Source organism: Chaetodon trifascialis, chromosome 7 (genome assembly GCF_039877785.1).
Source record: "Chaetodon trifascialis isolate fChaTrf1 chromosome 7, fChaTrf1.hap1, whole genome shotgun sequence".
Classification (NCBI taxonomy): Eukaryota; Metazoa; Chordata; class Actinopteri; order Chaetodontiformes; family Chaetodontidae; genus Chaetodon; species Chaetodon trifascialis.
This window is the reverse complement of record NC_092062.1, coordinates 27739771-27808708: the sequence shown is the minus strand read 5'-3', so window position 1 is coordinate 27808708 and position 68938 is coordinate 27739771. Positions and strand designations below refer to the sequence as shown.

The window sequence follows — 68938 nt, the reverse complement described above, 5'->3', positions numbered from 1 at the left end:
CGTCTTTCTCACACGTTGTAAGTCCTGCACAAATCCCTCCATCTCGCCTCTCTTCATCTCTCTGACGTTGACTAATTGTGCTTTGTTGTGATTAAAGCCACCAGATGCTCGGCAGAAACCGGCCAAAACTCTGTAAACTCGCCGCTCTTTTTCTATCGCCGCTCTTTCTTGTGGAGAGCGGCAGGAATGTCAGCCATCTTCCCATCCACACGGGACACCACAACACACTGGTTTTTAAGAGCGTGTTTACAGTGAAACGTTCCGCTGATGTGGGATAGATTTATTACTTATTTACTCTCCGGCTTGGCCGGCTTTTTGTTGGTCCGATTTCTGATCACTTTCGATGCCTCACGCCAGACCACGAAGTGATGGCGGCATGTAAACACACCCGACACGAGCTGGAATCCAGGAATGTGTGTGTTAGTGTTTGTGTGGGTGTGAGAATGAGGCAGACAATCTGTGTATTTATACCCACGCCTAGGAGTGTGTGTGTGTGTGTGTGTGTGTGTGTGTGTGTGTGTGTGTGTGTGTGTGTGTGTGTGTGTGTGGTCATGCATTTTGTAAGCATACGTGTGTGTGTTCATTTCTGAATTTTCACTTATTGCTGTGCATGTGTCCTCGTGTGTCCTCTTGTTCTTCTTAATAGTGTGTGTCTTTTAACGCTGTGTGTGTTCCTACAAGTGTGTGTGTGTGTGTGTGTGTGTGTGTGCCGCCTCCCCCTCAGCATCGTGCAATTAGTCAGCTGTAATCAGCGCCTTATAAAGGATCAATCAGGTGGAAGATAAACAAGGCCTGCTTGTGTAACACACTTCATTAAGAAGGAAAATGGAGCCGTGTGATCACAGAACATCGTTACAGTATTTAGACTAACGTCGGCACTTTTTAACACTTCTGATGTTGGAGTTGAAGATTCTGCTTTTACACTCGTTCCAAGTGGAGAGCCTTAAAGGAAAACTCTGAAATTTTCAGAGTTTGATCAACAGGCAACAAACACAGGCAGTGTAAACAGACAGCTACGGGAAGCGTGGAAGGTCATAAAGTGGGGACAAACTTTGTTTCTGCTTTTGAATAAATCTGACAGACATCTGAAGAAATTACTGAAGCTACAAGTAATAAATCAGAATTACCCCATAATGATCAATAATAATTCAATTAATTAAAAAAGAAATTCTCAATGAAAGCACTGTTTAAACAGTAAGGCTGGATACTGTAAACATGATCTGAGGCTCCACGCTCTCTGTTTTCTTCAGCCTTCAACCGAAAAAATCGAATCTAATGATTTCAAAATGGAAAATCAACAAGCGGGACGTAACAAATGGAAATGGATTGTGGGATTCTGGGATGGGAGACTTGTTTACTGTACATTTGATGCCAGTTCAGGATCTTAACATACTGTATTAAATCTTTGTTACGGCCTCGCAGTTGTGTTATAGGATGCTGTTTTCAGGCCTCGCAGAACACTTTGTCCTTCAGCTTCGGTGTCCTGGTGCTGCTGGCTCACTGTCACACTGTCAGGGCTGAGGGGGACACTTAAAACGGAGCCTTCGTCGTTGTTATTACGAGTCTAAATGCCTGCTGTGAAAGAAGGTCGACTGGAGGCGAGGTTCACCGCCGTCTGTCAACCTTCGGCTTTCTGCACACCGCATTTATGTTATGAACACGCCGACGTTTCTCATTTAGGTTTGAAAAGCTGTGTTTGAGCTGATTTTGTCTTGTAGAATTTACGAAAGTGTGGGAGGAAAGTAAGAAAAGGCAAACATTAGCGTAAAGAAGAAAACTTAAGCCTAACGTGCTATAGAGCATTAAGATATAACCCTCCTAATGTATTTAACAATGACATAATGGCTTGTAAAACATTACCTTTAAGACGCAGCTACATCCTGCGCTGCGTCTGAGGCCATGTGTCACAGCGCAGAACTGTTTCCTGTCTGTTTGATTTGAAGTATTCAGTGTTTGCACAGCGATCTGACAAATTGCCCAGAAAGTTCTTCAATTGTTTGTGCGCTTGGCAAATAGCTGTGAAATATGCAGCAGAAATTAAACCGCAGAGTTTAAATAATCAGAGTTTGATTGTTCAGCTCGCACAACATTAATAACGAGGCCGAGCTAGCTCAAGTTCAGCCACACCGCTGCCTGTCCAAAGGGTGGAATATCGTCTTAAAACAGGCTTTAATTCAGGGACTCTCACAGCTTTTGTAGATTTTCAGATCATCAAACCTAAAATCTTTCAGCGGATGAAATAGATGTGGGTTAATCTGACAGTTCATGAATGAACTATTATGATTCCTTCAGCTGTGTCTGTGTCAGTGCAAACGTTCACTTTCTTTATCTCTCTGATTTACTTTCCTCTCATTTCTCTATTTCCTGGGATTATTCAGGTCACATCGGCCCTACTCCAACACTTCGTTTTTTTTGCTTTTTTTCACAGGATAAGAGCATCATCTCAAACACCAACAAATGGAAATATAAATCAGTTTTATGGACAACTATCTCTGATCCAAGTGGCATTCGGCCCACGCTGGTTCCTGAGCGAGTCTGTTGTTTCAGACTGACAACATCCCGATTGTTTCCTGCTGCATCGGCGCAGCTCATCACGGTCCAGGTGTTGCTCTCGGCTTCACCCTTCGCATCTTAATAAAGAGTCATTTTATGTGGTCACTCCTGGATGCAGCTCAGCTTTTTGCTGAGGTAACGCTTCCTGTCACAAAGTAACCACAGACCGTCCGCGGGGAGTTAGCGATAGTTTATCATCAGCACCGACTCGTGGATTAGTTTTCCGTGTTGATTTTTCTGGCTCTGGCTTTCTGGCCTCTTCTCTGTTTTGGAATCAAACAAGCTGCTCTTCAATCCCCCCACAAGCTTCTTATTGTCCAGTTGTCGTCCTCAATAGTGACGGCCGTAAACAACCAATATTGCCACTAAAGACTGAAGAAAAATGGGAAGTGTGATGTCATTGTGACATCAAAACATGGATGCTGAGTTAGAGTGTCTGTTTGTCCACCAGTGGCATAAATGAACCAGCTAGCGTAAACATGCCACACTGATAATCTAACGTACAGTAATGAACTCAGGTCCTCTCACCTCTATGGATTGTATTAGCACCTTTCAGCTCTTTCTTTTCTTTTCTGGCTCTCCTCAGGGTTGTTTCAAAGAAGCTATTTTCAGCTAAAAGCTCTAATAAAGCCACTGTACGCTACCTGTTCAGCACCAGACACAGTTAGCAACTAGCTAGTGGACACAGTGGAGTTTTTAGCAGCTGAAGAGCCAGATTTCTTTTTACGGAGTCGATACAGAGCAAAAAGAAATGTTGTCAAATTGACAGAAACTCCCAAAGAAGGAAAATGTTGCTCAGTGTCTGCTGGATGTGTCCGCTAACTTTATTAGGTGATCATATGATGGTATTGGGTTTTTTGGCTTGTCGTGCTGCCCCCTAGTGACAAATGCATATCTGCAGTAAATGTATTTATTATTTGTTTTTAATATGCAAATTGCATTCAAGTCCAGTAAAAATCCAGAAGGCAGCGAATTCTCTGAACCTCTCGCCACAGCTGATGGGTGTTCAGCATCAGACCATGATGAGATTTACTGTCTGTTTATCTCAATGAATCAAATCCTAATTTTTAACATAACAGTAGTGAATGAAAACGTGCATAAATTCTTATTTTCTTCTGACAATTTTCTTGAAATTTTGTTAAAATCTGTGCTACATTTGGATGGAGCGGGACTCGCTGCCACACCGAGACAAACTATGTAAAGTCCATGCTGTTGCAGTTCCTCTGGTCAACACTAGAGGTCATCTTCGGTTACTTGAGTAGACTCATTGCATTAAATTGCTCAGAATAGAAGACGCAGGCTGTTAGTGCTGCATGGTGGAGAGCTGCTCTAACAGACACACACCATATTACCACAGTGTGACTGCAGACCTTCTGTCCACATGAAAAGCTGCAGTTCCTATGGGGTCACGGCTGGCCTGTAACATTCCAACAGGAAGTCCCACCTCCTCCTCCTCCTCCTCCTTTTGTTTTAATGAAGCCCCTGGGAGGTTCTGGAAAGCCCTGGAACTGAATGCAGTCGATGCCGTCCAAACCGCCGCCTCCTCTTCAGTCCCAGCGAGCTTGGACCAAACCCCGCTCTGCCTCCTGCACACTGCCCCGTCGCCACGGCAACTGCAAACAGGACGGGGGAACAGGGTCCCGCTGAAAACTGGGCTATGGTTTCAGCAGATGTCACGACGCGCAGGCTACGGGAACGCTCGGCTCTGGTCAGCTTCTAGCGTGACTCTGGGTGGATCTGATCCACAGGCAACACGTTTTACGTATTATCAGGGTTCGGCCGCGTATTCTCTTCTGCTGCACGGGTCGAAGTTTTTAACAAGGCAAAGCAGCTGGCCTGAGGTGTCACGACGTAAAAATCAGGAAATCCACACTACACGGTCTAACAACCTATCTAACCCTGTCGTCGTGACAAAGGGGGGTATCTGCACCCCTACGGCATGCCTCTGTATCCTCCTATTGTCCCGGCCATGCGTCATGTCCACACCGAGCCGGCGGTTGAAGCCAGTCTCCTGATTGGGCGATGACATGGGATTGTTCTGGACCACAGTCGGGGGAAATGCTTGGGAACTCCACTTCCCAGCGTGAGAGGAGACGCAGAGCAGAACGGCTCCCCAGAGGCGTAGCCGATGACCCCGCTGAGTGCCAAATATGCAGGGGTCACTGGATTCCTATTGGGCAAGAGCTAAATATGACTGACACCGAGCAGCAATAACCCTTGACTCCAGAGCTGCTGGGGAGACGCACTATTTATTTGCAGACAGATAAATGTCAAGCAAACAGTTCTGAGTTTCAAACATGCCTTCAGTAGGAAACTATATAAGATCATCATGTGTTTGCAGCGTCACTGTCCTGTGAGAACCACGGATCGCTCAGACAAACAGCCCCGATTTCAGCTTCGTGACGATGCCTTTTTAGCTAAAACAAGAGGGGATTTAAATAGTTCATGTATCCTAACAAACCAGTAAATGAACACGTTATGAGATACATGTTTTTTTGAAAAGTACATTATTTGTCTCTGAGATGTGGTGATGCAGAAGTATCAAGTACAAGTACCTTGAATTTGTACTTGAGTGCACTACTACATGTAGTCCAGTCAGCTGTGGATTTTGTTTGCATCCATGTTTGACCATTAAAAAATCATGAACATTAGTTGTGTCACTTACAGACTTGTCTACACATGCAGTGCTAAGCATGCACACAGAGACCTTTCATCGCCTGCCAGTGGAGGTCACTGTTCTCCTGCTGCACCCTGCACCGCCTGTGACCTTCGAGAGGGCGGTGGCTGCACCTTTTGGTCCTCGGGTCACAGTGTGGAGAGCCTCAGCAGCAGAGACAACACTGAGTCAGCTGCAACCTCAGAAAACACGATAAGAATATACAGCCGGTTAAGCAAGAGACACCTGAGACCAGAGCAGGCGGAGGAAGACCAGGTGACGTCACAGCTGAACCCAGAACTACACAAACTGAGGCTTTAGTGCACTTATGCTAACAGTGGGATTCAGTTATATAGAGATTATAAGGCTGATGCTAAAGACTGACTTCCTGATAGCATTTTGTCGCAGCCTTCAGATGCAGCCTTCCGTTATAGACCTAAGTCACTGTTGCATTGAGCCAATAATCACATTTGTCAATTTCCATCAGAGTTTTTCCCTCCGAGGTTCAGTTGTCGTGGTGAAACGGCTTCTGAGTCTGTCGCTGCATCAGCAATGTGACGCATTTCATCAAAAAGTGCCCAAAAGACCTCAACACGATCAGACTAATCAACTATCAGCTTGATCAGCAAAACAAAAAGATCCAGAAATCATAACAAAAAGAAAATACTTGTCCAAACGCCTGCTAAATGACAGTATGTTAGCCAGCGATGCTACGGTGCTAACGTCTGTAAACTGTTTGCTGTTCCCAAATTTACTCCATCATGTTAAATGTTTATTAATCACCAGCAGCTTCACCTCATTGAGCATTCTTGGATCAAGGTACCGGAGAAGTTATTACTCATAAATTCACTTTCTTATGTGTCTGCATTAGCGACAGCTGATGTTTGATAAAAATGAAACGCTCTGCACACCCACACAGGTGTTTTCGGTTATCCTGCCCGATCAGACATCCGGTTGGGCTGAACGTGGGTGAAGCTGTGCTGGAAATCTCATGAGGTCTACGTACGAGTCAGAATGATGAAGGTGTACCATCTCCTGCCCGAACAGGTGCAGCGAAGCCAACTGGAGGGTGAGGAAGGAGTCCATCAAGCTCAGTCACACAGTCTTTAAAAGAGGTTTTAACCAGGAAAAATAAGTGAAAACACCTGAACGGTGGGTGTGTAACTGGAAACCTATGGCTGACACTGGCCTTATAAACTATACATGAACAAACAACACAGCAGTCGACTGTAAACTCCTGCAGAATAACAAACAGGCGTAAACAAGTTTCCACGTTATCACACCACATCTCCTCAAACTAGACTTTGTGGATTATCATAATTTACCCCTCAGATCTGCTTCATGAAACAAAGCACAGACATAACAAATCACAAGCCTGTCTCCTACAAATGATGTTTATATATTATTGAATTGTTTTCTCAATTACGCTGCGATGGGAAATGTAAAGGCTGGATTTTTTTGTTATTGTGAATGAATGAAGCTGCGTTTACAGACCGCGGAGGGAGGTGGTTGGGTCGATGGTGGACTCTTTGACACCAGGGTCCAGGGTTCGCATCCTGACTGTGTGGTTCAGGCAACCGAAGCGTTTTGGTTAAGGTCATGAAAAGATCGTGTTTCTGGTTTGAAGTCACGGCGGGCTTTTTCTGTATTAAACCCAGACCGCAGTCTTTCTCGAACCTTAACTAAGAGCTGCCTAAACGTAACCATAAAAAGTTTAATAACGCTACAGTCATTGCATGAGTCATTACATCGGATTGGATATTTTGTCAGGAAACAAATATCATCACTTGTCAATTACCTTTTTACCGATATGCTATCTAAAATTTTGCAACTTGAGATCCGTTAATTAGCAATGTCTTCTCATCATGTAGAAAACGTAAACCTAGCGACATCTCAAAACGTATCAGTCGCTTCTAAATATAATTTCTCGCAAACCAACACCGTCATTGACCATCACTGTGGTATAACTGTGTGAGGACGCTTAGCAGGAATCAAACTGATGGTGCTGAGCCTGAATTAAGTGCTAATGAGATTCACCAGCGCCGACACACTGACTGAACATTAGTCAGAAAACAGGCCGGTCCACCGTACAGTAACCTAACGGAATAAACGCTCTGGGAACCGTCCAGAAACTCTCAGGAACCTAAAGAGAGAAGGAAGCCGTAAAATCATAAAAGGTTGACTTCACTCTTCTGAATGATTCGCCTTATTGGAACAGCATGTTGAAGCCGGACCATCAGAGGGACGCTGGAGTGATGCAATATGGCCAGAGCTCCTGCACAGCCATCGGCCCGCGCCTGCAGCGTTACGAGCTTTAGCTGTGGAGAGGATGTGTAGCGTGCAGGGTGGGTTCGGTTGGATGGTCGGTGGGCGGGCGATCCAATTGAACAAATAAAAATCGCTAATGGCCCCGTTCACAAATTGAGAAGCCTGGCGCCGTTCCCCCGCCTGGCACCCGCTCCCACTTAAAGATGGCGAGGAGTGTGAAGGGGGCGAAATGAAGGAGGGCGTTTACAAATTTATTCTGGGAGGAAACCGGCTTAGCGCTGTGGCTGGCTGGAGCCGGGGACGCTTTTGGTTTTGGCGGTCGCACCGAGCCCAGATCTAAATGGAGGCTTTAGTGCGGCGACCCCGAGCCGTTTGAGGTGTGGTCTGACTCGGTGCGAGGCCCTGCACAGCATCACACACGTCTACTCAGGCTCCAATGCCTTCAAGCTGGACGTGGAGGGGAACCGTCACACCAGGCCGCTCCAACCGCCCCCCATTATAGATGATGATCTCACCCCGACTGTCCGCGGCCATTACAGACACAGAAAGTGGCCACCTTAGAGCTGCACTGCTCGCTCGATGTGGCTCCACGGAGCAACAAATCCCACCGTAAAGACAGCTGTTTAGAGAGATACCATCAGGGTCAGACAAGAGCGCGTATATCTGTGAAATGTCAGCGTTTGAGAGGGAAAATCAGCTTGTTTTTGGCTCCATGTGCAGCTTAGTTTGAATTTATTAGCTGAATATCATAATCAAAAATCTACTTCTCTTTCCCACAGCAGCCAGATAATCATTTAAATTAGGTGAAAACACAGTGGATTGCTAAACTTGGCTCGGCAAGGTTTCACAGGACAGCAGCAATACTCCAGAATAAATTAAAAAAGACTTCGAAGTGTGATTGAAAGTGTTTTAAAGTTAAAAGAAACTTGTTTTTAACTCTCATGCAAACAGCAAACAGTCGGCTCTCATTCAAAGTGCAGAAGAGTTAATACACAAATGGTTTTTGTCCATTTCAGACGACATTAAGTCAGTTAAAAAATAACAGGCGCGTTCGAAGCTGTCAATTTCCTCGATGCTTTCATGCCGTCACTCCCGCAGAAGGCTGCTGTTCTCTTCATGTAATCGAGCTGTAAATGGAGACATTTACTGTCTCACTTCGTCATATATCACTGCCATCCCGCTATCGTCCGGATGGACAATATTCCTGACAACTGCTGTAAATCTGTGGCTGAAGTCTGAAAGGAAACGAGCGGCGACGACAGTTTCCTCGCCGCCCGCAGATGTTCATCTCAACACTGCACCGCTGTCACCGTCCCTGCTCTGTTATTAGTCCCACGATGCAGCCGAGGAGGCCGTGATTTATCTCTGAGGCTGATGTGACCCTCAGTCACATTATGGAGAATCACAACTTTAAAAAAGCTTTGTTTCAGTTAATGAGTCACATGGTGACAGTCACATATAACTGTGTCCTCACACACATCGACCACTCGTAGGCGATGATTTAAATCTGAGGTTCATGCCAGCTGTGGTTTTATAAGAGCAGATTTCAGGTTTTTCAAAAGGTGGAAATATAATACGTGAAGAGAGTCAAAAACTCCCATTAAGGTCAGAAATCTCTGCTCTTAAAGGTTTCAGTCAAGCCAAAATCCTGCAGGTTTATTTACCAGGATGACATTTGTTATTACCAGCAGTCTTATTTCGGATATATTGGCTTTAGTGCTGTTACAAAACACACCGGCTCTGCTCTTACTGCGCTTGGCTACGTGCTTTATATATCAGCAGAGGCTCTCTGAGTGTTAGACGCTCTGAAATGTTTCCATATTAGCTGGAGAATAAAAAAAGAGGAAAATGTCTAATAATAATTACACACACGCTGGGTCTTTTTAAACGCTCGTATTAGAGTCGGAGGCCGAGAGCGACATCAAAGCGCTCTGCAATAAAGCATATAACGCACCGGGGGCTGTTAAATTTAGGAAAGTGAGTGCATTGAGATTGGCAAAGAAAACAGGATGAAGTTTTATCATACGGCTCCACAGTGTCCATCCAAGACTGAAAACCTGATGCTATCATGTGAAAAACGCTGCAGTAATAATTGTTATTAATCCTCCTATTTACTTATCAAATAAAATCTTTTTAAGACTTGACTGGAATCCACCTATTTAGCATTTATAAAAAAGCATAGAAGCATTTAATAAATTGTTCATAACACACTGTGATGTGGTTGTACGAAGCTATAAATACTGCTTTATGTGTGTATTAATGCACAGAACCTGTCAATGAAAGAGGAGAAAGAAATAAATGACATTAAAACAACATGTTTTTCTATATTATTATTAATTATCTCCCTCCACTGATGGGTTCCCGCATGAGTTTTAGTTGTTGGCAAGTACATAAATAAACACTAATACATCCGAGTGTGTTATAAACCATTTATTCAATATTTATTTTCTGCTTTTAAATGCAAAATGTAAAGTAAAACGTCGCTGTATTCTTCATGTTTTCAGGGCTTTTGAGGACACTTTACCGCCCAGGCCACACTGCTCTTCTGTGGTATTATCTTTTGATTAACGTCTGCATGAAGCTGTGTTACACCTCTGCGAAAACCAAATCCCAAAACATTCAGCAAATGACCGTGTAATCTGTAACTTTGCATGGTGGTTGCGTGTTTGTTTTGGTGACAGTGGCGCTGAGCTGGGTTTGCTGTAATCCTTCTTGCCTGCATGACTGACAGCCACAGGTTGAGCAGCAGGTCTACCTTTGGTTTCTGTCTACTGTGGAGAAAACGCCACCTCGACCCCGCCGCCCCGCAGCGGCGTCTCGATCATCAGATCCCGCTCGCCGTCTTAACCTCTTCACCTCTCTTTCTCCCCCTCTTCATTTCACATGTCATCACATGAAAGATTCGACAAGTATGAGCTTTCGGAGGCCAGTACAGGTAGTTTCAGGCTTATGTCACTGATGCTTTGTGCCAATATCTTGAAATGGGAGCGTTTTCATGTCCAAATAAAAAGTTTCCAATTGGATTTTATTCAGTTCAGACTGGAAAAGCATCTGAAACAGCATTTACACCATCACGGGACACTAAAACTCTTCACTGAATCCAAACTAATAACATTTATTTTGGGGTTAGCAGCTCTTAAAGGAACCGCTTGTATTCAGCGGTATGGAAGACAAACGAGGATATAAAAAGAATCACTCTCAAATTAAATGAATAAAACATGTAAAGAAAATAAAAGTGAGTTGATGGATGTTATGTGGAACCTCAGTCCTATCTGAGGTGGACAGCCTGACTGGGTGATACCTACTTTTTTTCAAAATAAAAGTCCAATGTTGGCCTGATATATGAGCGTGAGTGAATTTCGCACACTTCTTCACACAGTGGGAGATTTAGCCTCACACAACCCACGAGGGGCAAACACTAGGACTGACTGAAAACACCCACGCCACAGGCCATCACTGCTGCGAGACCGGCCACGGGATTGGAAACATGTGTGAACTAATACCTGCTCAAGGCATGAGCAAATATATAGCCTCGGCTAACCTGCTAATAGCCTTAATTTGTAAGGTAAACAGTAGAAGAGTTTGACACTCACTCACCAAAGGTGCCTTTCCTCTGCTGCGCTGCCTCTGCTGCCTTCGGAGGCTTTGGAGGGACTGGTGCGGGGGGTGGTGGGGGACGACAGCGGCAAAGTTACAGCCTGCCTCCGCCATGAAATCTGTTAAAGTAATTTTCTCTCAAAGAGGAATTAATTTCCTTTCTCAGGCGGCCCACAGCGCCTGTGGCACAGCCTGCGTCGTCCACCCAGATCCCCGGAGAGCCGAGTTATTGTGAGTGATCTGTGAAAGCTGTCTGAGCCACGAAACCCCCGAAACAACTAAAAACTTGTTTTATTTATTATTAGATTTAAATCTGAGGTACACACTTTTATTTTGTTAAATTTACAATATACAGTATTATTAGTCAGGATTTTAGAGATCTGACAGAGGGAAACGTGTGTGAGGTGATTATTTATCTTTAATTTTTCTAATTTATATAGAACATTTATTCATCATAGCTTATACAACTTAAATATTTTAAGTGCATGGACTAAAAGCAGATTTATAATAGAATTTCCCCATAATATTGACATTGAATCAGCACCATACACGTACACACCGGGATTATTTCTCATATTTTAAATCCCATACTTTTTGTTTTTGCATCAGAAGTTAAATAAATGAGTTTGAAGGCAAATAAATTAAATCTGTTTAGCTTTATTTTACTCTTGATACAGCTCATTATAAATATAAGAGAGACTAAGAGGAGCTGAAGCGAAGGCATCTTTTGTCCAATCCAGGCTTTTATTCCTCCTTCACTTCTAGAAAATGACACTTTCATGGCCAAAATGATTTCGTGGCACACTGATGTGAAAGCTGACAGCGTGTGATGCGAGTGTTTGGTGTGTTTTGAGGCTGTAGGTGGTTAAAACATTTCATCTTATATAAACTCAGGAAACATTTCCAGGGGTTTATTTCTGGTCACTCTCGATGCTACGAGTCACGGTTATCACTTTCTGTCTGCGTGCACTTATTATAAATAATATTAAATGTCACAGGCTCAGCTGCATTAAACAATACTGTGCTGAATATTGCTAAGGTAATTAACTGTAATTTTAAAGCCAAAAAAATTGCATTTGTGAATGAAATGAAAGCTGTTGTCTGAAGATGATGGACTCAAAGTAAGGTAGAAACACTCCTAGAAAATGAACTGTGGTTGTTTTTAAGGGTGGTAGGAAACTTACTTGGAGGACAAAATTTAAGCCTAATTTCAGACTGGACTGTTTAGTTGCCTGATTGTGATTGTGGAATAAAACTTTTCATATCCCTTTAAAGGGAGCGCAGAGGCAGAGGTGCACTGGAGCTCCTGTCGAACATCCCAGCGTTTCTGCGGCACGGGCAGACAAAGCGCAGGGCAAAGGAAACCCTCACAACCTGCCTTGCCTTCTTCCACACGAACAGTATTTTAAAGGGTCAAAACTGACAAAGACAAGGTGACACGCTCAGTTAACCCCTGACACCTCAGCCCCCTCTCCCTCCACACTCTCTCACCTCCCCTAATACCCCCCTGCCCCCCCAGCCCCTCTCCCCCAGCCCCACCCATGAACCATTAAGGCTGTTTTCTTGCCGGAAAAAAAGATGGCCACCGGAGGTCAGATCCAAGTCCAAAATAAATTGCCCTCTTTCCTGAGGCTCAGCCATTTTAATAGTACAGATTTATTGTGCTGTGCTTTTTGGAGGGTGATCATATGTATGTGGTCAGTAGCGCGTATGCAGTCTGTGACCCAGCCTCCCTCTCACGTTACACCCTATTTATAACATCCCCTCCGCCGGCTCCCCTCGTTCTGCAGTTCCTAGGAACCTCCTTCTGCTCCCAGCATCGAGCTCCAGTCCCCTGTTCCTCCTGACATCTGAGAGGCTCTGCTGCAGCTTATCCTGGGCTAACTGTTTACCCTGCGCAGCCTGACAACGGGCCACATGCTCCGGATTATCTCAGGACACCCGTTTCAAAACACACTTTGCTTTCTGCTCTGACGATTCGACAGTCGACCATCTGAACTTTTTAACTGAGGGAAAAAAGTTCTGGGATAGTCAAAGGCAGAGGAAGCTTCCTGGATATGTGCTTGTGATCTTTTTGCTTTTGCTTGTTTTAGTAACTTTAGCCTTTTAAACTTGCCCTTCTCGCCTCTCCTGGAGGGTCGTGTGTGCTTGCACGCGATGGATCACACGCTGTTCGGCTGCCTGCGGAGCCCCCACGCCCCGGCGCAGGCCCTGCATCCCGCCTTCACCCAGTCTCCCCTGACTCTGCACGGACGCTCAGACCACGTCTCTTACCCCGACCTGGCCTCTTCGTCCTCCTCCTCTTCCACCTCCTCACCATCGCCCTGCATCATCTCCAGCTACCCGGTCGACGATGGCCTGTTCCCTGGGCAGCATCACCACCACCACCCCCACCGTGGCCACCTGCCCTCCCAGCAGCATCACCACCCGCCTCAGCACCACACATCCTGGCATATCCCACAGATGCCGTCACCTGGCGGCAACACGCGCCACAACCTCTGCCACCCGCACTCCCACTCAGCCCACGACAACGGGCCCACACCCCCGGATCTGGGCCACCCCGGTGGGCCCAGTATGTGCGCCAGCACCCCGAGTCTGGGCAGCGGCAGCACCCCCACAGGGGCCTCCTGCGTGCCTGCAGACTTTGGCAGACAGACTCTGTCACCTGCTGAGGCCGAGAAGAGGAACAGCAAGAGGAAAAGTGACAGTTCAGGTAAGAGGAGCCGAGTTTTCACTTTGTTTTTTCAAGCCTGAAGTGAAAAACTGCAGCAACTCTAATGGCAGGGATTAAATTCCTCAGATATTTGTTCTTCTTCTAATGTTAGGAATAAACAAGCTGCTCGTGACTCGTTACAACTGAAGACTTAATGTAAAGGTCCTCAGAGGTATTTCCCACATCTCTTTGTTCAGTCTTATTGTTAGTTAAACATCATCACACACTGTAAATATCGGCGTTTTTGTGAAATTCCAAGCCGAGCTCTAGAAAAACACAAACATCTGTACTTGTCATTATAAATCTTTCAACACATAACTGCTGGGAATTTTTCAGCTCTGATAGAAAAACAAAAAGCTGTCGGAAAAGCAGTTTGTAGGTGTCGGCTGACACGCAGGGAGGCTGAAGTGTGGAGCAGAGGCCACATCATAGCTGTGTGGGCACATCTGACTACTGCCGTGTTTTGTTTAAAAATCACATCTGGTTTGTTGCGACACTCTTCAGAGGGCAGAAAATGAGGCACACAGTAAAGAATTAATGTCATGGATTGTAAAAGACTACACCGGCGCCTCGCGCCACACTAAACACCCCGACAGACTCTCAGCCTTTTCAGCCTTTTTCCTTCTCTACATCTCGTAGTTAATAAATCACAGTCAGGTTTACTGAAATGATGAAACGATTCATTTATCAGTGTACTAACAGGACGCAATGCTGATGTATTTTTAGTTTTCTTTTTCTTTTTTCTTTTTTTTATTGCACTGAAATACTTAAGAAAGATTAAATGAAGATAATTACAGATGCAGCAAATGGATTTACATGGATTTAAATATATATATATTTATATATATTTATATATATATAGGTGGGTCAGACCTTTGCAAACTAAGATCTGTACTTTGCCACTGTATTGCCTCACTATATATATATATATATATATATATATATATATATATATATATATATTTATTTATATATTTATATATTTATTTATTTAGAATTTTCTGTACAGTCAAGTGCATCAGCGCGATGAGCTTCAAGTCCACTTTCTGGATTTTAGTAAATTTGTGCCTTTGTTCAATGTGCGTGACTCGGAAGCTTCACGTTGTCCTCAAACAGGAACACAGTCGTTGGATAACTTGTACATTAATAATATTTATCTTTAAAGAAGGTTTCTGCAGAAATTCCTCGTTGAGGACTAAATAGGTAACACCTCCTCGATAACCTGCAGGACATTTCCAACCTGCAGTCACCACAATAATCAATCACTGCGTGACAAACTGCCGGCTCGGGAGTTCTCGCAGGGAACGTGATATTAGTGAGAGCCCTAAGTTTTCCAGGAAAAGCGTTCTCGCCGCTGTCTGTCCATTTGAGGATTGTGGGCCGTCAGCGCCGATCCGGCACCCTTTTAAAGGCCTCTTTGTATGCACAGCGTATCACCTGCACTGACCACTGACTGATATTCCTGCATGTGATCAGCTTTCGCTCGGGATGCTGGTGGTCACCTCTGACAGCGTGCAGGCCCTCTGATAGGCCGGCTGCTGCTGCCGCCGCCAGATCACAAAATCTAACAGGATTCTTCACTGTAATTAACAGACAGTGTAACTGCAGTGGAGATGTGTTTGTAATAATTTAGGTTATAATACAAAATACTAGAAAGAGCAGTTAAAATTCACACCAATCACTGATTCAACTGGAACTCAGATCTCATAGTTATGAGCTGAAAAATTAAAGATCCATGCGGCAAAAAGAATATAAGAGCACACAGAGTTTATGGAGAGCCTAGCAGGCTTCATTTTCAGTTAATAGCTCTATTTGCCCTAAAAGTCCTACTTTCCTCATACAAAATGTTGCAATTGTGAATTTAATCCACATATTCAAAGGCACCACCTCCTATTTCCTCTCCTCCTTTGTCAAATCTTTGGGAAACCGAGCCTCGGTCTCCAAATCCCACTTCCCCTGTAACAACAGTTGCAGCATACTCACGACTTGTGCTGTGCATTCTCTCCACGCTAACACCAATCACGCTGATTATTAGACCTAACTGGGCTGCTGACTCAATCAGCTGTCTAAATATTGCACCGCTGCCAGTTGCATGAGATAGAGCCCTGATTAAATTTCACCATCTGGACCAGAAACCCGAGTTTAGATACAGACATAACAACAAAACCTGAGAGCTCATTTCCATGCTAGGTTCACCCCTTTCGCGCAAATATGAAGCGTCTCAGCTTTCTGTGTCTAACGCTCGGTTGTGATTGTTTCCTCAAGGAAGGCCATAGGGTGGGCTAATGAGATGAGCCAGCTCCTTGGTATTTTGGGTGTCTGGTTTCTGCGGAACCGGCTCATTTTTTGTGGCCATGCTGGAGAGTTTTAGCCCTATAGAGTGTCGGCTGGTCGGTGCACTGTGCTGAGTGTCTGGGTTATATTTGCATGGACTCGTCCTGTCATGGGAGTGGTCGTGCTTTAAAAAGTTACTAGATTTTCTGCGTGGAACAATAAAAGGTGCTTGAAGTCTTATTTTGTTGAGGCGGTGCTGTAAAAAGGAGGAGGCCTCTCGCTGGCACACTTTCCCTGAGAAGAAGCTGTAGAAAAACAAAGCGGATGCGTTGGTGTGTTTCACTTCATTCTTGTGTGTGCCGCTGCAATAATATTTTACAAAAGGAAAAAAAAAAAAATCATAACTTTCACTGAGGGAAAACAACTAACATGCAATTTTCCGTCATGAGCAAAAAAATCAGGCCGTATCGGTGACAGGATTTTCTCGAGGGTCCCGGCTGCGCTGAGCTCAGTTCATTGGGGAACCCTAAACGACGTGCCCTGTCTGGGTCTGGGTGCGTGTATTTTTCTCATATTATTCCTCCTTTTTTGTGGAGAGATGAAAGTTACAGCAGGGACCTAATTGCTGTGGTGTAGCGGCTGTGTCATAAAAGCCCGCCGCTCGTTTTAACTCCAGGCCTGCTGGTCTGAACCAGCTGGCTGTGTTATTCTTTTATTTCTCTTTACACAATGTCTGTGTTTACCAGAGAGAGAGCGGATAAATACGAGCGGAGGCCCGCTTCAATCAGCCACACGCTGTTTGGAGCGCTCGGCTCGAAATTACAGGGAGGGAACGGCAAGGTCAAGGGGGGAGCCGGACACAGGCTGCGGGTCAAGCAATGATCTGTTTCATTTCATAAAATTCATGTGGGAATTCTTGCAGTTTATATATTTGTTTGTCCTTGGCTCTTAAATTGCCGTACAAATATATCTTTTGTAGAGCAGTTTAACTCTCATCTTCTCTTTAGCTTCTCAAGGGAGTTATTTAGTTCTGAAAAAGCTTCTGACAGAAGGACAGAGCTGACAGGGGTCCCTCGGGGTGGAGGTTTTAGGTGAAGAGAGTCGCTGCTTTGACGTGGCTTCAGGCTTCACAGCATTTGGGAGTCTGGCTCCGGGCTGCAGGACTATTTACAGTTTGGCTTGACGCAGGCCTGCTGGATTAACACACACGACAGAACAGGACCGCAGATGAATTAGCATGCAATCACTGCTGCCTTCAAGTGCAATGTGCAACTGAAGCGTGTCCAACAGAGAAACCACAGAGGCTACACACAATAGGAAAGTTTTGGAGGGCAAATTAACCGAACGTGTTTTCTTCGGAAAGTTTATGGAAATACCAAAACAAAAAGTATTTTTCCGGGTTGATGAGCTAAAGTGGAGACGACGTGCTGGGGACTTTTATTTTACATTTTTCTCATGTGTTTATCCCACATTCTTCTTCAGTAAATTCATAATATGTTGCGAGTGCTCTACATCCATTCGGTGCTCACACATGTATGTTTTCATGTTTGTTTTATTTTCACTGAAGCTAAAACATCATCACATTTTCCCCTGAACTGCTAACATCAAATGTTAGCTGACAAAGGAAGCAGAATGTTTTGTGAAGACCTTTGCCTGCAGTTTTCCAATTTTTAGAAATGTTTCCCGTAAGATTGCCGGGCATTTATTGTTTACCTGGATTTCAGAAATCTGCAAAGAATGAACGAAAGATAAAGCTGAAAAAGGGAAAAATGTGTTGCAAATAGCGGCAGTTAAGTAAAAAATAACCTAAATAATATATTTTATGTATCCTGCTAAACTGTTTTGTTCCATATTTGAAAAGTAAGTTTGCAGCAGCAGATTCCTTTAAGACAAATTAAACCCACGTTGGCAGTATGAGAGGCAGCCTATTGTAACAGCACAGCTGCAACAGTCAGACACATGCAGCCGCCCGTGAGTCCTTCCAGCCACTTAAAGTGTTCATAAACAATGACTGAACAATAAAGTGTGATTGACAGCTCCCATTGTTTCTCTTACCTGGCCTCTTTTCTTTCCCTGCTGACTTGCACCTGCCACATAACACTGGCTTTATTTTTATTTTTGTTGCATATAAATCTGCCCTGAGTGGAACAGAAACCTGTATGGTGTTTGGTTTCAGAATCCCAGGATGGGAATTACAAGTCAGACGTGAGCAGCAAACCCAGGAAGGAGAGGACGGCGTTCACCAAGGAGCAGATCCGAGAGCTGGAGGCCGAGTTTGCCCACCACAACTACCTAACCAGACTAAGGCGCTACGAGATCGCCGTCAACCTCGACCTCACTGAAAGACAAGTACGTCCCCACCCACCGCAGCTTGTTTCCCCCTGGGTTCAGACATCATTGAACCCCCCATTAGCACATTAATGCCATGTTGTGAAAACAGACTCGGCCTCAGGACGCGAGGAGGCTTTTCAGCTCGCTACTGTGTTTTTGTAACTCCAGTGCGAGGGCTATTGTGCTCCAGATGTGGCCGTGTGACGGGACTATCATATTCCAGATGTTCCTGTCTATTCTTTCAAGTGGGCCACAGTCAAGGCAGGGAGACGGGTTGAAGGAAGTGCTGTCTAGCAAGTCACTTCCTCTCTTCTACTACCCCTGCAAGCACAAATTGGTCTCTGAGCGTGGGCCGGCCGCTGTAAAACGCAGGCGCATGAAATAAATAATAGGAGACAAATGGTTGGGGGAAGGAAACGTCCTACAGCCTGTTGTTCTCTGACACCCGTTTGGAAGCTATAAGTCACACGTAGTTGACACCTTGCCAATGATATCCTTCAGTGAGATACAGTGTAGACTGGATGTAAAGAAGAGTCAGGCGAGGCCTCAGAGGCAAATCACAGCTCAAGATCCCACAGATATTCACGCACGAGCCTTATAGATCATGTGCTTTTGCAAAGATTTATGGATCTTCTGTCAAACTAGCAATTATAACTGCAGATGAACCTACACAAACCTTCTGAGGGAGAATAATAGCCAGACATTTCTCACCGTGGACATTTTGATTTAAACAGGTGGAACTAATAACATCAGCAATGGCTCCATCCCATTTAGTAGCAGGGCCCTGCTTTTTATTGTGCATGCTGGTTCAATGGTCCAGCTCACTGGGGCACCTAAATGGAACACAGCCATGTTATTACTTGCACCTGCTTTTCCTGCAATCGCATGATAAAATTCAAGGTCTGCAGGATGTGAACTGTCCAGAAATGTCTGCACTATCTCGGAAAGTGAGACAGTAAATTTGTCAAATCAACATAGACTATTGATCCATTCGACTGTAGCTGGGAACGTCAATAATGTTGTCAAGGTTGGTGGATTATTTCCCACTTGGGCTAAACGTGCTAAAAATGCTCCGTCGGGCTTCAGATGAAAGTGTCCGTCTCAGAAAATCTGAATAAAAATGTCTGCAGGTGTGCGTTAAAGGCCTCTCAAAGTAATGCAAGCAGTAAACCTGCACAGTCGAGTTTAGGCTCTCACCCCTCAATCTGAAAGCGACTGGAAAGCGTGATAAAAAGTGACGAATGCATCATAAATCGCGTCAGTAACACTGCTTTTGCTTCGTATCGCAAAGGTGTAAAAAAAAAAACTTCAAGTGCAAAATCCCATTTAACTCCACGGGGCCACCGAGCACACAGTTTGCCATTGTGGTTCCACTTCAGCCCCCTTCCAGACTGTTGCAATTAATCTTTTTGAGGCTTGAAGCTGCATAAAATGTGCATGAAATCTCTCCAGCTCATGCAGCATATGTTGTGTGTGACCTCAGTTTTGTCAGGGAAAATATACAGCAGGAGATAGTGAGGTAAATATTGGCAATACAAACAGCTGGCCAAGGTCTTTGATTTATGCTGCATGAGCTGTTTGGGGGAATTTGATGGATGTTTTATGTTGTTGTCGGCTGTGAAACCTGGAGTATTTTCAAAGATGGCAGAGGTGGAGCTACAGGGCTGAATTAAGATTGTTTACACTTTTACATGTGCAAACTTCTGGATCAAAACCATGCTAAATTTAGTTCAAATGGATGTTTTTAAACCACTAAGTTGCATAGAAATCTTGCCTCAACTATAATTTCGGTGGAAGTATTTACGACACATTGATTTATAGTCATTGAAATGCTGTTAATGTGCTTCACCTTTCAACCAAATTTAGCTCAGGTTTAACCCCGATGTCGAGACGCCAAATCACAGCAAGTCAGTACTTGTTCTTTAAAGCATGCAATTCACTGTCAGTGCTGTGTTTCTTGTTAGGTTTCAGGCTTTAAAAGCAAAGTTGAGCAGCCCATTAGTGCTCCATGGATGCTTAAACGAGCCATGTTAAACCAGTGGGACACCAGTTCTTCTGACCAATCAAAGGCTAAAATTGATGTTGGAGTTGTGATTTAACTGTGAGCGTCACTCTGGGTGTAATGTCAAGCAGCGCAGGTACAGTGCTGGTCAGTCTGAATAGCGTGTGTGTGCACATAGACCTTGAGGATCACATGTTTGGTTTGACATTAGAGCCTGGCATATATAAGCGATCCTTTGCTGGACTCACACCCCCCTCCCCTGCTCTCAGAAAAGGCCCCGAGGCTTGTAAAGAATCCGAGGTGATACTCAGCACGACGTCCGCCCCTGACGTTTAAGACAAACGTTTGTGCTGTCAACTCACTTCCTGACCATGTGACCGCTCGGTCCCCTCGGAATGACACTCCCCAAAAATAAACCCACCCCACCCTGCGTGACAGGAGCGAGCCTCCCCTCTTCCTCCCCCTCCCTTCAGGCGCATGTGTCAACACTCAGAGGGCCTCTGCTGCTACTTGACGTGTAAACCGTTTTAAGCAACAGCTTAATCATCAATCTGAGAGACGTAAATACGGTCAAGGCTGTTGAGTCAGGGAAAAACAGGTAGACGCCAAGTGGCAGATGGAGCACTACATCCAGACATAATTGCTGCTGTAGAAATAGCTGCCAAACTTTCAGAGAAAGTTGCTGTTAAGCAGCAAGGCTTCCTAATTGTTCTTTGATTATTTTTGTGACTGCTTGCGCTCTCCTTCAGAGCAGTGCATTTGACATTTTCTGTCTGCTTCACCCCGTAGGTGAAGGTGTGGTTCCAGAACAGGAGGATGAAGTGGAAAAGGGTGAAAGGCGGCCAGCAGGGGGCGGCAGCTCGGGAGAAAGAACTGGTGAATGTGAAAAAGGGGACGTTGCTGCCGTCAGAGTTCTCTGGCATCGCAGCTCTCCACCACTCGACGGACTCCTTAGCCAATGAGGACAGTCACGACAGCGACCAGAGCTCCGAGCACGCTCACTTATGATGCACGCACCCCTGCCCCTGCCCCCGCCCCCTCAGAGTACAGGCCCTGCCTCTGCCTCAGGACCGTCCTTAGAAGGACTGCTGTTTGCTGATTCGCCATCGTCATACAACGATGCTAAACAAGTGTACAAATGTACAGAGGACTGACGTGTGTAACATAATGCAGTCATCGCGCAGGCAAAAGGAAATTTCAAGAAGTGAGCACATAAAGGAGGATGCTGACACATTTCAACGCGCCATTGGTTAAAACCTTCCTTGATAAATGCCAAAAAAAAAAACGGAATAAGATAAAAATTGAAACGTGGTGTTTTGCTCCACAGATTCACCGAACATTGCGTAACATTTTGGAAATCATATTTAGCCAAACTGTTGTAAACATTCCATGTTGTGTGCCTTAAGAGAAGCAGGCTCAGGCTTTGATTTGCACTGCTGAACGTACAGTCTGCACTCCATCAGTTTATACTGTATAAAATGTAAATTACGATGTAATTGAGTTGTTGATCAAATCACGTGCCAGGAAATCTAATTTGCCTCGCTAATATAAATGATCTGTAAATAATTCTCAGTATTGTCTTACCTTAACAATAATTTTATAGCCACACTATCCAGCTCACGCAGTAATAAACACAGACAGTTCTTTGGTCAACACTTTTCTGCCTGGAGATGACATTTTGTAAACAAATCTGAAACCTGAAATAAGTGTTTTATTAAATCCTTTCAGGGAGAGTTGCAAAGCGAATAAAGTTTAACCAGTGGTAAATGGAATCCCACGTGATTGAATAACTTTTTTTCCAGCCATCTGTCCACATCAATTTAGGCTGATGTATGAGTGTTTCACGACATGAAGCTGTGATGAATTAAACATTGCAGAGAGTGTAGAAAGCTGGTGATGGGGGCGCATGCTAAATTCACCTTTGCCTCGGGGCAAGGTCGCCGCTCCTGCCAAGACTCGGAGAGAGAACCCGCAAAGGATCGGATTCTGTTACAAAACCCAGTTGAAAATAATTTCATGACTTGATCTCATCTTTCACCACTTTGTGATTGTGCATTCTAATTTGTTGAGGAGGAACCTCACACAGCATGTGAGGAGTTTCATTTTTTTCTTTGCCCCCGCAGCTACCCACAGGATGCACCTGCAATTCAATGCAAAGTATTCACAAATATGGAGGACACTCACGTCCTGCAGGCTTTAATAATCTAACACGTGCACGCTATCGCAGATTATCATGTATGAGTTGTAGCACACTCACCTCCGAATACGGCCTTCAAACTTCACCTGAAGCGACAGGCTCCTGATTCTTGTCTGTTTAATGAAAAACAACAACAAAGAGGTGAACACATTTGGCCTCAAACCTTCAATATGTGCATTTAATTTCATGCGTGAAGAGAGACGGGCTTCAACTTGCCTCTTGAAATGTCTCAGAAGTTGGATGTGTTGTTTGTATGGAAGCACAGAGCTAATGTTAAATGATGTTTGGAGCCATCACTGGGGCCTTCAGCGTGTATCAGGTTGTGCAGGTTATGCAGGTTATGCTCAGTAGATTTATATCTTCTGAGCACTCAGACAGGTGACATCAATAACCCTGACCTAACCTACCTTTGAACCATCCTTGAATCCCACCTTGATGCACACAGAGAGCACATACTCAGATGTATAACCAGGCCTCATATCGACATTGTACCTGCTCAGGTTAATCTACAACGTCTGGCCCATCTTCTTTATGATCAGTTTTATCTGTATGTCCTGGCCTGCACAGGTGTCCACCCCCGTCCCTTTATATCTGACTCAGCTGTCTTTCCTCAATTAACAACTGCACTAGAACGAAGAACTTTTCCACTCATGATGCCCCTTGACCTGCCTTATCAAGGAACAAAACGGTTTTCATTGGCATGTTGTGTGTGAGTGTGAGAGTACAGGAAGCCATAAGGGTCATCAGATGGACACCCTCCCAATAACTGGTGTGAGCTGCTTTGAATTGGCGTAGACGTCAACTAATACAGACAAGCTAACCAGCCTCACTAGGTTGGGTGACATGCTAAGTTAACCAGGATAATGCCAACACTAACAGGATAAGGCCTAACCAACCACAATGTGTGTGTGTGTGTGTGTGTGTGTGTGTGTGTGTGTGTGTGTGTGTGTGTGTATATATATAAATGTGTGTGTGTGTGTGTGTGTGTGTGTGTGTGTGTGTGTGTGTGTGTGTGTGTGTGTGTGTGTATATAAATGTGTGTGTGTGTGTGTGTGTGTGTGTGTGTGTGTGTGTGTGTGTGTGTGTGTGTGTGTGTGTGTCTTTGGAGGAAGGACATTTATCCATAATTAAAATCATTGTAACTTGCTGTAGTTTTGACTGATACTAAAAATGTTGGTTTTCATACCAAAATACATATGTAGATAGTAACAGTAATACTCTTATAATAATTTTGGATAGATTATGAAGAAAGACATAATTACAACAAACACTATGTTAAATGACTGAGTAAATTTCTGAGTACATTTCTGGCGGGTTTCTTGTGAAGCATTCACATTTTGCTGTGTAGGTCATGTGTACAAAAGATAAACACACAGATATCAGCAGGTTTGCAGTCAACAGTAAACATTGATTAAGACAATCTTACAATGTTTTACAGCTGAAAAATAATGACTTGACGCTGCAAGTGTAGACATGACATAAAGTTTTCAATCTATATTCTTTTAGGTCTCAAAAACAAGCCGCACCTCTAAAAGTAGGTTACATCCGGAAGGACGTACATATTAAAAAAAAGGACAAACAGTTGAAGTAACATCCCGCCTCTCACCGGGCACATAGCCAATCATACTTGTGATAATAGAGTGGCAACTGGGACAGCCAATCAGATTTCAGAGACATTCAGCACCACCCCAGGCCAACCCCCCCTGGACACGGCCCTGTGTCTATATGACTTACATGAGTCTCCTATTATGTACTGTGTCATGTTAATTATTTTAATGTTTACAGAAGGTCATAAGATATAATTTGTGTAACAGCTAAAAGATACACATCGTCTTATGGGCATCAGGTGAGTGCATTTTTAACCCTTAAAAACTCATATTTTTTCATCAAAGTTACATAATTAGAAGTTTTTCCATGAAAAGAAACCCATTCATCCCTTAAAAAAGGGCAAGTAATGCATGAATGTAGGCCTGTTTTCAGTTACACTTACCACATAAAACGTCCTGTCAGCATTTGACATGAATCATCATGTAACTTGGCAGGCTAACGCTGGCTAACATTATCTAGCACACAGCAGATCAGTTTGGACTCTGTCGAAGGATAAAACACAAGAAACACAAACTCACCAACAGGTTGGCTTGTACTCGCTGTGTCCTCAGGAGAAATGGGTGGAACAGTGTTGGGCTTCAAATCTCTGGGATTTTCAGATCCTTTGCTCGTACATACTCCTTTTGCAGCTATGCAAATGAAAACAGAACATGCATTGCCATTATTATAACACAATTAATATAAAAGGTACGCTACTTACGTCACATTTATCAGACAGGAGGAGTTGATATTTTCACAAATATTTTACACAATACAAGCTCATAAAACTACTGTCAGTCAAAAAGTGTTATCTAAAATGTTTTCCATAACTGTTCAGTAACTTGTTTCGGCTCAATAACATGACCTTTAGTCTATTCCCTCAATTTCTCCTCTGGGACGTTAATAAAGTTTTATCTTGAAGAGTTTATGAAAGCCTGGTGTTTTCATTTTGTCTTTCTTCGTCTTCATCCAGTATAACAAGTCTCAGACCTGGAGATATTTTCCTCAAATTGCCTTATGAAAGTCTTCTTCACACTCAGTTTAACCATGAAGGCCGCGTCCTCTGGATTTGTTCTGGTAATCTCCATAATGTTTTAGAAATTTTTTATCATACTGGTCGATATTCTATAAACTAATTTAATTATTTTTCAGACTCCTATTTGAAGTAAAAGTTTAGCATTTTGGTCTGTATGGTTGATGTCTTTCTGGTGGATAGTTAGATCAGAGAACTGATACTCTAACGTCCATCTGTTAGCTAAATATAAAGCTACAGCCAGCTTAGCATAATGAGTGGAAACGGGGAAACAGCTAGCCTGTTTCTTAATAGTAACGCAATTAATCTACCAGCGCCTCTAAAGCTCAGTAATTAACTCTTTACATCTTAATTATTTAGCCCATAAAAAAACAAAGTCACGGTTTTACCGCACGGGAAGTTTTTGACCACGGCTGAAACTAAACTAAAGCTAAATGAAGCTAACCAGCTGCTAGCTGTAGCCTTATATTGATGAGACAGATATTAGCGGTATCAGTCTTAACGTAAACTGAACGCCAGTGTATTTCCCAAAATGGCAAACCACTTTTCACCACTTTTAGTCAACTAAAAATACTTAATATTGGGGAAATATAGTAAGCTAATAAAAAGCTAAATAAAACGTGGACATTTTAATTTGGCAAATTATTTAAAGAATACAAACTTCTCACGGTGTCTGGAGGAGTGACTCCCTTGAGCGCAATTTCTATGGCAACGCATTCACATATATGCTGCCGTCTTCCGGACGGGTCACTTTAACTGGGTCATGAAGACGTCACACGGGACCCTGTTGAGGAGTCTGCTTTATACTTTAGATACTCATGCGCGTTCTGTGTGTGAATAACTGTTTACAGCGCGTGAATATGAGCAACTTGAATACACTGAGCTGTAAACTCAAACTCTCGCGAGATTAAGTGACAGATTGCGACGCCTTAAGTATCACTAACTAAAGCTGAACTCTAGTCATATAAACGGAGCGGTATTAGTGGCAAGGTGCTCACAGTGACGTTACCCTGCAGCCTGTCAGCCCCGGACTCGCCTTCTGGTGTGTGAGAAGTTTGTTCATCAGCTGTCACGGTCTCCGTTCCGTGAGTGACCTCCTTGACTCTCCAAAGGGAAAAACAAGCTTGTTAAACTGTGAGTAGCACAGTTAGTTTAAACGGAAGTAGCCCATTGTGAGCTGTAATACCTGCATAGGTACCAGAGACTCACCTGGAGCAGCGGGGAGGGAGGTGCTGTGCGTCAGTGGCTGAAGATATGGAGCTCGCTTCGGTGTCCGTAGGGGTCCGGTCCCTGTTTGCCTTGCTCACACCGAACGAATCATCTTTTCAGAAAGTGGAAGATGTTCCTCACTATGTGGACCAGGTGGGTACAGCATCGCTCACTCTGTGGGAATATGTGATGATTTGTTGGGAAAAAGTAAAAAGTACCCCCTTTCTGCGTGAGACACCACAGGTGACCTCCACTGTCACCTGGAGGCAGAGTTCAAATCCTCCAGTGCAGTAAAAATAGTGAAATCACACAAGAAACTTACAAATTATTAGTTCAAAACTTCACATAAAAGTAAAAGTGTAAGTATCAACTAGAGCAGCAAACATAATCAGAGACTATTTCATAATCTATTCGTTGTTTTTGTCATTTTTCAAGCAAAAATGCCCCAAATTTAGTGGTTCAAGATGCTCAAATGTGAAATATTTTTTGCCTTTGTTTCTCATTTATGACAGCAAACTTAATATCTTTGGGTTTTGGTCTGTTCTTTGCATAAAACAATCTCTAAAGTTTCATCAACAAAACAAGAAATTAAATGAAAGTCTGTTGAAATTCTAATGTACTAATTCTGAAGAACTTTCAATGTGAGTCATTTGAAAGTGAAAATCCACCAAAATGGAAATCCTGAGAGCTTGAAGTTTTCAATAAACATGGTGAAAAACCTCATATCTCCAACAGAAATGCCCCTGTTATTTACTTTATCGATTGATCTGCTCATTATTTCCAAAGTTCGATTGATTTATAGGTCAGATCTCCAGTGCAGTGTCCCACAAACCAAGGGGACATCTCCAGTTGCTTGTCCAAAACCCAAATATGTTGAGTTAAAAAAAAAAAAAAAGAAAAGAAAAGAAAAGAAAAGAAAAGAAAAGAAAAGAAAAGCAATAAATCTTCACACTGGAACCAGAGATTTTGACTGGAAAAAGAAAAAAAAGTTCAAGTTGTGTTGGTGCACAGCACATGAAACCAGACTTCACCAGTTCACAACTGGTCTGAGAAACTTTTAGAGGTTCAGGTGTTACCTGTCACCTGGGGTCAGTTTCAAACTTAGACCGTGTCTTAGCTCCAGTAATCAGACTGCAGATAGACACCTGAATGCAACTGAAATCTGCTCAGTATTTTCCAAGTTTTACTGAATTCACAGTTTCAGCTAAAAGTTTGGGGTTTCTTCTGCTGCTTGCTGTCAGTTTACAGTGTCTCAGTTGCCGTTTATGATGGCGAATGTCTGGTGCAGGTTTAACAGCACATGTTTGTTATGAGGTTTTATGGAGCACGTCAGGGGAGGAGAACAATTACCCCCACAGCAGGAGTCCTTATAATCCACTACCAACCCTGATTAAACAAATTTGTTATTGCTTCAGAGCTTGATGGTGATAAAAGTTTGCATGGGTGTGTGTGAGCAGTTTGCGACTTGTGATGTGTCATTAATTATTCTGCACCGCTGTTATTCTCTGATCCCAACAGGCCAAATTAATTGGAAAGAAACAAAACACAATCTTCTAATTTTGGAGTTGTCTGGAATTATGGCTTTGTGGGTAGTTTCCAGGTCTCTCAGCTATTCACCGATTTGAATGCAAACACAATATTTTTCTCAGACAGCGGTGATAAAAGTGTATTGTCAGCCTGCGTGTTTTCAGCCAACATCAGTCATCCGTGACCTTATAAAAAGAGTGTTTGGGAAAATGCAGACATCTGGTCCACAAATGTCACGTTCAATGTAATGTTGAATTCAGAGCAAAATAAAATGAAAGTATTAGATGCCACAACAAACAGTCCACACAGGATTGAAGTATGCTGCAGTATAAAATAGGCTTTCTATAGTGTCTTTATGTATAATAATATTATGTATAATAAGGGACTTAAAAATGTCTCAGTGACAGAGGAGGAAGAAGATGGAGGATGAATAAAATCAACTGAAGGAGGAGAAATGTGCAAAAGAATGGAGACAATGATGAAAAGACCAACCCCCCCCCCCAAAAAAAAAAAGAAAACAAAGGCAAACTTTTTCCCCTTCGTCTTCTTTTCTGCACAGCATGAGAATCAACTTGCCCCTCTGAATAATTTTGTCCCGAGCTGTCAAGAGCGCCGGGCTGCAGAGGTAAAACTATCTGCTGCACAGGAGAGAATAAAGGAGGGAAGGGTTTAGGCCGGCGTCCAGGATGATAATCTCTCTCTCAGCGGGTTTGGAGGAGGTCTGCCTGCGCTGCGAGCCCATTTGTTAGCTGCAGCTCTGCAGTCTGCTGCCAGATGTTGGAGCGTTGCGTGTGATCGCAGGTCCCCGGTGGCGCTCTCGCCTCTGCTTGTGCACACACACACACACACACCTGCATGCTAAAGTGGAGGCATTCACATGTGGATATGCACACACATGCATGCACACTCACTCTCACTTGTGTCCACACATGAATACACGCACACACTTCCTGCCTCCCCACCTGCAGATGTGCTCCTCTGCGGTCTCGTCACGCCCTTCATTCCCCCCTCTTGGCGAGTCCATGTGTCCCAGTTACAACTGCAGTCACTTGTTCAATGAGCGCCTTGAAGCTAAAGCTAACCAGCAGGCTGACACGCCGCCCAAAGTCGCAGTCGTGACCTGTTTGCTAAGTACGTCCCTCACTAATTGGTTCCATGTTTGACAGACCCATTAAGAGGTTATTAGTATGTTTCCAGCACAGTTAGAATAGAGGCCTGTCACTGACTGCTTGGTTAGTGCTTACCATTTGTTTAGTCATATCGAGTTAATAAATGCAATCCATTCCTTTCAGCTGGTGGAAAGTAAAGTTTTGTCATTTTAATTGTTGTGTCATGAAAAAATGAAAGTCATGTCATCTCGGACAAAAATAGCTGCTGATTCACAAGCAAAAAACTCACTATTTGTCTTGATGGATTACACACGTGTCAGCCATATTGCTGAAGCCTGTGTTTTAAGTTGGTAATAAAACAAACAAGTTATTTTTGATAAACAGGAACTTGCTAGTTTAGGTTGTCACCTGATTGAAATCGCTTTAATACCATGAAACATCAAAAAAAAAAAAATCAACTTTCTGTAGCCCTGCCAGCTGCTACAGGTTAGTAGGACATGCTGCCACAGAATGTGCAGTAGCCTGGAGGTTTGCGCCTTTAAACTTCATATTTTCACATATAGGATTGCGAGGTGGAAGACGTTATTTGGGGGGAAAAAAGGGTTCCAGAAGTGCAAGTCCTGTTCATTTTCTGCATGGACAACGTTAGATGACACTTCTTGTTAAACTGCTTTAGCCACTTAGATGAGCTTCTTCCTGGTTGAACCAGATGTGCAACTGTGTTGATGATGAAAATGTCTGCTTCTTTGATAAGAGGTCAAAGGTGTACACCTGTTCACATAAAAGGAGAGGATTCAGCTGCACATGTACGTGCACGAACCAACCAATCACCAAGGTTGAAATGCTGTTAATAGCAACTTTAAGCTAAAGATTGCGCTTCATAGAAACCTGAAAATACATTCAGCAATTTAATTTAGTAAGTTTTGTTCCCAGTTTTAAGGACAAAATATTCTGAATTTGACTGGCTTCTTCTTCAGAGCAACAGCAGCTGAGGCTCATGGGTAACTTTAGAGCCATAGGCTGTAAAAAAAGCTAAAAAGCTAAAGTTATGTGTGTATCTGTTTCAACACTTCCAGAGCGTTGCGGCCCTCTGGAACAAAATTTTGGTAATTAGCAAACTCAGCTAGCTAGCGCGCTTTACCTGCTAGCTACACGTCATTATGGCTACTTAGGCTAACAGGCTAACTAGCTTAAAACTACCAAGACAACTTGTGTGGCTGTAGACAAGACAATTAAGTTTCCGGCCTGACGACCCGGAAAATGGGAAGATGTGGTTTGTTTGCGCTGTTGTTCAATCGCCCGGTGAGATCATTTCTACCTCCAGTGCAGCTCTGCTCAGACAAATGTTTGTCATCTCCAATCTGCCAATTCATTGTGGCTTTAGATCGGTTGCTTTAGCCTCGCACAGTGAAACAAACATCATGGATCACAAGACATGAAAGCCCTGCAAGCTTTCAGCTCATCTGCCAAGGCAAATATTCAAGGTCAACACAACTGCTAAAGCTAACAGTGGTTTTGTTTTTACAGTTTGTAAAAGTGCTGAATCATGATTCCCTGTATGTGTGTGTGTGTGTGTATGTGCGTGCGTGTGTGTATGTAGGCCACTCCTTTCTTTATAGGGTTGATGGTGCTGGAGCTGGTGGTGGCCCTGCTGAAGAGAGGACCCTCGATGGGCTCCATCAAGGATGGACTCACGTCCATATCTGCTGGAATGGTCTCCAGACTCCCACTGTGAGTGTTCACATTGACTTTTATCTGTTCGATCAGTCGTTCATATCATCTTCATGGCTAACTTTCCTGTTTTGAAGGAAAGATATGGCACCTGCATGATCTGTGTAGATCAGAAATGTTTTTTTATGTTGTTGCTGTAGCTTTAAGTGTTGCTCATTAAAGGACCATTACCTTCTCCAAAGTAAGGTCATGTGATGCGGGCTGCAGGTAGGAGGTGTGTCAGGTGGTGCATGGTGTTGTTTATTCAGTGGGTCCACACAGTGTGCCTGGCTCAGCGTGGACAAATCAGAGGCTGCGTCTCATTCCCACCTCTGACCGCAGGGCGTAGCTTTCTCAGGGGATAGAGGACGGACATGTCCCCCTCACTGTTATTATTTCAGGTTGATTTTCTTACAAAAGTCTCTTTGAGCACTTTTCCATAGTCTGGATAGGAGATGACTAAAGTTGCCCTCAGTGCAGTCGCCATCAAAGATGAGACTTTTTGCCCTGGGTTTCGTCTGTCAGGCTACATACCCACCATGTCTGCTTAGAAAAATTCTGGCCGTTGGACAAATGTATATGATGACCCCTGTTGCATATGAGGAAATGAAAGGTGTCATGAACTCAGGACATTGTCCAGTGCACCTGTAGCATGAACGGTTGAACTCACACGGACACACTGTGAACTGACAGAGCTCTGACTCCCTCAGGTTGTTCACGAGAGGCTGCGAGCTGGCCACTTACATGTACGTGTGGGACCAGTACCGCCTGGTGGAGCTGCCCTGGGACTCCTCCTGGACCTGGTGGTTGACCTTCCTGGGCGTGGACTTCTGCTACTACTGGGTCCACCGCTTCGCTCACGGTACCAACACATGACACTCACAGAGCTGATCCCAAATCATTTATTGAGAAACACTCGCCTCTCTGAAGGCTGGAAGCTTCCTTGGATTCATGGTGTTACTGTGGCCACTTTTCCTGGTGGAGAAATGTATTCAGTGAGAAACTTTTCAAACTATACCTGCAAACTAATCCTTCTCTCCACTGTCCATGCTCAGTATGTTTCAAACAGCTGTTCTGTATTCAGAATATGGCTAAATAAGCTGCTTCCATCTCATTCATGCCTCAAAGATGCACCTCTGAATTTCTTACACAGTCAATCGATAACAGTGATGGTGCATCTGATGTGTTTGTGTTCTCAGTGTTATGAGTGTCAGACTACTCTGCCAATCTAATCCTCTACCTACCAGCGCCAAAGGAGCGAACCCTCCCCTTCCTCTTTCAAGTGTCCCTCACATGATACAAACAGAAAAACTACAAAGCGAGCTGATGATGAATGGTTGTGAAATGTTGATTTAGTTGCCATCCCTGCAGGGAGGAGTCGCGAAGATAGCGCACACATCATGCTTTCCTGGACGTCGTGGAGGAAGCAATTATTTTTGAGTTACGTCCAGCTGGTTTTGAGCCGTGCAGATGTGAAAGGCCGTGGTCTCCAGAGGGCTGCGGTCTTAACCCCGAGCTCTCCACAGCAACAAGCCGTATATAGTCATGGCTGTAAGGCCGCGACGTCCTGCAGCATCACTATAAAAAACAGAAATAAAAAAATACAAACTGGATACTTAGTTTCTGCAGCAGTGGCTCGACATGTTTCCATGTGCGTTGGCTCTGTGATGCACGTGCCAGATGTTCTGCTGCCACCCAGCACACCGGAAGAGGGGTATTTATTTGCGGCCGGCACTGATGTTTATTTGTGTCAGTGGCACATCAAGCTGCCCGCCGTCTAGTCCGCATAGCTTTGGATGAGAGTTTGCCGTGTTGGTGTTGGGATCTGACTAAACAGAAGCTGTGTTTTTAAACCGTCTGCCACAGACCTGCCCGACACGATTTTGAGGTGACTGAGAGCATCGCCTCAGGACGCTTGGTGGAGGTCATTTTTGCTCTGCTGTAAACATGCATCACAGGTGTTTTTAGCTGCCGCCATCATAGCACAGAGCGGAGTGGACATTATCATTGTCATGGTGGTTTCTGTCTCTGTCTCCAGAGACGGTGATCTACTGTAACTGGATTTGGGTGCATATTGCAGCATCAGTTTACTTGAAACTGAGGATACTTTAGAATATATTGGAAGTTTGTATCAGACATGTTGAGCATGTTTTAATGTGCATGTGTAGACAAGTATATGACACAGAGAGTATCAAAGCAGCCAGAGACAGTCTCTTATATCATCTCAAATGATGATTTACAGCAAAACAAAACATCCGTCTGAGGCTGCACCTAGTAACTTATTTCCTTGTCGACGAATCTGCAGATTATTTATATCAGAAAACAGCACAAAGTGCCCGAGCTGGACATGCTCGTACAGTATGACTTGTTTTGTTTGACTAACAGATCCAAAGTCCAAAGGCACTCAGTTTATAATAATAAGAAACCGAGGGAAGCAACAAATCCAAACATTGGAGAAACTGCAACTATTTACTTAAATGATTCATCTATTATCAGGATACTTTCCAAATAATATTCTGGCATTGGATTCAGTCAGTTAATCGCTGCAGTGATGCATCATTCATGCAGCTTTTCTGTCAGATTCTGGGCTTGGAGGAGCAGCCACAGTGCTCCAAGTCCTCCTTTATTTTACAGGTTCACATTTGCCACAGTTCCTCTGTGAGTGAATGTGTGTGAAGGATGTCGAATAAAGCAAGTTCAGCTATCGCACAAGTGCTTATCGGACGGAAACGTCTGAACACGTTTTGGACTGAAAATTCAACACGTGCACGAAGCAGAACTGTGCAGTGATCTCACGTCGATGTCACAGCGCTGCCCAACAGACATGCGAGTCTCCTAATAGTGAATGAGCTCTATATTCCTCAGTGGATGAGATTATTGGCAGCATAGAGACGACAATATTTACCACAATATAATCATGTTCAGAGAAGTGAGTGTGAGCTTCTCTTATGTGGTTTTTTCTGCTGGGCGAGGACAAGATTATTGTTAAGACTGCAAAAAGGAGAATTGGAGGCTCTCTGGAGCAATAAATAAACAACAGTACAGTTATATGAAGGTTACGCTGAGGTCCAGCATCTTTGTTTCTGTCTTCAGTTTTTTCTCAAACTAATTCAGTTGAAGACGACCTAACGAACAAGCAGGATTTCTCAGTCATTTTCAAAGTTTTCATGTGTTTATGTACAAGACAAAGAGCAAGGACAGTTACAGCATCGCTGTGAATGTGGAGCATCGGCATGAAAAATCTATGTTTTTAGCCGTGTGTCCTTGACACTACTGAGCGGTGTGTTGTGGAGCTGCAGTCAGTGTAAATATGAATGACCTGGTTTCTTCTTGTAATCTGTCGTGTAATCTGTGATGTGAAGATTGTGCCTTCAGTGTTTGAGGCTGAACAATCAAGTAAACAAAGTCCAGACTTTGACGACGTGGGAAAGCAGGTCAGGCTGCACACACATCCCCGTGTGTGACCTTATTTTTGGAAACGCGCTGGTAATGTGTCTGCTGAGTAACATTCAGCGAAGAAGTTTTAATGATGTGTGCGCTCCCGTCGTTGGCCTCATTGTCTGACGATGCGGAGGAATGACGTCTGCAGGGTCGCGTATCTGCTCGGTTCATTTGGTCGGACTTCTTTTATTTTTGAGCAGCAGAATCATTTTTATGCCTAAAAAAAATTAAAAAAAACAACTTTCCACTTTCTTTCATTTCCTCTTCTTCCAGCCTGTTGGGGTTGTTATTATGGAACATTGTGGGGTCGCACATAATTGTCTGGTGCTGAGCGGCCGCAGCGCTCGCTCAGGATATAAGCTTTTCCCCTTGTTACCAAAGTCCTCCCCGACCGCAGGACAGGGCCGGCACGGTCCTCTCGCCTCGCTCTGGTCAGCCGAGGTCATCTCGGTCAACCAGAGCATGACCTCCGGCTCTTTCCAGAGCAAGATTCAACCAAAATATACGGATGTGTGGGATGGATGTTTTCCTATAATGAAGCACTGAGGAATGAGACAGATGTAGGAAGCGGGTAGAAAGTATTTTTCAGCAGTTTAATGAGTGTCAAATTGTCATGTAACGCTGCTTTAGAAGGGCCTGTCTTATTTTATTGCGCTCATATTTTGGAACAGTTTTACAATCTTGCCGTTTTTTGCCTCAAAGCAGCAGGAATACTGCATCTCTAATACAATTGTGTCAAGACATATGAGCTATAAATCTTAACATTGCATAATAAGGCAAAGACTACAATAGAAATCTGTAAAAAGAGGCAGAAGTGACATCCTCTGCTGGGAAATATGAGCCCTTATTAGCAGTGTAAAATATCATTTTCAGTTTGGCCGGTTTTACGGCCGTTTTTTCCGAGTTTCCCTCTCACGACTCCCACATGAAAGGACAGCTCCAAGATAATTGAGTGGAAAGTACTTTGTCGTCTGTGCTGATGCCATCTGCGCCGAGGACACATGACCGCTTGGCTCAAACATCTCAGTGACCTTTGTGCACACGTGGATGAGACGTTCGTTTATCTTTTCATATAAATATTTGCTTGAACTCTGGTCGTTGGTGCATATCTAAGAATCAATAAGCTACAGCTTTAGTGCGTCCTGATTTATTAATTATCTGTTCTCAGTTTTATCTTTGATCGAGCAGCGACGTGCGTGTTGAATTGCAGACAAAGCGTAGCTCCTGCGACGATCGCTGACCGCTGGTTTGTGCATTCCCAGCCACTTTTCGTAAACACGCTGGTTCAATAACCTGGATGACTGATAAGACTCAAAAACAAGCTCCCGCTTAGCCAGTGTTTTGTCTGCCGCTGTCTCCGCTGACCCTCTTCCACCATCAGACAGACTAAATGTGCTCAAAACCTTTCTATTCTCAGATGGTTTTGGGTGAGCAGGAGGCCGACTTGGTTCGGATGCGGCCGTGTTGCTGACAGGCCTGTTGATTCTGTTTATTCTACCCTCGTATCACAAGCGCCACTAATAGCAGCTCTGCTCTTGGGCAGCATCTAAATCCAGGCACGGCAGCCAGGCTGAAGCCATTAATCAGCCAGTCAGCTGTCCATTCTCTGATTATATGTGAGCTAATGCAGTCGTCTCACCACACTGCTGCTCCATGTTACGCTTATAGCTCAGAAACATCTGATAATTACTCAAAGGTCCCGTGAAGCGGTCTGATTACTGCCTGACTGTGACGTGTCTCCTCTGAGACAGCGAGCGATTGATCTGAAGTGGAAACCGATCGGCTGTTAGTGATTGAGAGGAACGCTTTGATCGGGCTGGACGGGATTGTTGAAACATCTGGATGATTCTGCTCGATCCATTAACAGTGTGACAGCTGCTGGGACACGCGTTTACAAGCCAATCAGAAAGCAGCTTGAAGTGATGCAGGATACACTGGACAGTTAGCATGTTGCTAATGCTAAAAACAGTTAAACCTCCGACTCAATTTGGAAAATCAGCATTTCACGTTTCCCTCTTTTCACCTCGTCACCTGTCACCAATGAACCCGTTTACCTGTGGAATGTTCCACGCAGGTGTGTCTGGAGCATGCCATTATTTCCCAGTCTTCAGTTGCTCCTGTCCCAACTTGTTTGAAACGTGTTGCTGCATCATATACTTACAAAAATCAGTGAAGCTGATGAGGACGAACATTAAATATATCGTCTCTGTGCTGTTTTCTGTTGAGTGTGCGTCAAACAGGATGAGCAAATTATCACAGCGTCCCAACTTTTTTGGAATCAGGGTTGTATAATAATTAGAAATAACTCATTGGTGGGTCTGACTGGCGACCCGGTCATTTTCCAGCCGTGGCTTCTGGGTAAAGTTCAGGCTGTGTGAGCACCTCGAGTGTTCACTGTGTCACCAGAAGAGTCAGATTCTGTTTGTTTTTTGGCTTCAGGGAATATAAAAGCACATGAAAACATGCGTGGACAGAATATGTGTAAAAACTGAATTGAGCAGTGTTTCCTCGCTGACCCTCGTGTCTTCAGGACCCTGGAGCGAGCCGTCCTCTTGGCCTTTCTGTCTCCTCACTGCATCCCTTCTCTGTCTGCTGGTGCGTCCACGCTCCTCCCGCTCCTTTGGCCTTGCAGACAGCACCAGTTGTCAAGACAAACAGATGTGCTCAGCACTCCTCTGCTCCTCTCCGCTGTCCTCCGTCCCAGAGGAGACGCAGCCGATGTGGATGTTATTGTTTAAAGAGCAGCACCTCCTGGCTGTGTGGCAGGGTGGAGGGGTTGCAGGCGGGGGGTTAACCTGCCCTCGGGCTCCATAAATCTTCACCGTGACGGCGAGTTCCTGGCCTGGTGCAGGTTGCGGGTACGACAGAAGAATCCGGGCCCCCGCTCGGCACGCCGGTTCTGACCACATGCTTTGGTCAGGATGTGGGGGTCTCGCTCACGGCAGCAGAGGAGATCAAGTGAAAGGCCTCACGGGAGGCAGAGATAACATCAGCAGTGATCTATAGGTCGCTGTGCTCTCACTCTGTCTGCTGTGTGCGATGAAAGAGAGGGAGGCCGGTCTGATCGAAGCTCGACGTTGCAAAGGCGTAACGTCCGCAGGGCCTGTAGCACGGCATTTAAACAAAGTGCAGAAGAGAAGAGCGTCGAGAGGGTCGCTGAGCTCAGCAGAGGCCGCAGTCCGGCTGTCTGCTGCCCTCGTGTGCTTCTTCCTCCTGTCAGCAGACGAGGAGGTTTGGACAAACCTCCCCGATCGGACGGATGAAGTGTGAATATGAGGGATGAATATGAGCCTCGATGCCTCACATGTGGATCGCTTTAAGCTTCAGAATACAGTTTTTTTCGTGGACGCTTGTAGTTCTCGCCGCTGTCCATCAGGGCATGAAGTGAGAGTCAAGTGAACAGAGAGGTTGTAAACATTTCTCCAGTTTGGCCAATAATATCTAAACCACATCAAAAATGACCAAAAGTATATGTTGTTTATTGTAAACGTTGGTTAGATTTAGGTTTGTGCGACTCTTCTGTTCCTCTGCTTTGTTGTACTTACAGTGGATGTTTTGGGGTTTTTCCAGTACTCCTGTGTACTTCAACATCTTCGCCTTCAGTTTTGTTTTCATGAATTTTGTGTAGTTTCTGTTTGTTTTGTACATATTCCAACATAACTTCATGGCTAACAGTGATTTCTTTCTTCTCTCAATTTGTCCTTTGGCCTAATTTCATCCAAGAAATTCCAACCCAAGCTCTATGAAAGATTTAAAATGCCTAAATAAAAACAAATAAAAAAAAAATGAATACAGTACACACTTTTTCAGAAAAGAAGAAGCTTGTGAAAAGTAAAGATATAATGGCAGGTTTTAGCTTTTAGATAATCAAAAGTCCCCTTCACTTTGTCGTCTGTGTGGTGATTTGATTTGAGGGACGATTCATGTTACAGTGAAAAACAATTAAAATCTTCCATACACTCTGGGTTCCTATAGATAAAACATGTGGTCTTTGTGACGTAAAAGAGAGAATTAAAACACTTTAATGTCTGTTTGGGTTTCAGTGGAACAGCGTTGGGAATGTGATCAGTTGATTTAATAACATAACAGAAAATCAGTTTTCCCTCCCTCTCTGCTCGCCGTTGTTACACCCGGTTTGTGAGAGCTGTAAGTGGGCCTGACCGGGCTTCGTGTGTTTAGTTTAGCGTGTGTGACTGAGCTGTGTGGACAGCATGAAGTATGGCGGCGGCGTGAGGGAGTTGGCCGATCATCCCTCCGAGTCTGACGCCCGCTGTTTGAGTTGGCACCCCATCCGAGGGCCGTCCAATCCAAACACACGAGGGCCGTTCACAGGCCATTACCCCTGTGATTGACAGGGGAGCCCACCACTCAGAGGGCTGCACATGAAGGACGCCGTGAGTCCGTGCCAGGAGTTTGTCGCTGAGGGTGATGATCAGGCAGCTGATGGATGGAGCTGAGAGCCTTTCAGACATTTTGCTGCTTAAAGAGAGTGGATTACTCCTTCTGCGCTGATTATTGTTCTCTGTCACCAGTCATACTTTGGTTTTACAGCGGCATTATCAAGGTACAGTTTGATAATTATTGGCACAGCTAAATTTATGGAGCTCAGTCGGACTTTGGGCCCTGCGTTTACATGACTCTGGTTATGTAAGCACTGCTCCTGACAGGGCCGAGGTGGACGTAAACAGACTCTGTTAAAGTCTAACTCAGTCACGTAACGTGACTGATTATGACTTATAGGCCCTGATTGTGTGTCGTGATATAATTCAGCAGTGTAATCTAAAATTGTGGAATTACGTCAGCCTGCTGCCAGACCTCCTCCTGCAGCCCGGGGAGTCCTGGAGGTGAACGCCGGAACAACGCGGCTTATTTTAGCTTTACAGTTGAATATATATTACCTGAACATCACACAGCCCGTTCCTTTGGCACTACATTTTCTCAGCGCTCCACACAATGGTCCACCACCAAATAAGCCAGATGCCAAACCATCGGGTGAGATCGCACTAAATACCCAGAAATAAACGACTTACCAACCATCCAGTGAAGAAGCGAAGTTTCCGCAGACGTCTCCTCTCTTTTCCGTTGAAGAGTTCCTCCTCTGCTCCCTCTGGTTCATGAAGACATCCTCTTGTCTCCACGGTGAGCAGCGTTTCATTGTTGCTGCTGTCATAATCACTCATTTTTATTTTCTTGCGTTTGTCGTCTCTTCCATAAACCGCTGAAACTCGAACCGTGCAGCTGATCTGCGGCGGCCTGCGTAGGGATACGGAAGTCTGCGGTTGAGAGAATGTAGTTCCAAAGAGAAGAGGACAGCAAGCACTGAAAATATTCATTACATAGCCAACACTTACACTGATATTGATTATTTTAGAGGTAATACTTTGCTTAGCGTGTGACCTCCATCTCCTGCAGGACTATGGACAAGAACATCACACCGCCCGGCTTCAGAAACCCTGAACTATCCCTTTAGCTGCTCCTGGAAAGCTGCTGCAGCAGCTTCTGGTTCGAGTGATCTCTTCCCTGAAAGGATTCATGGTGCTGCAGCCATAATTCACGCAGCCACTAGAGGTCCTTATTAGGTAAACATAAACAAAGTGTTTGAGGGATTTGAATAAACGACTAATACTGTTTTCGTGGTGAGAAGTGTCGGGACTGCTCGTCACCTGATTAGCGTGCACTCATCCTTGTTACTCCTGAGAAAGCGTGAGTTGAGGCTCGCCCGAGGCCAGATGGAAGTGCCGTCCTCAGCGTTTCTCGGCTCTTGCTGGGAACGTGGGCTCTGTGGCATTGGTTCTCACCATTAACGGGGCTTCCCTCCTGAATAGGCCGTGCCAAACTATGCAGCGTCCCGCCGAGTCCGAGAGATGAGGACATGGGCTTGCAGTGAAGCCTAGCGGTTCCTACTTCCTATCAATGACAACGAGCATCAATCTTAGCCGCCCTTAGTCCTGAACGCTGCCAAGCGCGATTCCAGTGAGGAGGAGAAAAAAGCAAAAGGCTGCTGGAATTAAACAAAGGCTGGATTATCCTCTCAATATGTCTCTTAGCAGGAGAGTTCATCTCTGAATCCCCCATGGTTCAGAGAGGAAGGAACGTCATCGTTTTTGTGCTTGGCTGCCGGAGGTGCAGTCAGTCTTCTCGTCTCTCTCCTCTCACACTCTCGCCTTGTCTGCAGACTGTCATCTGTGCTGAGAGGGCAAATAAAGTTTGAAAGAAAATCCATTTCAGCTCAGTCCAAAATACGCCGTTTAACACTGTGCGTGACGCTTCCAAAAACATTCCCAGCGACATTTACTCTCTCACACCTGCTGAATCCAGCAATAAGCCCGTTAAATGAGCGAGGTGTGGAGTATTGTCGGGAGCAGTAGTTTTCTCTTGGAGGTCCTCAGGGTTTCCCCAAACGCTTGACCTCAAACGCAGGAGGAATTCCACCTGAGTTTCACTGATTGGGAACGGCAGATCTCGCACTGCACGCACCTTCAGTCCTCAGCGGGGTGTTTGTTCAGGTGCAGCGGACCCTCGACCCGCCGGGGTTTACGACTGCCCGCCGTCGTACAATTCACAAGTTTATTAAACAGCGAGGGAGGAGTTCAAGACGTGGCTTTTGAATGATTTTCTCAAAATCGGAAGAGTGTGTGTGTGTATAAGTAGATGTGTGTGTGCTTAAAGCATGCCAAAGCTATTATGAAGCTACATCCAGGAGATGGTTAGCATAGCTTAGCACAAACACTGGAAACAAAGGGAAAAGGCTAGCCTAGCTCTGTCCAAAGGTAACAAAATCAGCCCGCTAGCACTTCTAAAGCTCACTAATTAATTCACTGTTTAATTCCCAACATAAAAATCTTTAAAAACTTAGTTTTGCAGGGGTTGTGTGCTGGACTGTTTCTGAGCAACCAGCAGAGACTCCAGGAAGTCACTGGACCTGAAATATTGCGGCTTATAACTTCCTGTAAATCTTTGGCTTCATATTTACGACACTGACATGAAAATTATGTCAATCTCCTCATTTTAACCAAAATGTCAAACTTTAGATAAACTAAAAATTGCATCGTCGTCAAGTTGAAAGGAAGTTTGTGCGCAGACACACACACACACACACACACGCACACACACACACACACACGCACACACACACACACACACACACACACACACACACACACACACACACATTATGGGTGTCATGTGTGATTCTAACCCTGACATTTCAGCTTCTCAACCGCCCAAATGTGACCACATTCATTCATCCTTAATATCTGTCTTTAATCAAGTTTGTTTGATAATTGAACCCTTAATCACAAATCCCATCAAACATCAAGGCTGCCCCATAAAACTGAAACCTCATGTAATAACTCGGCTGCTTTTACTATAACAAATACATTACTATACATAGTCTATATGGGGCTTGGTGGTTCCGTAACATTTGAAGGTTACTGTTCTCTCTTGTACGGCTGCAGAAGCCAAAGTGGACGGGAGGTGCCAAAAAGCACAGACCAGACGGGGTGGTCCGGAAAACGGCCCGGAGATCCAGTGAAACTTAACAAGCATGTTCCCTTTGGATGTTAAAATGAAGTGTAACACAGATATTAATGTAGCAAGTATCACAACACAGCAGAGGAATGTAAACTGGAGCACTGGGACATCAGGCTGGACGCTAACCAACTGCAGCCCCCCCCCACACACTCACACTCACACACACACACACACACACACACACACACACACACACACAGTGGCCAGCTACAGTCGAGCCTCGGCTTTTCATCACGGCTGGCGAGGAGCGAGGCTGAATGACTCCTTCTGGGGGATGGAGGTGTTCGGTTACTCATCTGGGGAAGGAGCAGAGTTGATTTCTGAGATAAATCACTTGCGGTGATGTAAAGGCAGCTGAATGTGTGCGTGAGAGTTCAAGGTCCGTGCATGAGTCTCATGCAAGTGACCTGTTAGCTCTGTCACACATTAATGAGCAGGTCAGTGAAGTGATAACCTCATGGGAGATTTTGTTGAGATGTGATGGATCTATGTGTGTCATCTCCTCCAGAGGTGTCGTTCATATGGGCTGCCCACCAGGTTCACCACAGTTCAGAGTACTACAACCTCACCACGGCCCTCAGGCAGTCAGTCACCCAGCCGTTCACATCATGGGTAAGAAATGATTCATTCTTATTGTCAGCGCATCACATTTATTACTGTGGAATGACCAATAAATTACCCAACCACCAGTAGACTGATCTGAACTATTAAAGCATGAACATGCACCACATCGCACTTTAATTCCACCGGCTGTTTGTCCGCGACGTGTCCGACCGAACTGATCGCTGCAATGTGTGCATTTCAGTCTCAGAAGCATCCTCTGCTCTTATTTTTCTCCTTTTTTTTAAATTCAGTAGAGCAGATCGAGCCAGACAGGAAGTCAGACACGGGAACGTGTAGAGAATCTGGTAGATTTTCAAAATAAAACACCCTGTGCAGACTCTAGATCATACATCAACAATAGACGCAGTACACTTACTCATGATAGAAGTACAAATATCAAAGAAAAATGACCAAATCTGAGCAAGGCAACAAAACGCTCTGCTCCTGAAAAGCGCCTGGTGGAGGACAAAACAAAAATCTCATGGAGACACACCCGGTGGAGTCTCGGGGTTTGTCCTGCTGCTGTAAACAGTTAGCAGAGCACCAAATCTGCAGCTAAAAATAGCTCCCGACAAATGAGCTCTTTGTTGCTGCTCAAGTAATGTTTGGTAAAAGCTACAGTCTCCATATTGTTTGTATCAGGTCCAGGAGAAGCTAGTGATGCTCCTCAGGCTGCATTTCAAGGTTTTTCTGGACTCTCCGTCCATCTGTAGCAGTAAAATCACTGGATGTGTTCTTGTATTATGCAACATGTTCATAAAAGATGACTTGGAGTCTGTGTTTCAGCCTTGGTGTGACGATGGAGACCTGTCAGATGTTTACTGTTTAATTCCTCTCTTCCTCAGGTTTTCTACCTGCCCTTGGCTCTGGTTGCACCTCCCTCGCTCTTCGCTGCTCACATACAGTTAAACCTCCTCTACCAGTTCTGGATCCACACAGAGGTGAATGTTTAAACATGGGTTATAGATTCTCTAATCAGCTGGACTGTTGAAATGTCGCCGTCCAAGAAACACGAGTGTGTGTGTTTGTCAAAGGTCAGCGTCAGAGTTAAAACCTTTGACTGTTGCAGTTAAACTGTCCCTGATAAACAACTCGTCTATCGCCTGCATGTGGAGGCGTCTGTCTCTGTGTGCACTGCAGAAGATAACCGATCATCAATGGATTCATTGATTTGTGGAAAATAACTGATGAGACTTTGATCATCGTTTAATTATAATGCTAGTTTTTGCCACTTTGTAGGAATCTTTTAAACACTAATCTGAAACAAAGAACCAACAGAATAATTGATACTTTGTAGCTGTTCAAGTTAAGCGTTCAAGCATCATTAAATGTGTGAATAGAATTTGTAATCAGTCGACATGTAGAACGTGTAGCTGTGTGTGAATTCACCGTTCCATTCGCTGTTTCCATGCAGTTAAAAAGGTAATTCGACTGAAAAAAGGTCTGTAAAGTTATCTTTCTGCCCGTGCCAATACTAATCCGTCTGCTAAGTCGAGCCTTTGTAGACGCAGTGTTGCAGTGGAACCTGTGTCCAATAAAAAATAATGAGATTTTATGAAATATTCCAAACAGAAGCATGACCACTCTGTCTGCCTTTAAAGTGACTGCGAGTATCACTTTTACAATCCCAACAATCTTTAGAGGGAATGAATGGATTTGGAACGCCTTCCATCTTTTAGTGCACTATTAGTGAAAACAGTCGTAATAGTCACAATTTTCTGAAGGGGTGTAATTTATGCCTCCTTTATGGCTTTTTTTTTTTTGATGTCATGTAATTTATTGGCACGCTATGCGCTGCAGCGCTCCAGCCTCAGAGCCGGAGTGAAGTGGTGGAGACCCTTTTCATTCAAGATGAAACTCTCACGCTCGGCTGCCAGACGCAGCCGTTACATGGAAATAATGAATCACTGAGAAATTCTGTCCAGCCGTGCACATTTCTCCAGACTGAGAGGTCGTATTGATGCGAAACATCAAAATACGTGCGAGTGGCAGCCAGAGGAGAAACGCGAACTGTGTGAAACGACGCTGTGACCTCGGTAACCTTTAATGAGTCACTGTGCATCTGTTTGATATCGAAGAAGAGAAAATGCTTGAAAAAGGACTAATGATGCATTCACTGCATGCTTCTCTGAACGTGTGTGTGCGTTGTCATTAACTCTTCTTGACTTTCTCCTCATCCCCACGAGCTGCTGCGCTGCCAGTCCATAAACACTGTTCTTCAGTGAGCATTGATCTCATTTGAGCTCAATAATCAGCAAATCAAAAAGAATATGAACATTCAGGAAAACATGAAAGCTCAGTTTTTGTCACCTGTTAACTGAAGTAACAAGTGTCCCATAATGCATCCTGCCAGCAGAAAACTGAACATCTTTGGGTTTCACATTCTGCCATGTGAAATATTTAAAGTCAGTGTTTCCTTGTTTTAACTCAGCTGATCAGAGACCTCGGACCCCTGGAGTGGATCTTCAACACCCCGAAACATCACAGAGTTCATCACGGTGAGATAAGCTTTATTTGATCAAAGACAGTGACGGTGTGACCTGCTCATACGCTGGACGGAGGTTTGACGTTGACGTGCTTGAAATGGAGCATCGGCCTGCTCAGAGAGAGCGACGTCAGACGCGTTAAAGGCTGAAATGTTGATAACTGATCTGATCTCATCATGGTTATGTTATTTTTGTGCACCAACTCAAGGGTGGAGTAGACTTAGATAAAGGAGTGAAAAGGGCATCCGGGGTCAAAGATATTGTTGATTTATTCATCTCACAAAATGTTGTCTGAACAGGGAGGAACCTTTACTGCATTGACAAGAATTACGGAGGAATTCTGATCATCTGGGATCGATTATTCGGTAAGAAAAGTTGATCAGTGACTTCCTTCTGTTCTGATGATCTTCTCAATGCCTCCATTTAGCTGCTGCTTACTGTGCTGTAGCTGTTTTAGAGATCTGTGCGAGTAAATTATACCTGGTAACCGTGTTTCCATCAACGTATTTGTATGCACATTTGGAAGTATCGCATCAGAATAAGCAAAAAAGAAGAAGAGGAAGCAGAAGAAGAAGAACAAAAAGAAAGGAAGAAGAAAGTAAGAAAGAAAGAAGAAAAATGAAAGTAGGAGGAAAGAAGAGGAAGGCGAAGAAAACTGTTGTTTTTTCTACCTTTTTTTCACCTTTTGAGGCTCAACCAGCGCTGATTTAATGACATCATCTTGTTGCCCTTCTTCTTCTTCTGCAATGGTCTAATTGTTGTCCGACCGGACAGTTGACGCCACCTACTGCTTCTCTCGATAAACCACTTCTAATAATCACATTACAGCAGTGGATGGAAACAATTCTCATTTCTTCTTTTGCCAATTTTCTATGTGTGATGCATTCAGCAGGAAACGCAGCAAATGTTCGGATCAGCACTCAAATCTCTGTAGCATCGTTTTTATACACTGTTCTTCTATTAAGTGAGAAATGACCGTTTCCTCTGTGTGCTGTTCTGATTACTGATGTCGTGGATCATCTTAACATCAGATTTCGTCCATGAGGTGTTCAGTGCGTCACATTTATGACTCAGAGGCAGACGTTGGCGGCCTGTGATGTGAAACATTCAGTGTTTTTGGTGTTTGGTTCGGTGTCTGTGATTCCCACCCTGTCATTATTAGATACTGAATGGAAACCAAAAGCTGTGGAATGACTCATTATAACGACAAAATGAAGGAAACATTGACTATAAACTGCAGATTTGCCAAAAGTTGGTCAAGTGTGTGTTTCGTTTTGAGCTAAAGAGACAGATTTTTCCCTCAGGTGCTGATGGAGACCCAAACAGAGTTTAAGGGAGACTGTTTGCTAATGCTCCTCCGATGTTTGTGTCCTCCTCAGGTACCTTTGCTCCAGAGAGCGACAAAGTGGTGTACGGCCTGGTGTTCCCAATCAAAAGCTTTGAAATCCTCCGCGTTCAGGTGAGTCCTGTCAAAGGTGTGAGTCAGCCATCGTTAGAGCGGCTCACCTCCATCCTCCAGCTGAGTGTAAACGCCTCCGGCAGACGAGGAGTGAGCTCAGGTTCCTCTCGCTGCCATTCTGTAACCATAACATTATTACTTTACTCTAAACAAAGCGCCCAGCTGAGGAGACGGAGGCCAATAAAGTCAAATTCCTGGAGGTGGATGTTATGATTATTTTTGCTGCCCTCTCTGTTGGCAGAGCACAGCGCGATCTCCTGCCCAATGAAAGCAGGAACATTCCTCCTCAGGAGCAGTTAGCGCAGCTAACACTGATCGCTTAAACCCAGCGTTTGATTGTGTGTTTGTGTTTGACTGTCGGCTTCTTTCTCCTTCAGCTGCACTACTACAGGTATCTGTGGAAAAAGTCCAAAACCTTTAAGACAATCAGCGACAAAGTGTCAACTTTCCTCAAAGGTCCGAGTTGGAGACCTGGTAAACCTCGGCTGGGTGACCACGCCAACAATCCCAAGGTTGGTAAAGAGGAGAAATCCTCTGTTCTCATCATTCCTGCAGCGGGAATATTTTCCCAATAACACCCTCAGGCTTCCATACTCGTCACTGTGACACACGCGAAACAGGCCGAAATGACTCAGAGCATTCCGGAGCGAAGGATTCACAGATTCTACGAGTTTTACAAGGAACTGCCACATCAAATAAAAGCTGCAAAGCCTTTGTAGAGGGAACACAATAAGTTCATTTTCACCGTCTTTAAACGCAGTCTGCGGGATTAAAACCGCATGCAGTTCAGCGTAAATGTGTGTGTGTGTGTGTGTGTGTGTGTGTGTGTGTGTGTGTGTGTGTGTGTGTGTGTGTGTGTGTGTGTGTGTGTGTGTGTGTGTGTAGAAAAGAAATCCAGGCTCCAGTTGAATGCTCCGCGGTTAGCTTTGAAATAACGCTGATGGTGTCACAAGCTTAGTTCCCTCATGCTTCACACTTAAAAAAAAAAAAAAGTCCCCTTTAAAATTGGCCCCTTAAAACCAGTGTGTGTGTGGGGGGGGGGGGGATTCTAAACATGGACGGAGTTTAACCGAAATATCTTGAAAGGGTCCGTGACAGACTGCTGCTTGTTGATATCTGCCGGTGGAGGAAGGAGAGGAGGAGGAGGAGGAGGAGGAGACGAATGTGTTTCAGCTCTTTGAGAATAAGCAGAGCAGCGCGCTGGAATACCTACAGGACTGGGGATGGGATGCGGGGGGAACCCACATGTGGTGGTTTGGTTCCTCGGATCCTGGGAAACCCCCTGAATGAGAGACAGGCACCTATGATTGGTCAGTTTATTTTGTACCTCGTTCCCAAAAAGGATGCAGTTTCAACATAAAGCCCTCAGGCCTAATTACTTATCGGCAAGAAAGCACACTGAGACAAAAACAGGTCAAATGACTCAGGGAGTTCTTCCAGAAGGACTCATATGTTCCTCTGTGTTCGGGGGAAACCGCTACACCCAATAAATCCTGGATGACTTTGTAGATGGAACACAACAAACTAATTTTCACCAGTTTTGAAATTCGGCCTGCAGGAGACTGAAAAGACGAAAAGGAAAACAAACAGAGCAGAGGTAGAAAGGTCATCAGAGGGTTTGGACGAGGTGCTGACTTTCACCAGTGACAGTATGACGTTTCTTTCCTTTTCAAAGCCACAAGCAGTCGCACTGACTCACTTCTGTTTTCTGCTCTTTTTGTCATTTCCATTATTTCATTTTTCTCGTTCCTGTCTTTATTGTCCTTTTTTACAGTCCCGTCCGGCCACATCCACAATAACACGTTCTGCTTTAAAACCTGTCTGACCACACACGTTCGCTTCCTGTTTGTGTCTGATCAGTCACGATGAGTCCTTCCCTGATAAGATAAGATAAGATAAGATAAGATAAGATAAGATAAGATAAGATAAGATAAGATATAACTTTATTAATCCCACGCTGGGGTAGTTAGGGTGTTACAGACAGCCAGCAGTTGTAGCAGGAGTAAAAAAAAGAGATGTAGAAGAGAGTAAAAATACAAAATACAGAATAAAAAATCAAACTATATTTATACGTGTGTGTGTGTGTGTGTGTGTGTGTGTGTGTGTGTGTGCATTCTATACAGAGTACAGAAAATAATATTACTAATGGAAAAGTTAATTCATGGTAAAGTTTGGGTAAGTGCAGTGTTTTGTACTGTTGCACAGTAGATAAACATAAACAGTGTGTAACACAGTGGAAAATAAATAGAAATATGCTGCATATGCACACCCTGAGTACGAAAATTAAAAATATGTTATATTGCACAAGCTGTTGCATGAATGTAATAGCAAGATGTGAAACATAAATGACACAGTAGTGCAAACAGTAAACGCAGTGCTGTGCATGTTGCACATGTTTTTATGGTTTCATAGAAATTAGTAGCACTACCTGCACCTACCTCATACCGTGTACACTGTTTATACTTCATGCCACTTGCACTACTTTTATAATGTATTTATATTTTGGATATTATGACTATTTGCACTTCTGGTTCGATGTTAAACTGCATTTCGTTGTCTCTGTGTTGCTCTCTGACGATGAATCTAATCCAATCTAAACAGTTGATTGTGATTCGTCACGCATGTCACGTGACCCTTTTCTGGAAGAAATCAAACAACATCAACCCGTATACATCTATGTACCTTGACTATCAGAGGTTAATTCAACATAGATAACGGCTTGTCTGCGCCCTGCATCTGATCGTGCTGCTGCTGCCCACACGTGCAGGAGGCAGACGTCAAACGCCGGCGTTCATCCAGTGTTCAGTGTGCGTGAATGTGTCTTTTCACATGTGATCTGTAAAATGCAGCTTTATAAAAAAAAGTGTGTCACAGTAGATGTAGCCTTCATGTTATAACGATGGCATCATTATAACTTGGCTTCTTTTCAGCAGTAGCTGTTCAGTGTATTTACCTTCTGTAACTGCTTCTGTGTCAAAGCTTTTATGACTCTCATGGGATTAAAGCTGAACTTGATTCAAGACGCCGGCGCAGTTTTCAGTCCTGTTTATTAAAAACCGTGGCGTGATGAATTCTCTGGGCTCACAGTCGGCTCTGCTGTAAACACCTGCTGCTTTGCGGACAGAGGAGCGAAGTGAGGGGTGTTTGCTGCCACCATCAGCAGCCGCAGGTGTAACAGGACACACCTCCCACCAGCCTGAGTCTGCTGCGACACCTGAACGCCACATGCTGTGATTGACAGGGTGTGAAAGGTGGTTAGCGTGCAGCAGAGGTGTTAGCATGAATGCAGACTTCAACCAAACAAAGCGGAAACAACAACAATTAGCGCTGCTTTGACAGGTGCAGTCAATACGTACATAAAGACTGGAGATTGGGGAACTAAACATGTTTCTTTTCTCTCTGTCCATGTGCAGATTACCGGAAAGGAAGTGCCTTATAATACCAGCTGGCCGATGCATTTGCAAGTTTATGTGGTCATACATTTCGTGCTGGTGGTGAAGTTTTACGACGAGCTGCTGGGAAACGCGATGGTACGTACTGGTCGCATTAGGAAAGCTGTGAAGACCAGAGGGTCGATCTTGTTTGCTGCCTTGCTCAAAAGCACGTGGACAGACCCTCTGGAGGAGGGAGGAGCTTCTGTGTTCCTTTTCCTTTTCAGCCCTGTAGGAATGAAGCCGGTGACCGTCTGGTCACACACCGGCCGCTGGCGTGTTTAGGCTGCTGTAATCCTTCATGTAAAGTATGACAAGGTGGTCCAGGCCTCCTAATTGAAGACTGAGTGCTGCGTGTTTGTTTGCCAACATTATTTCACCCAATTATGCAGTTTGTTGTGGCTGATCCACGGTCGAGCTCAGTCCTGTACTTAGCCAGCAGGAAAAGACTAGCTCGGTCTAACATCATGACAGAATGACTGATCGGCATTCCCCTTTAGAACAACCTTTGTCTATTATTTTCCACTCGACGAGCCAAAAGACCCCCTTCCTCCTCCTTCAGAAAAAAGAAACAGGTCTCCTCAGCAGTTATCTTTGGAAGCCTTTTTTCCCCAGGCATAGTTTTGGTTAGCCAAAAAGCGCTGTCACGCCCAGCCCCTTCAAACTCCCAAATAAAATGGCCTGTCTCTCTGTGATGGCTACCTCCGCGGTGCTCCTTCAGTTGTGGTCCCCACCTAACACGCGCACACACACGCACACACACACATGCACGCACGCACACACACACACACACAGGGTCGAGGGTTTCCTCCCTCTGGGCGAATGAAACACCAGCTGGTGGTCCAGCAGTGAACACAAACGCCTTAATTGTCGAGTCAACCATTTCCCAACCCAAATAGCCTTCAGGATGCAGCAATCAGGACTTGGAGGGAAAATAACAAAGTGAGCTCTTCGGCCCAACAATAAATCATGTCACTGTTATGTATTTATACCCACATGTTCGCTAGGCGCTTATTTAACTTGACAATTGATGATACGCTGCCGGACAATTTATGGACTCTGCGTTAATTCGAAGCCATGAAAACGTGGTTATTTCAAACAAGCGAAGCTACTCTTCAATTACATCATCAGCAGGCCAGCGTGTACGTTTATTATAGGTTTGCTAAACAGTGAGTGCTAAAGGCAGAGAGGGAAATCGACCAAGTCGTAAAACAACTCTCCATTAGTCTTTTTATGATTGCACAACGTGGAGTTCAGCTGCTGTGCTGCAATTTAAAGCAGAGCAGAGCAACAACAGCTACTAATATTAGCTAGCACAGAATTAGCATATTCTCACTTACTTGTTAGTTCACTCCAGCATTAACGTCTCCGTGTTTGAGAAGCAGTGAAACATGGCACAGATCGTAAAATAATAAATAAAGTTTTCCATCGTTGCATTTGAATTCTGTGTAAATGATCAGCGATGCAGGATTAGCTTAGCGTAGCTGCGTTTCTCAGCGGTAACTCAACGAGCTTTCGTGAACTTCATCGTAATAACAGCTGCAATAATGGCCCAAATAAGGAGTTAATCTGCTTCGTCTCAGGGGACAGCAGAATAACACAATCAGTCCGCTGCCACCAGATGTTAACTCTCCTCTCCGTCCTCCGCTGTTAATGCTGCAGTTTGACACTTCATCGCATTAAAAATTAGCACGACGGATGAAGCGAGCTCTGCAAACGTGGAAACCCCGGACGATCTGTGGAGGATTGTCTCTGGAGCGAAGCGTCCTCGGGGTTATTAAACACAGATAAGTTCACGTGACCTTTGATACCAAAATATTTCTCCACTCATTACACCTCTTGCTAAAATAACTGTGTCTGTAGCCTTTGAGCTGCCGTGCAGTGATCATTCAGCTTCACTGCACTCTGACGGTCTCGGGTGGCTCTCGCTCTGATAGATGGATCCAGGCCAGATTCCCCCTCGTCTGAGAAAACACACAGTCGTCATATCATCCCTCTGTGTTCACATGTGAGGGCTCACATGATATAACTCTTAGGGGGGCTTATGGATTACGACCATTGGATAAACACGAAGACATACGGTTTCATTGCATCCTGTTGATGGCTTGATTTTATGTTTACTATATATGGCCTTCTGGGTCTGTGCAGTATGGGAGCAGTCGGTGAGATTTGGCTGTTAGGCTCTGGATTGAGTGTCAGAGAAATATAAACCCGAGCTGACAGCCCGAAGCATCCTCGGGAGACACCGGGCTTCCAGCTGCCGCCCTCAGCCAAGGCCGTAGGTTAGAGAAGGCGAATCAGAGCGTACATCACGTTCTGTACTTCGTGTGTTTGTGCGAGTCCGTTCAGTGTGTGCGTCTCGAAAAGGTCAGCGGGAATCTGCATGAGATTTCTGCTCCGACGTTGGTTGTTTTGGCTCCGTTTCGGGGCTATCGGGATTCAAACTGCAGTCTCTTCCACTGTGGTCGAGTCCCCTGTCAGGAGCCATCTGGGATGATTAGAGCGTCCGTGTAAACCAGGCATGTCAGTGTAAAGTAAGAGGCGGATTGCATTTGCTGCAGGATGCTGTATGTGCCAGTACACTTACTCTGAAGGTCAGACATGTTTTGGTTGGCAATGCCAAGTAAACAGTGGAGCAGCCGTGCGGTTTATGACTGCTCTCCCAGTAAGGTCTCCTGTGATCGTAACTTAACCAGCCATGATATTAATTTAAGGTTTAGATTCTAATGTATTTTTTCCCGACCGCATTTCTCATGGCATGCGTGTGTTGATCCTAGATGCTGTCCCAGTTAGCCGTCCTGGGGATGACCTGCTACGTTCTGCTCACTCTCACCTCCATGGGCTACATCATGGATCAGAGGTACACTTCACGTGTTCATGTATTGCTTTTCATGTTTAATGTGAGAAAATGCGGAGGCAGGCAGAGAAGGCTCTAATTATTTACAACCCTGATGCTAAGAAAGTTAGGACGCACAAACACAAACAAACTGCTCCTGAGCCCATGCAGTGACATCCTTTATCCCATCATGTGTTCACAAAGAGCCTTTCCAGGACGCCCCTTTCATACCCAATCATGATGCTCTCACCTGTTATCAGTGAGCCTGTTTACCTGTGGAATGATCCACACAGGTGTTTCTGGAGCGTTCAACATCTTTTAGTCTGTGAAACGTGTTGCTGCATCAGATTCAGACAAAAATCAATAAAGCCGAGGAGCTCAAACTTCTGCGGCACGGTGGAGCAAGCAGGTAGTGCGCGTGCCTCACAGCAAGGTCGCTGGTTCGATCCCGGGTCGGGCGAGGCCTTTCTGTGTGAAGTTTGCATGTTCTTCCCGTGCATGCGTGGGTTCTCTCCGGGTACTCCGGCTTCCTCCCACAGACCAAAAACATGCTCATTAGGTTAATTGGTGACTCTAAATTGTCCTTAGGTGTGAGTGTGAGCGTGAATGGTTGTCTGTCTGTATATGTTTCCCAGCGATCGACTGGCGACCGGCTCAGGGTGTACCCCGCCTCTCACCCGTTGACAGCCGGGATAGGCACCAGACCCCCCGCAACCCTGAAAAGGGATAGTTGGGTATAGATGATGGATGGATGGATGGAGCTCAGACTTTAAATATATTGTCTTCGTGCTGTTTTCAGTTTTGCATCCTGACTTTTGTGCAATCAGGGTTGTTTGTCAATGGTTCCCAAGCTGGGGGTTGAAACTCTCCAAGGGGTCAGAAAATGAATGTGAAGGGTCACAAGATCACAAAAACAACATACTTCTGCTACTAAAGACAACATTTGAGAATTCGTTGTTTCAGTGAGGCATCAAACAAAAATGCGTCTCGAATGTGAAGATTTGCCGCAGAATAACTCGGCTCACTTTTGCTCTACAAATTCAAACTGTTTGATCTGTCATATGTTTGAATTCAACACTCTCAGTGTGTGACTGCAGTCAGTCTGTTTGCTGACTTTGTAAAAGGCCTCAGCCTCCTAACATCAGCCGTGAGGCAGCGGAGGTTCAGCAGGTGAACTCCGCACCTTAAAATTTACCAGCAGAAAGCAGACAGAACAGGTAGTTAGAGGCTAGCTCCTGAAGCTAGCACGCTAACAAAGCACTTCAGAAGCAGATATTTGAGAGTTTCAGTATTTCTTGTGTAGATTTAAATCTGAGTGAAGGCGCGGCAAAGCAAACGAGACAAAGGTGAATATTTCCCGCCTCGGCAGCAGATTTCTCCTTTTTAAGGCAAGGCAAGGCAAATTTATTGGTATAGCACAATTCATACACCAGGCAATTCAAAGTGCTTTACAGAAGCATAAAAGTACATTAAAATCATACATTTCAAAGAAAGAAAGAAATTAGAAGAGAATAGAAAAACAAAAATAAAATACATTTAAAGGAAAATTAAAAACAGAAGCCAGTAAAAGACAGATTTAAAGTGACGGCTCTGCTTTTGGTTCTGAACTGTTGGCCTGACAATATAAAGGATTTTTGATTATTCATAAGACAGTTTTCACTATTTTCTCACATTTTATGTATTAAACAATTGATATAGAATGAAGTTATTTAGTTGCTGCCCTATCCGGTTCCCTTAAATCTGTTTTTTTTTTTTTTTAGATGGAAAAGTCATTGAACTGCTCACGGCTTCTAAACGAACTGTGACAAAAGAGGGTTTATAGAGTGATTTCTCCTACTCTCAGTCACTATAGTTACAGGTTGTCTCATAATAGTAATAATAATTTGCAAGTAATTTAGTTTATTTAAAATCAACCACTGAAATGTCCTCGACTGAAGCGGCTGCTGTCTGTGAGATGATGCTGTTAAAAACATGTGGTCTAATTTCCATAAAATCAAAGAGGAGGACAGAACATGTGACACCCAGTGAGCTCTTAATGGCCCTTCTTTATTTTCCCTCAGCGTATGCGTTCCCAAGCAGGATTGGATGAGCTGGCATCTCTCGGGGAAGCGAAACTCTTTCCTTCTTCTTCTTTGGTTTTCACCCAGAACTCCTGCTGTGTGCTGAAACTCAGTAGCAGGAAAAAGAGAGACTTTCAAAATAAGCATGCATTAAAAATGTAAATGAGAAAAGAGGCGGTCTGAATGGGCTCTTCAGTGTCTCTTGCTGTCCTCATTTATCTGCCACGTCGCACTGGAACTGACCTCCTAACAGACCACAAGCCTCCTCATCGACGTCACTTTGAACTCAATCAGCTCTCTGCAAATTGAAGCCTCTCCAATTAAAAGCTCCATTATTCCTGTAACATCATCAGAGCATTTGTCCTCCAGGAGGTCAGTAAGGGTGAAGCTGTCGGGCTGACATGTCATTAAGCCTCCGTGTGGTTGATGTGTCCTCATGTCCAGGCCGGCGGCGGCTGTCATGGAGATGCTACGCTGTGTCATCATGGTGATGCTGCAGAGATACGGCTACATGAAGCCCCTGCTGCAGTCGCTGGCTATGCCCACAGAGGTAAGACGACCCACGGTGTGTTTCAGTGCAGGTTATAGTCACACCGTCAGTGATAACAGGTAAGTAATTGTCCAAGATTTGGACAGGCTGATCTGTACGATCCCCCAACTTAGAAGAGTATGAAGCGTCACGCTCCAGCAAGTTCAGCAGGACAGTTTTTAAGAAGGAACGATGCAGCCGAACCAGCGGTCTCCTCTTTTTTTAGCTTGTTTACAGTTTTTCCTTCGCAAAGCCGCCTACATTACCCAAAATGCAACTCTTCTGCTGACAGTTCTGTCAGAGATTCAGGTGTGTTAAGCTGGTAGCAGCTAATGTAGCCTTGAGACGCTAACCTGATGCGTAGATGTTCCTCCTCCTTATATGCTAGAGGTTTAAGATAAGACTAAACGTTTCACCTCAAGTTCCATTTAGAGCCTGTTTTGGTGCTTTTGATCAGATCACACGAGCTTCATCAGCAGATGGAGGTGAATCTGCAGATTTCCATTTTTTCTGAACGCTTTAAGGACGTCTCATCTCTGTTGGAGTCCAGTCTCGACCTGAGAAACAGCAGCTGACACAACACTCACTTCAGGGTACATTAAGCATCCGTTCCGGAGCTTTTGATCATATCATGATCTTCATTTAGGACCATTTAATTTTTCCCTTCATTTCAACACTCAGACTGTAGCACATAGTCATTTTGACGGCCTGAATATCCTTTAAATGCAGCCCTGAACCCACATCAGGACCTGATGACCTTTGAATGTCCGCTCAGAACTGTTATATATAATTTCACATAATGACAAATTGAGGAAATCGTCTGTTCGTTTGGATTGATGCTGAGCTTGGCCCCCTCGCTGCCACCCTCCATTAAAGTACTGTTGAGCGTGACCCAGAGAAGCAAACCAGCAGACACTGTGTGCAACACTGAAGCTGTCTTCATATTTTATAAGACAAAGAGCACAAAGTCAGCAGGTGGGGCCTGATTAGCCTGCTGCTTGTGCATATGTACAGTACGGTGTGAGGCGCCAATCAATAAATGTACTGTTCGCCTTTAGTCTTCCACTCTGGGAACATATTGAAAAAGTCCTCCAGGTCTTGGTAACTGCGCTCGCAGTAAGATGACTCAGTGATGCCAGCGTGCAGCGTAACATGCTGAAATCTTTAAATTAGAAAATCATTGTCTGGGAAAAGTGTGCAGGAGCCGCGTCTATGAAAGCCCTCATGAGACTCCTCGACAGCATCATGTTTCCCTGCTGTGTGTGTGTGTGTAGCCTGGCTGCGATTGTGTGTGTTGTGTGGTCTGTTTTGTGTGTGAGCTGGGTGCTAAGTCCAGCCCTGCGGCCCTGTGATCTATGAGTCCAGATGCGTCGCCCAATTGACCATAAAATTGGCGTGCCTTTCTGGCTCTGGCAGCCCGACTGTAGATGGCGGCTGACCTCTCATTACTGCCCCCCCCTCCCCTCCCCTGCGACCGCCTCTTTTTTCCCCTCTCCCTCCCTCGTTCTGCCCGCCCTCGCCGCTCGCCAGCGTGAACGAGAGCAACACTTCTGGAACCAATTAGCGCCGTCTGCCGCTAACTAGAGCTGGCTGATGAGATTTGCACGTGAGCGCTGCTTTTTATTGTCCTCTGCCTCCACATCTGCTCCGCTCAGGTGTTCACAAGACAACTCGAGGCTTTCCCACCTTTTCTTTTTCTCGCCGTGAAGTGGAATAAAACCGAATGATTCCTGGTTTTTCAAAGCCGCGTCTGACACGAGGCGCGCATCCAATCGGCTTCAGAGCAGAGCGGTGATTTACGCTGCGCGTGCTGCGCCGCTGTGTCGCTTTGGCAGCACTGTAAGTTTTATGCAACCATTTCCTTAAACGAATCATTAGGCCTCATTTCAAGTCGCAGTACATCAGCTTGAGCTAAATAAATGTCTTGCTTGCAGGTGGGGCTCATTGAAGAACCTCACAATTTACTTGAATTGGTTCCTGACGTATTTGTGCCCTTTGCTCAGAACTACAGCAAAGGGGGGAAAAAATGTGGAACCACCCTCAAACTTGAAGGGTCTTTAATGATATATGGGCCTGACGCGTGAGGTGAACGGCCAGCTCTTTGTTGCGGGGGGGGGGCGTGTTTTGAAGTCGGGCCAATCAATTAACAGTCACTCCAAACGGAGGAGGGGAAATTCACATCTAATTGTATTCAGGCTCATGACTGTACAGTTGGGAAAAGAGGGGGACTACAAAAAAAACTACAAAAACTAGGTCGGTTTGTGGTCCTTCAAACCCAGTGGTGTGATATACTGCACCCTTAAAGCTCACAGTGGTATTTATAGTGGCTCTGGAGATTTCCCTTGTAAAGCTGCAGGCTTGACCTGTAAACCAGGGCTGCCTCTCGCTCCCAGCCGCCCACTCGCCACCCAAACCCGCCACTCACACGGAGACCTCGCCGGCTCAGACGAGGCTGGTAGCCGTGTGCGACTGAGCCGGGGCTGGTGGAGCCGGGCGGGGGGCTGTGAAGTTACGGGCGTCTTCGTGGAGGATTTCAATCAGATTTCTTTTTTTAACATAAACACAAAAGATGAAAATTATGATGATGAGACTCAGTTCAATTGATTATTGATGAATTGTGAAAAAGACGTGCTGAGTGGGACGTTTCACACTTAGAAATAAGCTTGTCTGCGATGGGGAAAGTTTCTAAACTACTGCAAACACATCTCTGACATTTCTGTCCTGCAGTGGGGGACACTAACATGTCCATAAATCTGTGTGCTGATGTCTTCACTTTTAGCTAAAATATTGCACATGATAATAGTTTAGACAACACTAATCATGATATCTATCAGCCTTTGAATCACGGTGAAGCTGCCTCTGTCCACTGAGACTAAAGAACATCGTCCGGCAGCTTCTGCTGCATTTGTCACAGTCGTAGTTTGAACCTAACGACGACTCGGAGACTGCAGAGAGCCTGCAGACGATGTTCACGGGCTCTTATTATCCAGACTACGCTTCCTTTGAGGACTCATCAGAGCTGCTCCTGCTGCTGATGATGATCCACTTTTGCTGCATCTTTAGATGTCTGTTAATGTTAGAAAACACCATAAAAAACGCCCATTGAAGCTTCACAGAGCTCAAAGTGACGTCTTCAGAGTTCTGGATTTGATCAAAACCCAAAGATTTTCAGTTTGCAGTGATTTTAAAGCAGCAGCAAACAGCAAAAGCTTTCATTATTAGAATATTTGCAGGTTAATTGTCTTTTGGCACGGTAATCGATTAAGCGTCAATCATTTCAGCTCTGGGCAAAATGCCATTGTTTGAGGATCTTCAGTATGGCTGCCGTTATGTCACCTAAAAGCCCACCTAGATTTTAATCTCTGCATATGTTTGAACTGCAGTTGCCTCAATCAGCAGCTTTCAGACGAAGAGTCAACAACAACAACTTAACTTCAGAAACGCTTTTTACTGCAGGGCTGCGATACAGCGTCCTCCCTGTCTGTGTGTGTGTCCACATGTGTTCATGCGTGCTGAGCGTCGGGGGGGGGGCTGTAATGATGTAACACGTGGTTGTATTACTGTGTGGGCCTCTGGTTCGCCCGAAGGCAGGGAGACACGCTGTGTATCCCAGAGAAATTAAGCAGCTCTTCTCTCCACACGGCCACGAGCTGCCGGTGAAGTCACAGTAATTTAAGAGGAGAGCTCATAAAAATACACCTGTCTGTGGTTTAGAGAGAAGGAGCGTCTTCAAATCCAGCTGAAAGAAAACTTTGCTTGCTCTCCTTTTGTTTTTTTCCAACCCGTCATCACAGTTTTCCTTTTTTACAGTCACGAAATAAAGCAGAAATCACCCGAATACGATAATAAAAAGCTTCAACATCGTCGACTTTGCTTTCATTTCACAATATGACTGCGAAGCGTCTAATAAATGAGTTCAAGAAGTGATGCGTTAGCTCATGCAAGTTTGACACTCGAGAAGCAAATTTAAATCTACGTAATCCGGCCCAATCCAAAATATAAAAAACATCCAAAGTGTTTTCACACCTCATTAGATTTTCCTTCTTCTGGTCTCTGTGCTGATACTGTTTTCCAATCTCCAAAGAGCCCTTTTCTGTCAGACTCCCAGAGGGAAAGACCAACGCTCCGCGGCCAGAAGAAGAGGTCAGAACAATATTATGAAGTTCATGTCAAACACAAAGGCTTTATCTCCAACGCGTCACCTGGCTCGTCTGCAAAAATCGCAAATCCCGCCCCCTCTTTCCCGCCATCCCGGCCGTGAGCGCGCAGATAAGACGGCGTCCGGCGAGAGGTCGGCGTTATCTGAGAGTGTCGTTTCCACCCACCAGATCTCAGGTGCGAGAGGTCAGCCGCCTTTTCTCTTTTCTTTTTCTCCTCTTTTTTAGGGAAGCAGGAATGTGTGGTAGCAAGAAGCAGCGCTGAGGTTAACAGGATTGTTTGGAGCAATGGAAACTCAGCGAGCATGACATCATGTGAGAGCTTGCAGGAATGGAAAGGAAAGGAAATCTCCTCCCAGGGAGAAAATGGAGGGATTTGAAAGAGAAATGCTGGGTAGGCCTGTTCCGTTGGAGTAAACAGTGGGGTGGTCGAGCGTACACAGTGTGAAATATTATCACTCAATGTGCAGGGGATCGTGCCCGTCAAAGAGTAACCGCGTGGTTTATGTTGTCAAACCACTTGCCAGGTAAAGCTATGGAAATCTAACAGCGATGGGCCCTTTGGGGGTTCTCTCGCTGTGTTTAGTTTGGCTTTCGTGGGCTGAGTTTCTGCGGCCAACGTCGACTCTCTTTTGAATTTGTCTTCCTATTTGTGCTTTAATTCATGGGTGAAACACAACAGTCATCCAGTTTATGATGCGGCCTCAGAGCCAGCACGTGAACCTGATTGAACCTTTTCTTGCTGTGTTGTCCCTCCCTCGTCTGAAATGCACGTAAAGCTGATTTCACAGAAGTCCAGCGCCAATTTCCAGAGACGCCGCCTCACCGACTCAAAACACAACAAATGATAAAAGACTTTCATAAAGTTCAAGTATAAGTAAGTCAAAGATTTTTACGGTAAAATCCATCAGAGCGGCTCTGAATAAAGGCTTCGCAGCGGATTAATTGAGCAGCCTTTATTGCAGTGCAAGCTTTCATCACTCTCCACTCAGTTTATTAATCTCTCTCTCGGCCACGCTCATTGGCTTACTGGCTAACAATCACACGTCTGATATTGTAGTAAAATGAAATTCTTCATGGTCCTTTTTCACAATAGCTCAGGCTGCAGCATCTTGCCTGAAGCGAGCTGGAAAACGTCTCCGGCTGCCAGGTTCTGTGAGCGTTCGGGGGGGTTACAAGTTTGGACGCACTTCAGATCTGAGATCGCAAAATTGGGAATAGCCACTGTCACACAGAGACTGATCCACGGGAAGATCATTCCCTGCTGCGGGGGTTCAACATGTGTTAAAGCTCTACCAATTAATATTTTCAGCTTTGGCATATTTCATGGGAGAGGAAAGGGAAGCATCGATCAGACCTTTCATCTGATAAATGATCCAATCTCAGGGCCGATGAGAAATATTGCCGTCCAGGCCCCAAAGCTGGGATCGTCCACCTCCTGTGCACATGCTGAGGCGTCCTGGACGGAGACGCTGAGCCCCAGGCGCTCCTGATGGTCAGGCCACTGCCGTCAGTGAGTGACAATGTGGGTGAAAGAGGCTAATTGTAAAGCGGTTTGGATAAAAGTTCTTTTAAAATGGCGTCCGTTTACCATTTAATAGCTGATCTTATTACAACCCTGATACCAAATTTTTAATGTCTGACCTCATCAGCTTCATTGATTTTTGTAAATATCTGGGAAAGATGTGGAACGTTCCAGAAACACCAGTTTGGATCATTCCACAGGTGAACAGGCTCAAAAAAACAAAAAAAGAAACAAACTTGTATGTATATCTATGTTGTTATATTTTTTACTATTGTTATATTTTTTACTTTTTTAGTAGCTTCTTTTTAATTGATGTGTCACACACCAACCTCACCAAAGCAAATTCCTCGTATGTGTAAAATCGTGCTTGGCAATAAAGCTTTTCTGATTTCTGATCGGTGACAGGTGAGAGTGTCATGATTGGGTGTGAGAGGCATCCTGGAAACGCTCAGTCGAGTCCCAGCTTTTTAAATCAGGGTTGTAATTTTATTGCGACAGTAACTGAAAACGTTTAAGTGGGATCAGTAACATCAGCAACCCTAAATGAGGTCGGTACATGCGCTGATACACATCGAGTGTATCGATCTGTGTTTTCCTGGCAGAGATACTTCACCCTCTCACACAGCTTTAGCTGCTCCAGGGCACAGGAATTATTTTCATTTTGAGCTCCTATAGACTTTTATTTGGCCTCGTCTACCTTTTAAAACATATCCTCAAACCACATTTAAAGGCCCACTGCATGGTTCTTGTGGCGGACTCCGCAAACTTGCATAAGCGCCCGCAATTACGTAATTTTGTCTGGATCAAAATTTGAGCGTTCTGGGTCTCCAGCTGTGCCGACTGCGCTCAGCTCCTTGTTGTCTTCATCCTCACAAAAACACACCAACAATCAGATTTTAAAAATAAAAATTAAAGGAGAGAAAACAACATACGTGGCAAAATGAAGTGCCTGTAAAAGCTTTTACAAAGAAACTGCGTTCGCTCCCTCCTTCGACAGCAACATCAGCTCGCTGTGTTCGTCCACAGCTCCCGCTACAGCGTTTAAGAGAAACTACCAAACCGACAAGCATGCACGCAGTAATTGTTCGCGACAGGAGCACGTGGCCACGGAGACGGCGCGTGCGTGGGCACGTCGGCCATGCTGAGCCCTGAAGGCGCTCTGTCCGACTGCTTGACGTCTGATTCTCCAGGGCTTTGAGATGCTCCTGGGCACAGAAGTGATTTTATTTGTGACGCAGGTCTCTTGTTGGTCACATCCTGTGAACCTTATTTTCCACCTGGCAGCTTAAGATTCTTCTCCCTCCCCAAGTCTTCCTCTCAGAACAGAGCAGCAGCAGCTCAGTTTCTGTATGCACAGCATCCCTCTGCACAACCAGCCTGTTGGGTGGAATTGTTATCTTTGGAGCTAGTTTTGTTCTTTTATTAGTTAATTTGATCCTATTTCACATTTTGCATTTCATTGTCTCAGTAAAACAAACTTTAATTGGGCAGTAGATCTTCATTTGCTGTGTTTGTTGTTCTGCTAACACCTAGCTGGCAGAGATGGGATGGCCATTTTTTCTCATTGCTGAGCTGATTACAGCTGAACCTCTGGCGTCGCATTACTAATTGGCCGCGTTGATTACTGCTCTTTGGACTTGCCTTTGCATGTGGCAGAAACACAGAATGGCTCCAAGAACAGTTGGCTCCAAACTCCACAGTAGGTATGTAAAACAGAGGCTGTTTTGATTTTTATAAATATGAGTGGGTGGGTGGGTGGGTGGGTGGGTGGGTGGGTGGAGGGAGTCGGGGTAAAGAAACACCTCTCACATGCCTCCGGAGACTCATTCCTCTCTGCGTAAATACAAACAGGGGCTTGATTTTACAAAAGCAAATGCTTCCTCCTGTTTGCCTTTCATCCGCCTTCCTGGACGTGTGCCCGCTGCTCTGCCTTCCAAATTACTGCCGACGAGCGCGCTCTTCACCAACAGGTCTGGCAGCATCCTGGGAATGCAGTTACTGATGAGGTGAAGACCTCTCGCATGGTTCAGACGCACTGGATCTCATATTGAGAGCAGGAGATCCGGCTTTGTGGGGCTTTGTGGTGGCACGGCGAGTTCATGGACCAGTCGGCGTATCCGAATTTTCAGAATCACGACTTGTCAGATCAAACTGTCAAACTAGGCGGTGCTGGTGTATTGTTTAGCTGGAGGAAGTTTACCACCCGGGCCGCCATGTTGGAAAAGGAAAACCAAGCAGCACCCAACTACATCACCCTCCATCCAGAGCTCTCAGCCGTCCGGTGCGTTCAGGCGCGGCCTCGTGGATTCTGCATGTCTGTACGTTTACTGAGTGGTACCAAGCTGCTGCAGCCTGAAGCTAATGACACAGATACAGAACGGGTTTCTCTCAGGCATTCTCCTCGTGAGACGTCGTGGTCTGGGCGAGTCAGCGTTGACCTCACATGTGACCTTCTGGCAGGCTCGTGGTAAAAGAGAACAAACACCAGATGTGGAAAGAAAACATCTAAACAACTAAATTGGCGTTTCATCAGACCGCTTTGTGTTTTGCTGCACTTTCACCAAGCGGCAACTGCCGCTTCACATATGTTTTGTCTGGCTGCAGTGTGTGTGTGCGTGTGTGTGTGTGTGTGTGCGTGCGTGCGTGTGTGTGTGTGTGTGTGTGTGTGTGTGTGTGTGTGATGGTGGTATTTCTCATGGCTCTGCAGGCACTGACTCTCTGGTGGGACATTAACCTGCTCAGCGTATCCTTCCTGAGTCTGCTCGAACAACCCGAGCGCAGACTGTATATCTGCTCACCGCGAACAGACAGGAAGTCGCTCTTTGTGTGTACGTTCACGTGCACGTGTGGATTTGTGTGTGCATGCATTGTCCTCATAAAATGCTGGGATTTGTTTTAAAATCTCAAGCTTCAGCCGTGTTCCTGTGCATGAAAATAGATGAAAGAAAATGCTGCGTAAAAGGTTGAAGGATGAAGTATTAACATATATTTTATGTGGGTTATTTTCACCAATTTATCATTATATTATTTGTCCTGCTGCCTTGAACTCCACCCCCTCCGACTCTGCAGCCAGGTTAAAACAGAAAGTCCAGAATTATTTTCCGCCGCTGTTCAGTCCAGGTCTGGTGGACTGTAGGCAGCCATATGGAGAGGGAGCTCTGGAAACATCCCATTACAGGTCATATATCACACGTCTGACAGCAGCCATTCTGCCTTGTTTTCATTTCAATCACGAGTGCAGCTGCGCTGGAGAACAGCAAGGTTCTGCCATGTTAACCCGCTGAAGGCTGGAGGACAGTCGCCAGGGGCACCGAAACGCACTGCGGGGCGTTCAGTGCCCGCATGAAGCCATCTGTTCAATGCTTTGTATCGATTGGCGGCACATGGAGCGACTTGGCGCAGAGCTGAGCCGTCAGTCTGAAGGTCAATGCAGATGTGTTTGTGTTGGAGCTGCAGATGGCCGTCACTTAATTTTTATATTTGACCGTGTTTTAAGGGCTGAGGGTTTTATTTTTGTCAGGCTGCTGTAGATTTAGAACAGTGCATTGAAAACACAGCATGGACAATGGAAATGTGGAGCTTTGTTATTTTACATCTGCAGCAGGCAACAAAACTCAATGTTTTCAAGCTTCACTGTGACCGCAGCAAGACTAAAACATGATTGAAACGTCATATCTTTGGTCTTTTTATGCAAGACAGCTGAGCAAGAATAACAAAAGCCTGCATGGCAGTCATGTTATTTCAAACATACATGTTATCTGATAGAGCTGCACCAGATGCTTCAGCTGAGCGCAAACATCCATGTTAATAACCAGTTTCCACACACTAACTCGTCTCCTGCTGCTGTTTGTGTGTCGTAACATCAGCCTGACATCTGCAGACAGCTGGCAAGCTAACATTAGCTACCTGAACACACGACAGGGACAGATACGACCACGAGACGGCGGAGATGGTGTTGTAGCTGCCTCGCGCTAACCGCACCTTAACCAGCACAAGTGTTGGCTTCAGTAGAGAAAACATACGAGCTGTCTCCCCTGAGCAGGAAAAGTCAACAAAGAAGCAGAGAAATTCGACAAAAACCACATGTTTTGTGGCTTTTTGCATTACTGCTTCTAACAAAGTACCTTCTGCCCAAAACAAAGTGAGTGCGAGCCGATTTGCTGAGATCTCCACTTTGGGAGCCGCTGCCGTCTGGCCGTAGTGCTTATTTGTAGACGATCAAACCCGCTTCCTTCCACTATGTAATCTGTCCCACATGGATTTCCTACAGAGTCCATTAAAATGTAGCATAGTGGGGCGAATGGGGAGAAATGGGAGCGGAGGAAAATAGGTGCCCTTCCTTTGCCAAAACATGCGGCTTTGATAGAAACCTCTGTCATGTTTCGCTCTGTTTGAGTGAAATGTGATTTGCGAGGTTCTGCCGAGCCTCTCAATTCAAGATGGACACAATGCGGCTTGGTGTGTTTGTAGTCCTCCATCTGTTTTCCCTTCACGGAGGTTAGACTTTCAGCCGCCATGTTTGAACTGGATTTACCAGGTTATGAAAGGACTTCACCCAGGAAGATCCAGTCCAAATGTCAGGGTGATTTTTAATTTCGGTTTCATTCCTGATTTCCTGCACGACCCACAACCTCTGCAAACCTGCTGGAACCAGAGAAATGCTGAATTAAATTGGAAAACGTTGCCTCTTCCTGCTGGTTAATTCATTAATAAACACTCTCTGTCAGGTGTAGCAACAGGTGAAGTTGTAAAGTGGATGCTATTGAAATGCTCTTTTTCTACACGATGAGATTTAAGTTAAAGTAGCAAAAACAAACTGTAAAAATATCCCATTGAAAAATCCTGAAAATCAAAGTAAAAGCCCTCAATGCCGGAAAATGTACATTATTGGATTATTGACAGTGTGTAAAAATCTATTCAATGTTTCAGTTTGTTGATTTTAACTGTTCTGTGTGTTTTTGTCTTTACGTTTCATGAACGCGTCAGATGTTGACTCTAAAATCTTAGTTTTAAAGTCACACCTTCAGTACATGAACTGGAGACACTGAGGCTCTGCAAAGTTCTGCTGAAGTACAGCTCTGAAGTAAAAGTATGCATGTACAGTTTATGTATGTATGAGACTATCATGAAGGATGAAGGTCGTTTAGACCAAAGTGTTGTTTTAAAAAAAGAAACCAGCCTGAAGGACTTCATGCTCACCTGTCGCACATTCAGGTGTGCAGAGCTTAGTTTTATTTTTTCATTTATTTTAGCAGAGAATCATTACACAGCAAACCAAAAGGATGAACAAAATAATACTGATAATAATTCTTTGCATCACTGTTAAAAACACTGAAAACACTTCAGTGATCTTTCTCTCTTTGCTGTGAGGAATAAGCTCAGAATTCCCTCTTAAAGACGAGACAAAAGTATACAGAGTAAAAGTAAAAGAAGCAATTAGTAAAATAGTACTTAATTACAGGTAAAAATCCTGCATTTAAAAATCACTTCTCAGTCTTATCAGCAAAGAGTATTTCAAGTAGTAAAAGTAAGTTTTCTCCATGATGTCAGTGTTATATTTTAGTATAATAGTGGATTATTAATTATGATTATTAATGCTGCGGCTGTGGAGCTCATCTTCACACCTTTCTGTCAGGTAAGTGGAGTGAAAGCTGCAGTATTTTCCTCTGAAATGTAGTGAAAGTATATACAGTATGGAGTATTTCTAAATGTACTTAGTTACATCCACCGCTGATCCAGTTTGAAAAACTCATATCTGGACTTTAAAAGTGCAGAAATCTAAATGTTATTCGGCACAAAACGAAGGCGGCCATGATTTGAGTCTCTTCACGTCCTCGATGAATCTTTCTTCTTTCTCTGTCTTTCGTCCACGGTGACTCTGGCCTCTCGGTTGGGGGGGGGGGGTGTCTCAGAGCAGGTAACGTGGGTTGAAAAGCAGAGAGAGGCCTGCGTTGCGCTCGCCCTCTCAGAGGAAAACAGCTGCCGCGTCCGCGAGGAAACGCTGCTTTTTTTCCCATCAGGCTGCTCTGCCTGTGATGGACAGCGGTCTGGTTTTGGCTCCGGTTGCGATGTAGGATGTAGTTTATGGGCTAGAACGCAGCGAGGGGTGGGGGCGAGGGCTGTTTCTGGCAGAGCCCCCTCTCTCTGGATAGCGAGGTCGCGCATGACGGTGACCCCTCTGACCCCGCTGTGAGAGCATCAGGGGAGGAGGGCCGGTCCTTAACCTCTGAGCCCCCCCCTACATCATCCTCACTGTTTTCTTTCAATTAGGAATTCACTTTCAGTGTTTGCCTTTCTGCTCACCGGCTGGAAATGATACCCGTCACACTTTTTAAGTCCTTTCTTTTTTTTTGGTAATCCATCTGGCTTTTAATCACTGTAACTTTTTGCAGCGTATAATTTAGCTAATGCCATCATCCACAGGAAGTCAGAGCGAGCGCATACTTGACTGTCGACCAACATCAAAAGCAATAACAGCGAGGAGGACGAGTGTCCGCACGCTGGGACTGTTAGCAGCTCCTGAAGGCGGGGTCCGCCTTACTGAGCGGTGGGAGGGGGATAAATCAGGCCTTTAATAGAGGAATTATTTTTAAAATCCATGTCATGAATGACTAAATGCTTATAAAATATGCAAGAAAAGCGTTCAGGTTTCAAAGTTTGCAGTTCTGTCGCTGTAATAAGGTGCAATTTTAAACCTTTCTGATGCACACATGCCAAATTTCCCTCGTTTGAGCTTCTCAAATATGAGTATTTGCTGGTTTCATCACCCTCTATGATCATAAACTGAAAATCTTGGGCTGTTAAAATAAATTACTTACATATGTCAAAATAAGTAACGTTATTTTTCTTATTATTTTCTGATATTTTCCACACCAAATCCATCGATTGAGAAAATAACATGCAGATTGATGTATAATTAAAATAAAATGATCCTCCAAAAACACTGATAATTTGATATATTGACATTTATTACTTATCGTCCACCTTCAGACTCTCTCAGACCTCCGTCCTCATTCGACCTCTCGCCGTTTTCATCAGTTTCCAATGCTTCACTAACGCTTTAGTTCATCAGCTCGGCTGAATCAGGTGTCGCCGCCGTCACTGTGGAGGAAACATGGCCTCTGATCTCACCCTCTGTCTGTGTTGTCCAGGCCTTTGTCTCCCTCTCTCTGCTGTACTGGGCTCTGCAGACCATCTCTCCACTGCTCAGCATCCAGAAGAAGGCCGTCTGAGTCGAGACCAGACGACACGGACCAGTTTTAGCTTTTGAAACCTGTAATTATTAATATAATTATGTTTTACACTGTACGTATAACTGATGAAAGTCTGTTTAGAATTAAAGCTTCATCATGTAAATTAACTATAAGATACTGAAGGTGCTCAACATTGTCTATCCAATGATGCATTTCTGCTGATAGATTTCTCTATTTAAATGGCTTTTGTTCTGACAGAGGTGCTGCACTGCCAAAGAGTAATAATAGTAATAATAATAATAATAATGATATCTTTGTTTGTATAGTGTCTTCATGCAGGAATTGCAGCTCAAAGTGTTTTACAAAAAGAAACCACTTGCACCAAGCGAGAGCTTTACATGGAAAAGACAGAATGGACATGAAAACAGAAACAGAAAAGATGGAGAATGAAGCACTAATCAACTCACATTTTTATGTTTTACCTCGCCTTTACTATGCAACATGTACCTCTCACAAACCTAATGCTGCTCATACTGATGCCTGTTAATTTCACCCCTGGCTTGCGCTGCGCTGTACAGTATATTGCTTTTCTCATTGCAATAAAACATCTGTAATTTTGCTCTACGTGTCTGCAGTTTGGATTTCCTGAAAATGCACGCAGGCCAGACAGAATCTAAAAACAAAATGAAAGCCTGGAGGTTGTGCAGCTCGATGACAGATTCTCCCAACCTCCGCATCGAGTGTGGGCGTGACAAACAGGCCACAGCAGATGGCGCCATTATCCCCCATCGCTTTAATGATGAGCAACAACGGCAGTCAATAAAACCTAAACATCAACGTATCTGAGAGACATTGAGGCATTTAAGGTGAGCAAACACGAGCAGGACATTTGTTAAATTAAATATAAGAGATTGTAATT

The 68938-nt window shown here is 44.6% G+C and overlaps 2 protein-coding genes across 2 annotated transcripts; both read left to right on the top strand.

The window, feature by feature from the left end:
• The first annotated feature begins 13121 nt into the window (after positions 1-13121).
• Positions 13122-21497, top strand: meox2a (mesenchyme homeobox 2a). Its single transcript, XM_070965615.1, has 3 exons — positions 13122-13787; positions 18238-18410; positions 21184-21497. The coding sequence occupies exons 1-3, from the start codon at positions 13232-13234 to the stop codon at positions 21400-21402; spliced, it is 948 nt and encodes a 315-aa protein (XP_070821716.1). The 5' UTR covers positions 13122-13231; the 3' UTR covers positions 21403-21497.
• A 4884-nt stretch (positions 21498-26381) lies between these two features.
• Positions 26382-68642, top strand: agmo (alkylglycerol monooxygenase). The gene is made up of 13 exons (XM_070966746.1): positions 26382-26573; positions 30657-30787; positions 31477-31628; positions 42249-42352; positions 43189-43284; positions 44775-44841; positions 45129-45194; positions 46209-46288; positions 46666-46800; positions 49702-49818; positions 52497-52579; positions 55060-55165; positions 67978-68642. The coding sequence occupies exons 1-13, from the start codon at positions 26466-26468 to the stop codon at positions 68056-68058; spliced, it is 1326 nt and encodes a 441-aa protein (XP_070822847.1). The 5' UTR covers positions 26382-26465; the 3' UTR covers positions 68059-68642.
• Positions 68643-68938: the final 296 nt, after the last annotated feature.

Excerpts from the sequence above, each read along its gene's own strand:
- meox2a (XM_070965615.1), top strand. The coding sequence starts at position 13,232 with ATGGATCACACGCTGTTCGGCTGCCTGCGGAGCCCCCACGCCCCGGCG. Across the intron at positions 13,788-18,237 it reads GAGGAAAAGTGACAGTTCAG|AATCCCAGGATGGGAATTAC; the intron begins GTAAGAGGAGCC and ends GTTTGGTTTCAG. Across the intron at positions 18,411-21,183 it reads TCGACCTCACTGAAAGACAA|GTGAAGGTGTGGTTCCAGAA; the intron begins GTACGTCCCCAC and ends TTCACCCCGTAG.
- agmo (XM_070966746.1), top strand. The coding sequence starts at position 26,466 with ATGGAGCTCGCTTCGGTGTCCGTAGGGGTCCGGTCCCTGTTTGCCTTG. Across the intron at positions 44,842-45,128 it reads ACATCACAGAGTTCATCACG|GGAGGAACCTTTACTGCATT; the intron begins GTGAGATAAGCT and ends TTGTCTGAACAG. Across the intron at positions 45,195-46,208 it reads CATCTGGGATCGATTATTCG|GTACCTTTGCTCCAGAGAGC; the intron begins GTAAGAAAAGTT and ends TGTCCTCCTCAG.